Raw genomic sequence first — 72,089 nt, 5'->3', positions numbered from 1 at the left:
CCGCAGAGAAGATTTCACATTTAGAGGGATTTAAATGAAGACCAGAAACTTGGTGAAACTGGTGTAGAACACTCAAGACACCAGCTACAGAGTCCATATTTCCTTTACAGAAAATCAGTAAGTCATCTGCAAATGAGAGATGAGTTAACCCAATTTTCTTGCATTTTGGATGAAAAGCAAAGATTCCTTTGAAAGCAGCAATATTAAGCATTTTTGAAAGCACGTTCATTGCTAGGACAAAAAGATAAGGAGAAAGAGGATCCCCTTGTCTTAAACCTCTTGCCCCTTTGAAATAACCTATTAAGGTACCATTAAAAGCAATAGAGTACCTAGCTTGAGAAATACATATTTCAATCCAAGTAATAAAATTTTGAGGGAGATGGAGGGCTTTAAGGATTGCAAATAAGAAATTCCAATGCAAAGGATCAAAAGCTTTATGAAGATCTATCTTCATTGAGCATCTTGGAGAGATGGATTTCCTACCATAACCTTTTACCATCTCCTGGGCAAGGAGAGCATTATCAATGATATCTCGACCACGAATAAAAGCAGTCTGATTTAAAGAGATGATCCCTGGCAGAATATCAGTCAACCTATTGACAATGATTTTAGAAATAATCTTGTAGATGACTGAACAGCAAGAGATTGGCCTGAAATCTTTAACAGTGCTAGGATTAGGGACTTTGGGGACAAGGGAAATTATAGTGGAATTGAAAGCAGGGTGAATATAGCCATTGCTGAAAAAATAATTGACAGCATTGAGGACGTCTTCACTCACTATTGACCAGCATTTCTTGAAAAAGAAAGAAGAGAAACCATCCGGTCCTGGGGCTTTTTCATTGCCTTGACTGAATAAGGCATTTTTAATTTCTTCAGTAGAGACCTCCTTAACTAGAGAATGAGAAGCTTCAGAGGATAATGAAAAGTTAAGGAGGTCTTGGAGAATGGAAAAATCCATATCCTTGACCAAAGGATCAGCTGTACCAAGTAACTTATAGAAAAAAACAATCACTTCATTAGCCATAGAATCAAAAGTTTCAAGCCTATTACCTCTTTCATCAAGAAGGATTCTTATAGTGTCCCTCTTGTTTTTAAAAGTCACTATAGAATGAAAAAATTTGGAGTTTGTGTCTCCTTCTTTAATCCATTGAACTTTTGCCTTTTGCTTGAGAAACAGAGATTCGGCTTCTTCAAGGGTCTTTAACTGATCTTGAATTTCAAGTTCCTTCGCAATGGAATCCTCTCCCTTTAGAGTGAGAAGTTGCTGATTTTCCAGCTCAATTCTCTTAAGTTTCACACGGTCCGAAAGATTGTTGAAGTTATCTTTGTTGAATTTCTTTAGGCAATCTTTGAGTCTTATAAGTTTAGAGAATAGAATCATCATGGGATTTCCATGAGCATCTTGAGTCCAAGAGTTTCTAACAACATTAAGGAAATGAGGATGAGAAGCCCAAAAATTAAAAAATTTGAAAGGTTTTGGTCTTGTTGCAGGGGATTCTTTTGAAAGCCATATGATGGCCATACTATGGTCAGAAACACCTGGAGCAAGGAATTCCACAAAGGAATGATGAAAGAAAGAATCCCAACTAGGATTAATCATGATTCTGTCAAGTTTCCTGGCAAGAAAAAGGTCTTGTTGCTTGTTGCTCCAAGTGTACTTAGGCCCAAAATAAGGGTGGTCAAGGACATTTACACTATAATTTTTACGGTACAACTACCACTACTATGAGTATTGTATTGAAAATAATATCAGACAAATTACTAAGATTTCTGAGCCGAATGTTATTTATCCGTTAGTTTCCTGAAAATAACTCTTAACACATAACCACTTATACTGGAAAGCTTTCAGGTCCCTGCATCAACATTGTGAAAATTAATTATAAAATAATATACTAAATTATTCGCATACTACCCCATCCTGCAATGGGCATTGGGCGTTGAACTGACCTTGAAGTACCAGGGAAAATGGGGTTTTAACAAGGTACTGTAATATTGGATGTAATACTTCTTCATTAAGATGGTCAACTATCTCATCAGCACAACCGGGTAATATTTAAAATAATGTTACATGTATAAATCAAATAATCTCACTGGTTAAGAATCTTGTCATTATTTCTTGAGGTTTATTTTTTTAGCACTGTGTATGCAAATATATATGTTCGTTATAAATGATTAAAACTCATTATGTCCTATAACAATATTTATAATAAATAAAACTATACATTTCAAATTATTTTGACATCAATATTATTGCGGTAATTTTGACTACATTATCACCTTATAATAATATTAAAAACTAAATATAATAATGATTTTTCGAAATCTTATATTACCCTGATAATGTAAGATTACCTCAACCAAATACATTTACTGTTAAAAAATTTGGGCTAAATAATGGGCTGCTTTCACAAGATTCAAGCAGAATTGGACCAAGTTTCGATACAATAACCTCACTTCTTTTATCACTTATTTTTGTTTACTTTTTTCCTTCTTAAATAGTAATGAATAAATGTAGCAGTCGTTTTTTTTTATTTAATTAAATTTATTTTTATATTTTATTGAAAAAAAAATTTATATTCTTTAAATTTTAATAAATTTATCATCTTAAAATATTATAAGTTTAACTCTTAACGTCTAAATTAGTGATGAAAGTTTAACTTGAAACCAACGGGTTTCGACACGACCCAGTATGATAGGATGAGATATTTTTAAAAACAATCGTGTTCGGGTCAGGTTAGATTGGTTTCTTTAAGGGAGTGAGGTTGGATCGTGTCGGATTCGGGTGAAAGGTGAAAAACTCCAACCCGAGTATAATAATGCAATTTTCTTAAATAAATTTATGGATAATTGCCATAATAACCCCTCTATTTATTATTATTTTAATTAAGTCATTATTTTATACCGGGTCGGATCGGGTCAGAATAGAGTGGAGGATATATATATATATTCGGATCTGGTCGGATAGGGTGGACGATATATAATATTTTGAGTCGGATCAAGTTCAGATGGAGAATAAATATTTTTTATGTTGTATCGAATTGACTAAAAATCCGACTTAACCCGAACCATTGCCATCGCCACGTATAATCATGTAACTGTTTTTACTCTTGAAAATCATTGTATGTTTTGAATCAAACAACAACGTTACTTCTTCTCCAAGGAAAATTGCAATCCTTTGTACTGAACATTTTGGATAACTCTCAGTTTCATTTTCACCATCTGTTAAAATAGCGTTCTGAAATTACTAATTTTTCGTCACTCAAATAAGAAAGATAAAGTACATAGGAAACCATATTAGAGCATTATATGTACCGTTGGATATTGCGATCAAAGTGTCAGACAAAGTTTAACATGCAGTCAATGAGGAGAAAATTAACCAATTTTAAGAACAGAAAACTGACTAGTCGTGATTCCGTTCTGTCTGAGGAAATGAGAAAATCATGATCTTCATGCATTTTTTTATCTGAGCATATTATATACAATCGTAGTTTACTCTTGGTGCACTTTGAATTTCAACGGATGGAATATGAGGAAATGATGGGTTATGTAATCATTTTCTTGTAGTTTCCCTTGTTATAATTCATCACTACATAACTACGTAGTCAAAAACAGTGAAAGGTTTCCCTTATTATGGACAATATCTGCAACAGGGATTCGTCACTTTGACCATCGGTGAAATCATCTGGATACAGCCAAACGCTACCGAGCTGAGTTAATTAACATCAATTAACTGTTAGTAAATACATACTGATAGAGTGGGATCCCAATCATCTGTTGCAAATTCAAAAATCAATAATGGTACCTTACCTTACATTTTGCTTTAGTTAGAGAGGGAAACTTACATGAGAAAAGAGTGGACTGCAAAGAAAGAAACAAAAGAAATCACACAGTACTCCTTTTATTTCACGCCATCTGACTTCCACTGACAAAACAGAAAACCGAGAGAGAGAGAGAGAGAGAGAATTGTTTGACGAATTAGTGTTTGATTAATAGTCCATCATTTTCCTGGGGAAATACCGTTAGTCAACCATGGGTGTTCATGCCTGAATGCATGCATCCCACACTACCATTCACTCTAAGCAACATTCCAGATGGATCTTTGCACCTTTTTTTACTCAGACTTCTTTGTTTCCATCGCTAGCTATCAATTTATTATATACTCCGGCAAGTTAGATGCTCTTATTTTTTTGTTTTTTTTTTTGTATATCAATTTATCATATACCAAACTAATGAAATGGATTTATATAAAGAAGCATTTAAGTAGTAAATAACAGTGAGCAGGATTTTAAATAGTGGTTATTGCGCCCGTAAAATAATGGTAGCGATGCCTTTCAATATATCCGTTATGGCCACAATTACGATAATCACGACATAATTAAAAATATGACCGCGATTTGAATTTCTGACAGTGAGTTAATTAAGTTTGATTAAGATGAGAAAACCAGCAATTTAATTCTCAGGACAAAGAAGCTGACAAGCAAGAAATAAGCTCAGCTCACATTGGCGTCATCCCGTACTCTGCAGGGCAATCCTAGCTAGCTAGTTATTGTTGAAAGAGAAAACTTACACATATTGAAAACCCTACCGTTTTAATTGAAAAAAAAAACTAAAATTGAATAGACTGCAAATCAAGATATCCATATATATAAATATAAACATGACAGTTAATTCATATAATAAATAAGAGTTAGCCAGGCCTAGCTAGACCGGAATATTCCGGTAAACCGTGGTGCAACATGGGAATGCTGAATCGAGAGAATCAGAGCCAAAGTGCACCAGCTTCTTTGAGGAGAGGAACCAGTGTGCCATTGATGTGGCAAGCCATGAGGGTTTCAATGCCACCAAGAAACTTCCCACCAACAAACACGGCAGGGACAGGCTGTCGACCATCGGCCACGAGCTGAAAGAGGATTGCTTGAATGTCAGGACCGGATCCATGGTGGTCGAGCTCGATGATGGTCGGACCAACACCGAGTCCGAAGAGGAGGCGTTTAGCCACGGTGCACATGCAACACCAGCTCATGCTGAACAAAACTACTGCGTTGGTGGAAGCCAGCTGCCTAACCATCTTGTATGGGTGGTCGACCATCATCGTCGTGGGTGGTGCCTCGGTTTCTATCCCTATGTTGCTTGCCATTTGAATCCCAGTTTCGTTCGCCGTCACCTGCATCTTTGGGGTTTGATTATAACAACAAAAGATAATACCGGAACAATAAGAAAAATGTGATGAAGGTTTTAATGAGAAATGAAGCTACAGAGTTCTAAAAAAGGTTGAAGAAACGAAGGGGATGAGAAGTAAATGGCCTTTTGAATGTATATATATATTGATTGTAGCATAGAATAGAGAAAACCAGATGATAGTAGTTTACTCTGATCACTTTTACACTGTATGTGTGTGTCTATATATAATAACTAAAAATGTTTTTTTTTTGGGAAAAAGAATATTTTTTTCTTTTGAACAAAAGATGAAACATTCTGGTGCAAGAAGGTTAGAGATAATTTTTATACACCCGAGAAAGTAAAATACCTAGAGAGAATCAAATATATGAGATGGTAAAACAAGAAGCCTGAAATTGAGTAGGTACGACCGGCAGAACCTGACGGGGGTGGGCTTAAGCACCGCTAACTTTCTTTCCTATCTTCGAAGGTGTGTACGGGCAACTACCCTAGTCATCCAACTCTAGAGGCATGCCTTCTTTGACGTGCAGAGACAGTAACAATATATATAAAGAGAGAGTCATCTTATACTTGAAGTTGGATGTTTTGTTTTTTTTTAAAAAAAATAAAGGGGCAAAAAAGGAGACCCTTCTAAATGTTTTCAAAGCAACACCTTTTTTGTAGTCGAACAGAGGAGAGAATTAGCGTGAATTTGGATGAGGGTTGTGGGGTCAGGGTAGTAGTGGGACCCCTTTTATATAACAATAAGAACAGTACTAAAATATCCAAAACGGAAACAGACTCCTTCACGCCAATTTTTCTTTTTTTGAATAAATTGTCTGTGCAATATAATAGAGCAACAAAACAGCAAATCACCCTAACAAACAAAACCACCCAGCACCCCTTCACAAAATACTCCAATCAGCACAAAGATTTACATTAACTCTATCAATTTTGTCTATACCTTATGTATTCAATTTAATTTTAACCATTTCCTGTATACAATCAACAATAAACATAATCAAATGATTAGTAATTTTAAATAAATGATGATTACGCTCCTCACAAATACAATATAAAAACATATCAAAATTAATTTAAAAATACGACAAAGAAGGAAATCACCTTTCAAGTTATCTATCACCCACAAAAGAAGTGATCCTAACTCAAGGCCGTGCAATGTAACCTGTAGATACTCAAAATGTCCACCCAAACTCGTCTAGAGAATGAGCATTCAACAAATAAATGGCTCCTAGACTCCATTTTAACACCACACAGCACACACAAACAAACCATCTGATACTATCCCAAATCGAGCCAATCTATTTTTGGTGGATAACCTATCCAGTATAACTATCCAAGCAACAATAAAAATCTAATAATTTATACAAAAGCTTGAATAATCTTATGAATTTATATTTTCATGATTTATATAACAATCCCATATCTTTAATAATCTAATAATTTATATTAAAGTAATCTTTTAGATTCATGATCTAATAATTTATATGAAAAAAAAAATTATTCATAAATTTCATGTGCTTTTTTTCTTTCCATACGCGTGTCTTCTTGACCTAGAATGGAGTACGGGATTTTCTTCTTCCGGTTATTAGAATGGCGACGAAAATAGAAAAAAAAAGAAGGTTAAATCTTTATTTATTTATATTTTTTTTCTCGTTTAAATATTACTTGGACGATGAGAAGAAGGGGATTGCTCTAAACTTTATAAAGATGAAAAGGGAAATCGACAGACCGACAAGGATCGACTGAAACGCCGTCGTAGGGATGGTAGTACGTCGGTTTCTTTATTGTGCAGTGGCAGCCGCAGGAGAAGGGTTTGTCCTTTGCTTACAGTGACGCCGTCAGATTATGCCTTGTCTGTTATTTTAACGTCATCATCCCTACGGCTCTGCTTAGTTACCCTAACCCTTGGCCTGGCCTTAGAAACCCATTTTTTAATGGGTAAACTACATAAATAACAACCCAACTATAGACTTGGTTTCGAAATTATCATCATTTCAAATTTATGTTAATATGTCCGCTGAACTATTTAAATGATTTTAATATAACCACTTATTGTTGATATTTACCAGAAGTATTTACGTTGTAGTTAATAAAATTACTATAATTTGGGGGTGAGTTTTTGTAAAATTACGTATTCACTACGTTGGAACCCTGCTTTGTTTTCTTCTATTTTGGTCACTATTTGCATAAGATTTGTTTCCTTGAATTTTCATTTAATGCAATTTGATCCTGATTTTATTTTTAGTTTGTCTTTATCTTTAAAATCTTTTATTCTAGCCATGTATTAAATTTATATATTAAATCCCCCTCAATTTTAGAAATAATCAATTTGATCACCAAGATTAACTTTAATTCTTAGTTTTTAATTAGGTTCTAATTTAAATTTAATTTAATAAATTTATTTCTCCAATCAAATTGTGACACATGCCTTAACCACTAAGCTAATTTTCACGCTTGTTATTGAGATAATACATATGTTATATAACTTGTTCAAGTTTAGGTATAAAAAATTAAAATAACTTAATTGGATTTGAACTCAAAATAAATTAGTAACCACACAAGCCTTAACCAAGTAACCCAAAATAATTTAATATTTTATAATCATAAGAAAAAATATTTAAGATTCAAATTATAAATTTATCTTTTGATTTTAAATTGTAATTGTAACACCCATAGCCTATATACGTCTCATATTACGAGCTAAAGATATCACATCAACTTAAAAGACACTTGTTGAACATAAATGCTTAAAATTTTGTTTCATTTAAAAATAACCCTTTTTACAATTTAAAAAAAGTTGTTTTAACATGCATAGTCATAGTATAATACTTTATCATTCCAAACAAAGTCGATTTTTATGCAGCAATTGGGCAGTTCCGTGTTATTTCGTATTTATACTCAACTGCGTAATATTGCTTGATTTAAAACCATCCATAATGTTTATTCTTTAATACGGTTATAACTAAAATTAACCAAAATTTAAAGCAATCCTAAATTACTATTACAGACCCTTTTTTGAATGAATATGATAAAACAACTCAACAAATATTATGTACATATCACTAATAAGTCAAAGTTAGGATGTCTTATTGATTTGGTCGGTAGGCTTGATTTTTAAAAGATGCTGACAAGCTCCTCACTTCACGTCCTCTACTTTATTCGATTTTACGTATGAAAATTTTTACGCGCTAAGTAAAACTTAGTAAGACAAATAAATAAACAAAGTGAACTATATCGTTAGAATATCATAAATAATTTAAAACATAAAAATAAATGTAAATAAAATCTTTAAAACTTCAAACCAGATTTTCCAAGATGTATTTTCCTCATTAGTGTACCTTCAAGTAACACCATAATATATCATAATCACTTCACCTCATGGTATGCCAATTGTACCTATGACTCAATATAATATATCATGGGCTTTCAGATCATATCACATTCAATTGATTCTCGACATTTCAATATTAGAATCATTTTTAGTTCTTTATTATGAAAACACAAATTTGGGCAATTCATACCCTAAATTATCCATAAAACTTTATTTAAACATTATGGAAATCATCCTTAATAAAATTAAAAATATTATTTAAAATAATGTGAGGTTGACTTATACCAAGTCCTCGAACAGAATAATTAAATAAGTAATTTGCATTCACGTTTATACTTTAGATACAAGTCAACACATAAACCTCACTAAGCCTTAAACTTAAATTCTTTTCTTTCAATTCGCTTCTTCATGAATTGATTACAATTTCATATTTCGATAGTTTGTGCTACCTTCACAGAAATATTATTATGTATTAATATACATATTTAAAAATTATTCCGTTCATATAAGTAAATTTTTCTAGTTCAATTTATACAATTTATAGCGAATTTTCAAAGTTGACTGACATATGTTGTTTTGAACAGAATATGTTGCCATGTTTTCTGGCCTAGCCTTGAATAAAAATTCGTATCTTTTTATATACACCTCAAAATCAGTAGACGTTTGTTTTATAGAAAACTATAATGATTTACAAATCCAACGGTATAAATTTCATCATCTAATCATTTTTGTATAATTTATAGTAATTTCCTAAACTTACTGTTCAGATCTTGAATTCTATTCACTTTTCCTTGATTGGCTTCCTTATCTCATTCCATACTTCTATTACTTATCGAATAAACATATATGCTTGAATCATAATTTACAAAACATTAGGAGTCACTTCTTAACGTAGTCACTACGACACTGGCTCATCGCAAACCAATGTTTGTTCAATAACATAAATACAAATTAAATGCACTCACCTTTGCCTTGCTATCGAATATCCTCCACGATAATCTTCTCGACCCCACAATTTTTTTTCTTTCCTTTCAAGTTATTTGGGTCACTATATTTACCAAGGTATGATGATGTCATATAATAACATAGAATGTTCAAGCTATATGTTAGTATCGAACTTACATAATCTAAGCGTAATTATAAGATTCGATAAAAATAAAATTGATACTTAAATCAATATAAAACTAATCGTATTTCCATCATAATTTCAAACTTCTTGAAATATTTCCTTAAATTCCATAAATATTTATTTCCCATTTTCAACCCTTGAACTTTTTCCAATTACACAATCAAACCACTAATTATGAATTCTTTCTAGAATTCACCTTAACTTTTCTATTAAATTCATAATGATCCTTCACCATTATGATCATTGCATTTTAATTTCTATAATTTCCAGCACCTTCATGAAATTCTCAAATCAATACTTTAACATAAAAAAAATTTGTAATTTCATCCTAAACTTTCTTAGACCTTTCGAATTCAACCACCCAACTTGATAAACTTATAATTCGACCCTAACTCAATATTTAAACTAAAAAATCAGCACATAAATAAAATTTCCAACAATGTACTATTTTACTCAAATGATACTTTCACATTTAAAACTTGAAATCAAGTCCTATAATATTGAGACCTTTCGAATTCTACCCTAAACTTTACCAAACTTGCAATTTGGTTCCAATCAACTTTCTAACTTAAATTTCCAGCATTTCAAATATTAAAAATCAACATTGAACCCTTCCAATATCTCACTCTTACAATAATGTCGAATAATTCTCAAACTTGCAAATTAGCCCTTTTTTCTTATCCAAGCTTCCAAATTGATCTCTAGATTACATAGAACACTTCTAATATCATTTCTAGACCATAGGAAAAATTTTCAATATTTTTCCCTAATTTCCCCTTATGGCAGAATACAACAAGTCTTCTAGGGCTTGATTTTTATTTCATTTCAAGCATGAATTCAATTTCCTTAGATTAAATGCATGTTATTCTAACCATAACAACATCAAATTACATCAAAATCAACCAATTTCATAAAACCCTAAACATGGCCAAGCACTCCACAAAGCTTTACACATGATTTTAAATAACACACATGCCTTAGAATTAATATCCAACATCAAAAACATAAAAATCTTTCATTAATTCTTCAAACTCCATAAACCCTAAATTAACCCTAATCACCAAAACTCAACATCCAAGCATGCTTAACATGAATTACTTATACCAAATGATAGAGAATTTCATGTAGATTAATTCTCTATCTAATAATTTAATCCAAAAACTAATCATGTAGCTTTAAAAATCAAAATGAAATTTCTTACCTTAGAACCATGTAGGTTTCGGCCAAGAGAGAAGAACAAGCTGAAAATGTTAATTCTTGTTCATTATTCTAGCATTTAATAACTTGTACACTTCGCATTTTTATAATATAATTGAATTTAAAATTCAATTAATGAAAATTTACAAAAATACCATTAATGAAACTTGAAAATTACCTAATGCCATTGCATTATCTTCCATTAAAATATTCCTTAGTCAAATATGAATCAAATTGGCTTTGACTTTCTATTTTGTCCATGTAATTTTGAAAAATTACATTTTAGTATCTAAAATTCCTCAGTTTGACACAAATATGAAAAATCATGCTGGTCTGAGCTAAATTTATCTAATATAAGCTAAATTTATCTAATATAAAATATTTAAATAATATTTCAAACCATTTCCTAACATCGTTTAAATTTTCGTGAAATTCCGACTTGATCTGATTATCCAATTCCTATACCGAACTTTATCGCTTTATAACTTTTTCTGCTCATCTTGGATCAAAATATGAATGTCATAAAAACTCCATCTTTAAGAATAAGCTAATCATTTATGAAATAAAAATTATTTTTGTGAAAACTAGCACTTCGGTCCTTGAACGTTTCCAAGTTTATACTTTGGCAATCAAACTTTCAAAATTTATATTTTGGTCACATTTTAAAATTTGGGGTATTAGAGTAATAGTTAGTTTGGATATGTTAAATAAATTTTTAATTTAATTTTTAATTTAATTTTAAATATAATTTCATATATATATAATCATTAATAAATAAATATAGAATAAATATTTTTATTTCTATCATTAATTATAATATATAATATATAAAAATATTTTAATTGATTCCTAAATATTAGATTTAGTGTAACATCCTCAATACCGGGTTAGTGACTAAATTATAAAACTTTATAATTTGGTGATTAAAATAGAATGATTGAATAGTATTGTAATTTGATATAGGGTTAAATTGTAAGGAAGATGGAATTGAAGGATAAAATGGTCATTTGCAAGGGAAAATAATTAAGATTTCTTATATTTATATTAACTACACGTGGAAGAAAAGGAAGCAAAACACAAGGTTTCAGAGTTCTCTTCTTCTCTTCTTTCTCCACACATGAAGAGGGCAAAACAAATGTGAGATTTCTCATAAGCTAATTGTTTGTTGAAATTTAAGTTTGGTTTTGCTCCTTAGATGCTAATTAAGCTTAAGAAAAGCTTAATTTGTTGTAAAACAACAAGATGAAGGGTGTAGGAAGAATTAAAGATTATGATTTCTTAAAGGGAATTTTGAAATAGAGTTCATATTTGAAATCGGAGGTTGAATTTGACTTGTCATCAACTTAATTAAGATATACGAAGTGTTAGAATTAGATTTGGAACATGTTGGAATTTGAGTGAGATTCTTGAATTTCATGTGGAGGAATGGATTTTTAAGTTTAAGTGGTATTGAATGGATATTAATTAGTTTAAATAGGTGTATAAGAGTTAAGAATATAAAAAGATGTGAAATATGAAGTGTTGAGAGGATTTTGAAGGAATTTTCGTGTAAAAATATCATTTCTGGACGGTGTGCATCGATGCACATTCAATGTGTACAGATGCATTCTCAAATAATGAACATCGAATGCCATTAGTGCATCGATGCATATGGAGTGCATCTATGCACCCGCTTAAAATGCAAACATCGAATGGGATTTGTGTACCGATGCACAGGTAGTGCATCGATGCACCCGGTAAGGAATGCATCGATACAGTGTAGAGTGCATCGATGCATAACTTCATTAAAAGATAAAAATAGCTTTCTTTTTAGCCTAAGGAGTGGTAGTTTAGAATATATCAATTAGTATATTGACATGTATCAATGTATTACTATGTAGATATAGAACGTAATCTTGTTCTGGAATAATCGAAGGATTAGAATCAAGTCAACATAAGCAAGACTAAGGTGAGTGCCTACCCTAGATAGAATTGTATTGAGATAAGACTTGTGATAAGTCTATCTCTTATAATTGAATTTATGATTTCATATTCATGCACATGCATACATACATATGTGTATTAATGTTATAGTGACTTCATGTATAATTCATTTATAATTTACCATGATTTTATATGAGTGAATGCTATCATCAGATAATCCTTCCAGGTATGTGAAATAAGAGAAATGATCATGTGAAGTGACTTATGTGTTTACATGGATAGTGATGAAAGAGATATGAAATGAGAAATATATTTATAATTAAGCCCATGTTATGTACTATGAGAGCTGTAGGTATAATTGGCATGCCAAGAGTCGAGGGATAATCAGTGGTCCTTCGAGACATAGTGGTTCTTCGGAACAATCAGTGGTCCTTCGGAACATAGTGGTCCTTTGAGACAAATATTCAGTGCTCATTGAGGGAATTATACGAACTGTGGTGAAAGCATAGTGCACAACCTCTATGTACTCACATACATTTATTCTCAATCATGTACATGGGCAATCCAAAGATAAATTGAAATGAAATTAGCATAAGAATATATATATTTTATATGTGAATGTTACCATCATATATGTTATAGTGAAATAGATGCATACAAATAAAGATGTCATGATCCGATGGTGAGAATGCATGTTCATGAATGCATTGTTATATCTATATGTTTATTTATGCATCACTAAGTCTGTGACTTAGCGTGTAAGTGATTTACACGTAGGTACTAATAATCATGAAGAGCAGAAATAAGGTGGCAAGAACAGCAGTACTGCTAGAAGATCAGATCAGAAGTAACTGATAAAGTATGTATTGTGTCTTGTATAGTGGGTTGGCATGTAAGTAAAGTGTCAGTTATGAATGCTCTGATCGATTTTGGTTGTTTTGGTCCTTTCATGTAAATAAACCACTTTTATGTTAATGAAAGTTTCAAATTTTCCTTGAATTTGGTCAAGAGTCAAAGTTTGAAAAGTCAATGTGACACCTCAGACTCGTATTCGGGTCGGATACGGGTTGGGGGTGTTACATTTAGCCTATTGGTTAAGGCTTTGCTTGGTTACTAACTAATATTGGGTTCAAATGCAATTAAGTTATTTTAGTTCTATTTTTCTGCCTAAACCTGAACAAGTTATATAACATATGCATTATCTTGACAACAAGTAGAATTGGCTAAGCAATCTAGGAGATTTAATCTTTAAAATTAATATATGACTAGAATAAAATATTTTAAAGTTAATTCTCAAATTAATGCATTAGACAAATTAAAAATAGAATCAGGATCAAATTGCATTAAATGAAAATCCAAGGAAACAAATCATATACAAGTAGTGACCAAAATGGAAGAGAACAAAACAGGGTGCCAGCATTACGAATACATAACTTTATAAGGACCCATGACCTAGTTATATCAATTTTGTTAACTACCACATAAACACTTCTATTAAATGTTAACAAGATATGGCTATATTGAAACCATTTAAATAATTCAATGGTCATATTGATGCAAATTTAAAAATAATGGTCATTTCAAAACCAAACTCATAGTTAAGTGGTCATTTATGTAGTTTATCCTTTTTTCAATTTATAACAACATATAATTCGCACTATTAACTTTACCTTAAAAAAACATTGTCATAATAATCACAATTTTATAGTTACTTTTAGAATTATAAATATAAATAACACTAAGTTTAATCTAGAAATATGAAAATAATAAATTTAGTATGAAAAATATTAAATTTAATTTCAAAATATAAAAATAATAAATTTATTTTAATTTTAAATCTTTGAATTAAATTTTTATTTGTTTAACTATGTGTTCTAATATTTAATAATTGATCTATGTTTGAATCCTCATTTGAATGATTTTATTTCTTTATTTTTCTATCATTAACAATATTATAAGCTAAATATAGTTTGTTGTCATACTTAACTAAATAAAGTATTTGACCTACAGGATTATGTGTTTCTCTTTTAACCAAGTGACTTAGGTTCAAACCTCCTCTAAACATGAAACATTTTTTCCTATCTAATCAGTAGATTACATTTGTCACAATTTGATTGGATAAAATATGATTAATTTATTAAATAAAATTAAAATTTGCACCAAATTGATTGAATGTACAAGTATTGAAGATCAAATATGTAATTATATCAATTTTGTTAATTGACACGTAAGCACTTCCGTTAAATGTTAACAGTAGGTGGCTATATTGGAACTAATTAAATATTTAAGTGATCTTATTGACTCGATTTTAAAAATGATGGTCACACTGACACGAACCCCATAGTTTACTAGTCATTCATATAGTTTACCCGAAAAAAAATCATTGCCACAATAATCATAATAATTTTAATTTAATTATTATATGCCATTGTCGGAACCGTCTTTCGGTTGAGCCCGGAATTGGGCTTTGACTTGAAATATTGGGTTAGAGTCGCCACCGATCATTTTAAAACAATATTTAGGTAGATTAAACACCATATTACCTGATCTGCGCTTTACCAGAAGTATGTTGGGTTGGGGAGTCGGTTACGGTCAAGGAAGGATTAGCACCCTTGAACCGCCCTTTTGGTACCAATTAATTTGTCGGTTGTCTTTAATTGTGAAAATTAAAATTTAAAACATTCGAATCGAATTACTTACCTTTGATCGATTGAAATTTCTCTAGAAAAAGGTCGAAAAATGTTAGATAGAAAAACAATAAATAAATGTTAAATCAACAAAACAACAAAGTAATAGAATAATAAAATAATAAATCAAAACAAATAAATAATAATAATAATAAGAGAATAAAAATATATTAAAAAAATAAAATAAAAATGAAATAGAAAAAAATAAAAAAGGTTAAATTTTGAAATAAAAAAATAAAAAAGTTAATTTATATTAGTGACCAAAACATAAATATTGAAACATGCATGCTTAAAATAAAAAAATGAAATTTAATTAAATGACAAATAAATTATTACAAAAGGAGGGTGACTAAAAATGAAATTACCCCATTTATTGCACGAAAACGTGCAGACCCTGGATGCTGGGTCGGGTCGAGTCGCGTGCGCGGGTCGGTTCGATTCGGTTCGGTTCGGCTTAATGTGTTATTATATAACCCAAGCTCAACCCCATTTTCCTTCATTTCTTATATTTCCTCTTCTCACTCTAAAAAAGAGAACAAATTTTGTTCTCTTGCCTCTCTCTAGCATCCGATAGCCGACCACCAGTTGGTAGCTTCTGATTGCTGCTCCGGTCGCCTCCCGTGGCTGCTGAAAAAACCCATCGAGCCTCACAAGGCTCCCCTCATCACCGTTAACCCAAATCCGTCGTCCATATCTCCAAAATCAACCCCAATAAACACATATCTAAAATAAAAACCCTCGATTCCCAACTTTTTTCGATGAAACTCTTCGGCTTCCGGTGACCGGCTCTTCTCGGTTCCAACGTGCACTGATTTTTATTATCTTTGTTGTGTTTGCATGTGGATTTTGGTTGGTTATTTTTTATCTGTGGTTGCTTGGTTTTTCTCTCGATCTTTTGCGTTTGATGCTGATTTTGTGACTTGTTGGTTGATGGTTTAATGTCTTGATGATATCTTTTGTTTGCTGTGGGTTCATGGCTATGTGTTGATGGTTGTGTTTGATCTTTGATGGCCTCGTGGGTTCCCCGTGAGTTCTCGGTTCTCTCCCCTTTTGGCAGTGGCTTGGTGGGGGTATTTATACTTCCCACCGATGGTCATTCCGACGATCATGGTAACACGCTCGTGGTTGGTTGACCGGATATTTCGAGATGGGTCAGTCCCGATCTCCTTGGCCGAAAATCTCGGTGAACGGTGTGACTGACTGTTATTGGTGGCTTGACCATGCGGCACTAATCGTTTGGGTTCCAAAAAACCCTAATCTGCCGTGTAACCCTCATACGTTTAGGCCTAACCGAGTCTGTTGGGTCAGGCTACCCGGTTGGGCCTCGACACTTGAACCCTTTTATTTGGAACTCAACTTTAGACTTGAAACGAGAAAAAAATAAATAATAAATAATAAAAAATAATAAAAATATTTTTTAAAACTATATTTTATATATGATTTTTTTTAAAATGTTTTTCAAAACCATATAATATAATATATTTTCTAAAAAAAATTAAAACTATATATTATATATTTTTTCAAAAATATTTTTAAAACTATATATTTATATAAGTTTTCAAAATTGTTTTTAAAACTATATATTATATAAGTTTTTTAAAAAATGTTTTCAAAAACTATATATTATATAAGTTTTCAAAATGATTTTAAAAACTATATATTATATATATTTTCTAAGATGTTTTAAAAACTATATATTATATAGTTTTCAAAAGTGTTTTAAAAACTATATATTATATACATTTTCAAAATGTTTTTAGAAACTATATATTATATACGTATTTTCAAAAACCGTCTGCAAACTATAATATATATATATATATATGTATGTGTGTGTGTGTGTGTGTGTGTGTGTGTGTGTAAAATAAAATAAAATAAAATAAAGCAATATGGACGAAAATGAGTGTCTACAGCTATACCTTTTTGTCCATTTTCATGGAACGAAAAATAGGACAAAGATAAAAAGACATAAATTTTCGTTGGGTGGAGTTTAAGTATAAGTCCCTGTCGAATTGAGTTGCAGATGGCTCCTCCGTCGCGAAGTCGAGTCCATCTTGAAATGATATGGAATTGAAGCCGTAGTTCGAAATTTTAACCGGAGTGTGGCTTCTCGTCGCCCTGAAATCTTCTTCTCGGTTTAAAGACCTTGGTTTAAAAATTCGACTGGAAAGTAATTCTTTGATTCCACCCTACGGTTGACAACCCTCGAGCTGAATGAAATCGAACTCGAAAGGTCTTCCTTGACAGATAACTTTTCTCGACTTATGTTGTACTGCCGGAAAACGGTTTCTTGTCAATAAGGCACGACTAACCCAAGTATTCTTCTCGACTTGAAAACCTCGACTGCAACCAGGCAGTAGTGTGATTGATGTGTCATCAAGCTTAATGGAATCAACTCGATAATTTTGTTGATAGATAGCCCTTCTTGCCTTGAGCTATGCTGTAAATTTGATTTGCCTCTGAGCTGAGTGTAATCGACCTCGAAGGTCTTGTGTTGGTAGATAACCCTTCTAGCCTTGAGTTAAGCTGCAAATGATGTGCCATTGAGCTGAGCGTAATCGAACTCAAAGGTCTTTGGTTGGCATATAGCCCTTATTGACTTAAGCTATGTTGCAAATGATGTGCCTTGGTGCTAAGCGCAGTCGAAATCAAAGGTCTTTTGTTGGTAGATAACCCTTCTAGCTTTGAGTTAAGCTGCAAATGATGTGCCTTTGAGCTGAGTATAATCGAACTCGAAAATCTTTGGTTGGCAGATAACCCTTCTCGATTTAAGTTATGCTGCAAATGATATGCCTTGGAGCTGAGCGTAGTCGAACACGAAGGTCTTTGTTGATAGATAACCCTTCTAGCCTTGAGTTATGCTGCAAATGATGTGCCCTGGAAGCTGAGCGTAGTCGAACTCAAGGGTCTTTGGTTGGCAGATAACCCTTATCGACTAAAGCTATGTTGCAAATGATGTGCTATTGAGCTGAGCGTAGTCGAACTCAAAGGTCTTTGTTGACATATAACCCTTCTAGCCTTGAGTTATGCAGCAAATGATGTGCCCTCGAAGCTGAGCGTAGTCAAACTCGAGGGTCTTTGGTTGGCAGATAGCCCTTCTAGACTTAAGTTATGCTTCAAATGATGAGCCGTTGAGCTGAGTGTAGTCGAACTCAAAGGTCTTTGTTGACAGATAACCCTTCTAGCCTTGAGTTATACTGTAAATGATGTGCCTTGGAGATGAGAGTAGTAGAACTCGAATATTTTTTTTGAGGGATAACCCTTCTAGCCTTGAGTTATGCTGCAAATGATGTGCCTTGGAGCTGAGCGTAGTTGAACTCGATGGTCTTGTGTTGGCAGATAGCCCTTCTCGACTTAAGCTATGTTGCAAATGATGTGCCTTTGAGCTGAATGTAATCAAACTCGAAGGTCTTTGTTGACATATAACCCTTCTAGCCTTGAGTTATGCTGTAAATAATGCACCTTGGAGCTGAGCGTAATCGAACTCGAAGGTCTTTGGTTGGCAGATAGTCCTTCTCGACTTAAGCTATGCTGCAAATGATGTGTCTTTGAGCTGAGTGTAATCGAACTTGAAGGTCTTTTGTTGGCAGATAACCCTTCTAGCCTTGAGTTGTGCTACAAATGATATACCTTGGAGCTGAGCGTAGTCGAACTCGAAGGTCTTTGGTTTCGAAGGTCTTTGGTTGGCAGATAGCCCTTCTCGACTTAAGCGATGCTGCAAATGATGTGCCCTCGAAGCTGAGTGTAATCGAACTCGAATGTCTTTTATTGGCAGATAACCCTTCTAGCCTTGAGTTATACTGCAAATGATGTGCCTTGAAGCTGAGTGTAATCGAATTCGAAGGTCTTGGCTGGCAGATAACCTTTATCGCCTTGAGTTATACTACTAATAGTTTCTTTAAAAAATAGTTTCCCTTCACGAGTTTAAGCCGGTCATAATTCTTCAGGTGGTTCTTCTGAGCGGGTCTGAACCAAGTGATATGATTTGTGGACGACTCCCCTTCACGGGAAAGCCCACTGATAAATTCTGTAAGCCAGATATCTTCAGTCGTGGAATAGAAATCTGGATTAAAAATGTTAACTGGAAACTTTCTACTCGTTATTGAGTTAAGCTGGTTTCGTTCTGAATTAGCTCTCGAACCCATCTGAAATTGATTTTGAGATATGTCGATCTTTCAATACGTCAAAATTGGTTGAGGTGTAGCTTCTCGCTGCTGAGTCAAGCAACCATCATTGTTCTTTTAAAGTCGCTTTTGAATCGAGTATCTTTCGTCATTAAGTCAAAACTTGACTCTGAAAGCTACAACAAATTATGCATGTGAAAAATGATAAATGTAATGCTCTTAAGTATGTTTAAGATGTATGCAATATGAATTAACCTTGGACGGAGCCTCCTGGTTTGTCTACCGATCTGATCATTGGAATCGATCATGCCCCTTTTTCTTCTCAGGTTGCAGCCTTTCACATTTGATACTGTCATGTTTGAAATTTTTTTCCTTTATCTTATTTAGGAGGGAAAAAAAGGATATGAAAATAGAAGAATTCTGTAAAACATTGCCCCTTAATTCAGGCTCGCAATCAAATCAAATCATAAACATGAGTTCAAAGAATATCAAAAGAATCAATAGCTCTTTCATGCTTTCAGAGTTATAACTCTTTGACAAATGTTCAAATAGATGAGTTGGCTTTAGGTTGGCCTCTTTTCTAAGGTTTCGGTCACCCAAAATGTCATTGCAACATGCTTTTCTTTGGTTTGGCATTTTAGTTGGATACGGACAAAATGACGTAACTAGCATTATCAATTACTAGACCTTTTATTTCGGTTCTCTAAAATCTTCCATTTGTTCAAGTTTTATAAGATCCTCTAACAAAGGTAGTGCAGAAATATCGGTCTAAAAGTGAAATTCTTGAGTGCTCGTATGAATTTGACTATAACAGGTGTTCCTTAACTCCCTTAGTCCATTTTTACCGAAACTCCTTATTTAAAATTCCCATTGTTTGGCTAGCTGAATCCATAAAGCCGGGGCGTTTAACCAATTGCTCTAGAGGGACAACTTAATATAGATATTAAAATCACTTTTATCAGGCTAGCTGCATATTATCCATAAAGCCGGGGCGTTTAACCAATTGCTCTAGAGGGACAATTCAAGCTTTATTGTATATTATAATTACCTTTATCAGGCTTAGCTGAATCTTATCCATAAAGACGGGGCGTTTAACCAATTATTTTAGAGGGACAATTCAAGCTTTATTGTATATATGTAATATTATAATATGGGTATACATATCCAATTTCTTAAGTTTGTCAAGAAGAACCTGTTATAGTCTAGGTGTTTGTTGAAAGTCAAAAATTTCATCTTTAGAATTCAATTTCCAAGCAATTGACCTAGACTATATTCACCTACTCAACTATTCCATCTGTGAAGATCATTATCATCACTGAACGTCTTAAATAAAAAGTATAGTAATGTCATATGCAAAAGATGCCCCATGTTGTCCACACTATGCATATCTAAATACCAAGCCTTATGAAGGGAGAAGGCTATATTGGTCATTTGCAAAATATGGGTACGGTGTTTGAGCGTATCTTCTGGGTAAGGTCAAAGTCCTTTGTTTTATTAGTTTGTCAAGGATCTGTAACTCTGAATCATTTAAAAAACTTTTTAATTCAACTGATATTCAAAGAATTTCAAGTTGTAAATTTGATTCAATTCCCAACGTAAATTCATTGAAATATCATCATAAAAAGAAATATGTCAGAGTTCAAAAGCAGGTTTCAAAAAGAAATATGAGAAAGTTAAAAAAAAAAGTCCAAACAGGATGATGAAAAATGGAATAAAGCCTTATTAGGATGCCCCACTATTTCTAGAATGTCAAGGATTAGGGCCTTCATCTACACTTGCTCCCTATTTTTCAACCGTTTCACTTGACGAGACTCATTTTGATATATTCTCAAATGAACAAATTTCTGGTTTGGGAGTGTCATTGCTTTTATCATAAAATTCCCGCTCTTTTCTATTTGAATGAATGTTATGTAGATGAGGTGTGTCCAACTCTTGTTAGTTAATGTGAATGAAAAAAATGTGAATTATGCAAGAATGCATGATGCATAAAGTTTCGAGGTACTGATCCAAAAATGTGTCTATTATTGTAAATAATCTTTATTGAGGAAAAAAGTGTTACATCTTACGAGACAAAAAATATTTTAAAGGTATAGACCCTGAACAACTTCAGACTGGTTGGTTCATCTTCAGCCTTGTACTTGTCCCAAGATTATCGAACAACTGCATCTCTGGTTTTCACTCTCTACTGAGTCTGACCTCAACGGGAGCGCCTTTGGAAGCCTCAATTGAAGGGAACTATCTGAAGTTTGCTTCTTTAATTCGTCAACAATGAACTCCAATTTCGGCTAACGTCTTGTTGTCTTTGAAGGGACTCTTCAGGCCAATAACGTTTTATCTTGTCTTGCCCTTGCAACCCTTTCTAGCTCAAAAAAGTTGACTTCTGGCGTGTACAGTGTAAACCCGGTCAATCCTGAGTATTCTTTGACCATAGCTGGACTTCTGAGTTTTTCATCTCTTGTATTATAACCCCTTTGTCCATTAATGCAAATTATTTACGTTTAACGAACATATTTTTGGTGGATCAACACCTCGTTTTTTAATGATGCAAATAATGAAAATTAAAATGAAAGAAAAAAAGAAAGAAAAAACTGAAAAGAGTTAGGGAGGTAAATCAAAACAATAATAAAAATAAAAGGTCCTACCCCACATGATATATACCCCACATGCTTAGTATTCCTACCCAGACATGATCTCTATCCCACAAGTTGATTTTGAATAAGTCCTAACCGTATAAATTTCTAGTTCACATACTTTGAACAGGAAATAAAGCATGAAATAATATCAAAGCAGCCTATGGTTTGAAATGAGGTTTTGGGTGGGCTCTAATTCCCTGTCGTCCCTCGGTTTAGGTTCTAAAAAGGTACCCGAGTTCTCCTTGCTGGTGCCCCCTTGGGCTTGCCAGACCCTTAGTCCTAAGCCCATTACAAGCTTATGTGGACTAAGTTAAACTCGAGAGAAAACATTCCCTTATGCCCATACGGAGAATAAATTCACACGAATGCATAAGGTATATGAATCCCGAAGGTTACTTGCTAGACCCATACGTAGAATAAATTCCAACGAAGGCGTCATTTTCACCCCCACTTAAAAGGCTTTGGAGCTCGGGTATAGAGCCTAAGATGAAAATTTTGAAAAATCTGAAATCATTAAAAACGTTAGTACAACTATATATTTGAAAAATAATCAAAGATAAAAAATTGAAATCGAATAAATAAATTAAAATTAAAATTTATTATTTTCGCTTAAAAAAGACAACCAAAAATTAATTTCGGCCTGACTCACTTACCTGTCCCAGCAGAGTCGCCAAGCTGTCGGAACTGTCTTTCGGTTGGGCCCGGAATTGGGCTTCAACTTGAAATATTGGGTTAGAGTCGCCACCGATCATTTTAAAACAATATTTAGGTAGATCGGACACCATCTTACCTGATTTGCGCTTTACTAGAAATATGTCAGGCACGGGAGTCGGTTACGATCAAGGAAGGATTAACACCCTTGAACCGCCCTTTTGGTACCAATTAATTTGTCGGTTGTCTTTAATTGCGAAAATTAAAATTTAAAACATTCGATTCGAATTACTTACCTTTGATCGATTGAAATTTCTCTAGAAAAAGGTAGAAAAATTTTTAGATAGAAAAACAATAAATAAATGTTAAATCAACAAAACAACAAAGTAATAGAATAATAAAATAATAAATCAAAACAAATAAATAATAATAATAATAATAATAAGAGAATAAATATATATTAAAAAAATAAAATAAAAAATGAAATAGAAAAAAATAAAAAAATAAAAAAGGTTAAATTTTGAAATAAAAAAATAAAAAAATAATGTATATTAGTGACCAAAACATAAATATTGAAACATGCATGCTCAAAATAAAACAAAATGAAATTTAATTAAATGACTAAAATAAATTATTACAAAAGGAGAGGGGCTAAAACAAAATTACCCCATTTCTTGCACGAAAATGTACGGACCCTGAATGTTGGGTCAGGTCACGTACGCGGGTCGATTCGACTTAATGGGTAGTATATAACCCAAGCTCAACCTCATTTTCCCTAATTTCTTACATTTCCTTTTCTCACTCTAAAAAGAGAGAACAAATTTTGTTCTCTCGCCTCTCTCTAGCATTCGATGGCTGGCTACCAGCCGGTAGCTTTCGATTGCTGCTCCGGCCGTCGCCCGTGGCTGCCGGAAAAACCCATTGAGCCTCACAAGGCTCCCCTCGTCACCGTTAACCCAAATTCGATGTCCATATCTCCAAAATCAACCCCAATAAACGTAAATCTAAAATAAAAACCCTCAGTTTCCACCTTTTTCGATGAAACTCTTCGACCTCCGTCGACCGGCTCTTTTCGGTCCTAGTGCGCACTGATTTTTATTGTCTTTGTTGTGTTTGCATGTGGGTTTTGGTTGGTTATTTTTGATCTGTGGTTGCTTGGTTTTTCTCTTGATCTTTTGCATTCGATGTTGATTTCGTGACTTGTTGGTTGATGGTTTACTGTCTTGATGATATCTTTTGTTTGTTGTGGGTTTATGGCTATGTGTTGATGGCTGTGTTTTTTCTTTGATGGCCTCGTGGGTTCTCTGTCTCGGTTCTCTCCCCTTTTGGCAGTGGCTTGGTGGGGGTGTTTATACCTCCCACCGGTGGTCATTCCGACGATCATGGTAACACGCTTGTGGTTGGTTGGCCGAGGATTTCGGGATGGGTCAGTCCCAATCTCCTCGGTCGGAAATCTCAGTGACCGGTGTGACTAATTGTTGTTGGTGGCTTGACCATACGACGCTAATCGTTTGGACCCTATTATGTTGTGTAACCCTCATGCATTTGGGCCTAACCGGGTCTGCTGGGTCAGGCTACCAAGTTGGGCCTCAGGACTTGGACCCTTTTATTCAGACCTCAACTTTGGACCTGAAACGAGAAAAATAAAAATAACAAATAACAAAAAAATAAAAAAAATAAAAAATATATTTTTAAAACTATATTTTATATATGTTTTTAAAAAAAATGTTTTCAAAACCATATAATATAATATATTTTCAAGAAATATTTTAAAACTATATATTATATAATTTTTCAAAAAATGTTTTTAAAACTATATATTATATAAGTTTTCAAAAATGTTTTTAAAACTATATATTATATAAGTTTTTTAAAAAATGTTTTTAAAAACTATATATTATATAAGTTTTCAAAATGATTTTAAAAACTATATATTATATAAGTTTTAAAAAATGTTTTCAAAAACTATATATGATATAAGTTTTCAAAAACTATATATTATATATATTTTCTAAAATGTTTTAAAAACTATATATTATATAGTTTTCAAAAGTGTTTTAAAAACTATATATTATATACATTTTCAAAATGTTTTTAGAAACAATATATTATATACGTATTTTCAAAAACCGTTTGCCAACTATATATATATATATATATATATATATATATAAATATATATATGTGTAAAATAAACGTGATATGTTTTACCTTTAGATTTAACAGTGAAAGATCTTGGGACGTAAAACGTGCTCGAGACTCTTAGGAACATCTTTGCTCCATCCATTCTTTCCTTATAAAGAGATTCCTTGTCTAAGCCAATGAACTTGCCCTATCTGTTGCCCAGGGCTTTGAAAAAGTTAACATCCAAGCATTGGATCGGAGTACCTCTCATTGTTATCGACCTTAGCATGAAAGGAATACCATCCTCCAGGACTAGCGGAAGCAATAACTCGAACCAGAACATCATCGTGTCCTTTTTCAACAACCAACAAGAGTCTAAGTCTTCCTTAGAGTAAAATTTAAATATGACAGATTTGTGTTCGTTACCCCATCTGATAATTTTAGCAGGGATATCGTCACTTATAAATGTTTTTTGAACCAAGTCCTGACTACATAGATCTTTGATGATACCTACCAGTCATAGTTGCAACCAAGCGTTCTCGCTTGAAGGGATGAAAATGTCCAACAACGAAGACTCCTCAGAATTATGATAAACCCCATTTTCAAGAAGAAACATTGGTCCTCGGGGTGACCTGATACAATTTCATCGTCTAACAGATTCCCTTTATAGGATCTCCTATTTCTGATCTTGTATTTTATCACCCTAGGAGGGTCCTCCTTATAACCATCGTTAAACTTTTTCACAACTTTCCTTCCTGATGGACCTTTAGGAGGATGATTTACGACAATAGGTGTCTTCGACCCTGGATCTGTAAGCCTAGCTCTAGTCACAGTTGTGAACACCTTTAATACCAGAGAGCATATCCTCCAGCAACTGAAATCTTACAAAAGTAAAAGTGTTTTATTTATAATTCCTTCTCTTGTTCTCTATCGGTATGAAAACCTTAATAACCTTCCCATGATAAATAAATAACTCTCAAACTACTCTTCGATGAACAAGTTTATTGAGGTTGGCAACAAAAACTGTAAAATTTTCAACATAGGACTTTTTTTGGAGTTTCAGTGGGGGAACCGATGGGGTTTCTAAACGAGAGCAATTTTTTAGTTGAATTATGTAGTCTTCTTAAAGTGTTTTTAATATGTTTATATACTGAGGAATGAGTTTGTAGCTGCTTATAATCATTTGGGATGAATTATAGTCATTTAGAAACCTTTTTCTAGACATAAAAATGCGTTCTAAAGCTAAAGTTCTGAAATTTTTAATATGAATTTCGAAACTCCACTTTAAAATATGATCGTTAAAGAAAATTGGACATTGAAACTATTCTAAGAGGTAAAGTTTCAAAATTTTATAAGTTCGAAACTTACTATTTATAAATAGTACTCGTATATGATCAGAATGATGAATAATGTAAAAAAGTGACTAAATAGTAAATTTCATATTTTAAAAGCTTTAAACAGATTTTAAACATTGTAAACCTATTTTAATTAACTCAAAATATTTCATATAAATTAAATAATTTAGAAAATATATTTTAAAATTATTTTAAATTTTAAATTATTTGATTAGGTTCAAAATCAATTTTACAAATATTTATTATATCATATATAAGTTCAACACAAGAATATCCGAGTTTTCAACTTTGTTTAATAATTTTAAAATAAACATTCATATTTATTTTATTATTATTTAAATTTGGGCTTAATTTTTAAACAACTATTTTTTAATTAATATTTTATTTTGTTATTATTAGTTGATCTTTATCTCGTGGAAAACTCCATAAGATCAATAACCTACCATTATATATAAATGCATTATTTTGATACGTTTTCTTTTTCATTTCTTTTAATTTGGCTTCAAGTGAAGTATACAGCATCTCTCTTGTCATTGTCAGATTATTAATATTAGATTGGGACCATTAATTATAGTAAAATGTAACGTCATCTACCTAATAATCTATCATGTCATGTCATACAGAACATTATGCTAAGTGGGTACCACGCTTTGTAAAATTAAGATAATCTTCAAAAGTTGTCACTGACACAGCAAAACCATAGCATACAATCAATACTCTATTAAAATTGCCCCTAATCAATGCAATGGTTAAAGTTTGAGGACTTGAAGTGTGATTTCCAACCTTATTAACTAGTGACTTAATTCATGTTTTTGAGGTTGTTGGGGTCCATCCAAGTATGTTTTGTTAGTGAAGGATAGTTAAATTAATGGTTTCTGGAGATATTTTTTGATTGGCTAACTAAAGGCCCCTTTTGGAAATTCAAGGTCACTTTACATTACAAAAATATGGTTGACCAAATAAACATAATGATGAGTGGTTAAAAGTAGATTAACGAGTTTATTAATGACAATAAAAGTGACTAATCAATTATTATTTATAAAATTTGATGTGGGTGAAAGAATATTTCATATAAAAATTATATTTATTTTGGGAAAAACTATTCTGTAAACGTTATTAAATATGAGTTTGAATTAGAGATATTTATGGATCAGATTAAATTTATGTCTTATATTAACATACTTTATGATTATTCAAGTTCGACAAGAAATATGTACCTCAAATTTTGATAAAATCTGATATATTTATAAATGATTAACATAACTTCTTTTTCGGTCTACTCATATTATTATTATCATTTTAAAATATTTATTTATTCATTTTTAATATAATATTTTATATTTTTATATAATTTATTTCTTAAAATTAATTAATTTTATTCTATTATACTTGAATAACTTATTATTTTTATTATAACATTATATATTATTAATTTAATTTTTATGAGATATAAAATATAACGTAATACAATATATTTTAAACATGATAAATAAGTGAGGTTCAGAATTCTTTTTATTAATCTATGATAAGTACATGACACTATCTATTCATTGATAACTCTCCATCATTTGACATAGAATGCTCACACTTCTAGAACTCATGGTATTTGAATTGGAGACCTCAAAAAATAATAACAATTATTATACCACTAAGATTACTTAATTCGTGTGTAATTCCAACATTGAATGTTGGAATTTCCATGGATTAAATCGATTATGTACGGTACCATTGATAATAAAGTCTCCGAATCCTTACCCCGTCCAATAACATAATTTAATTTCATTTTCTGGACCTCATGTTTTTGTCACAACCCTCTCGAGTTTTGGGCAAACCTTCGGACTTGAGAAGTAGTCCAACCCCACAAATTCACTTCAAAACTTGAAGCAATTATTTTTAGTTATTTTATTTAAATATAATATGAATGTATAAAAAGATGAAAATATCTATATACTAATATTAGTTATATTTAAAGTAAAAATAACTTAATTAAGTTGAAACTTGATTAATTTATAGCCTAAACTTAATCAAAAAAATATTAATAATACTTTTATTCATAAATAAAAACATGAAACGTGACAATGAAATTATTAAAATATTTACCACCACCGTAGCAAACTCGTATGGAATAGTTACGTGCATGCATCATTAACGTTGATAGCAAATATGAAAAGATGTAATTCACAAACTTACGTAAGCAGTAATTATGGGTTATTTAATTCCTACTTTAATAACGTGTAGTTGCAGTTTGAAGATTGAGGAGGCTTGCATCGAAGTAAGAAACAGCCAATACCAAATCTAATTCATTTGTCATGTCTTCCTTTTCCATGCGTTTGGATTAATGAAGTTTTGCATAAACTTTACTTGTTGTTAAGTAAAGCAACATTACACATTGGAGCAAGATAGACATGCACTTCTTTTTTCTAACAGAAATAAACTGAATTAATAGCAAAAAATATAAGGATTACTCTTTTTATTTATTTATGCTGAATGGGTAAATTTGAAAGATGGAGATAGGCACCGAAACCAGAGTTGGTGAATTAATTAACTAATTAAGTATCCTTAATCACTTTAACCCCCTTGCAAGAAAATACACGAGATGTGACTTGACAACAGATTAAATGGGAAGAACATGTGGTTGTTTTTTTTTTTTTTTTTTGCTTATACGTAATAAATTACACCACTAGAATTTAAGTTAACAAATAGCATTTGTTCTTTAAAGAAAATACTACTATCTTTTAAAGTTGGTGTTCAAGTTTCAATATACGTCTATATATCACAAATATATAGATAAACAATTTATTTTAATTAGTATAAAATTAAATGATTTTTTCATAGGCCAAATTGACCCAATATATAAGTGGGTTAAAAAATTTAATACATTAGGTTATCTTTAAAATTATTTTGGGATCTACCATAATTGTTATAGTGCATGAAAAACTTGTCATGTCGGCGTGATAAGTTCTAATAAAATATAATTTTTTTATTAAAATTTATCATTTCAGAATGAAAGGTTTGAATAAAATATTTTTATATTAAAATTTATCACATCGATGTAATAAGTTCCCTATACCGTGACATTTATAGTAGATTTCTAAATAATTTGCTTAATGTTGTAGTGGAGCCTACATTATTGGACTAATTTTACTGTTATTGGACTAATTTTGCCTTTTTCATTTATATTAATTTTTAATAATTTAACCGTAAAATTTCATATTATATTCAGATAGGCCATGCACTTTAATTTTTGAGTAAATTAAAAAAAATAATTATTTTATATAAAAACTCTTTAATTATTAAACATATGTTAATAAAAATATTGCTTTAGATCAATAGAGTATATATATCATATTAATTTAAAAATTTATATAAATAATAAAGAGAATACTTAAACTAAAAATAAGTATCTATATTATGATCCTTTTGCTTTAGGTATTTAAATTATTTTTATTCAAATTAGATACTTAAATTATTATATTTCATTATTTTAACTCTTAATATTTTTAGTTAGAAAAGTATTATTCTGATACATCGTACAAAATTAGGTATTTGTTTTGATAAAAAAATATTTTAACGGCATAAAGTAAAAAAAGGCGTATAGTTTAAGGACTTATTTTAACCAAAAATAGTTAAGATGGTTATATATAATAGTTTAAATACCTAGTTTTACAAAAAAAAAAGTTTAAATAACTAAAAAAATAGCATAATTTAAGTAATTTTTTAGTTTAAGCCTAAAGACAAGTATATTAAAATATTTCACTCTTTGATTGTTCATTTCCTTTAAATTTGTTTCATGTTAGTTTGGTTATGTTTTTTAAGGTTAGAATTTTCTATTAGTCATTGATTATCTAGAAGTTTTGAATTTATTTTGTGTATTTTAATTAATTAATTAATTTTTATTTCTTTATAAATGTAATTTCAAAATTTTAATTACGAATCAACCAATCAAGTGACATCGATGATAAAATAAAATATTATTTTGTTTAGAATTCATGAGCTCAAACAGTTGTTTGCAAGGTGTACGCGCGTTGTCAATAGGTTAAAAATTCTTTGAATTAATATCATCTTGTAATCACCTCATATGATAAAAAAATATTAATCATGAGTCAAATAATAATGAATGTTAAAATTCAATGTTTCTATAGCTGAGGTATTATGAATAAATTGTAGATTTAAGTATTATTATTTGAGTTGATCATTTTAAAAAAATGTAATTTAATTATATTATTTAATTTATGATCAAAATTAAAAAATTAAAAAATATAAAAACTAAAACTGATAATGTTAAAATATACTGATTAAATCTCAAATTACATATGATATAAAGCTTAATAGTGAAATTTATTTATTTTTGTAATACACAATTTGTTGAGAAAGTATTTAAGCAAAAAGTTGGTAGATAGATCTGCAAATCAAATATGTAATTGATTAAACCATTGACAATGTGACATGAAAAACATTTTGAATTGATATACATTAATGTTTAAAACTTTTTAGTATTAATAATGTTTATAACTTTTAAATTGACTGTACTTCTCTTATTTATTTATTTATTTATTTATTTTTCTTTGGTAATCATGTAATGGCCTCGTGAGATTAGCTGGGTTTGCATGGGTTTTTTAACTATGGAATTCAGAATACAAAATCGAAACCTATCCTGTGGATATAGTTAGATTTTGAGTTATAAGTATATATTACAAGTGAGTGCCAAATAGATTATTGATATTCGAGAAATGAATAATATAAAATTCAGATAATCATCTATATGTAAATGCTATTTTATTTTTTTAGATATTAAATATTTATAATATTTAATTTGTACGAATCAAATTATCTAAGGTAATGAATTTTTATTATCAAATTATTAAAAATTTATAGAACATATACTGCCTTATAATTATCTTAAATTAATATAAAAAAGTTAAGGTTCAATTTATATAAAAAGCCAAAATCAGAGGTTAAATTGTAAAAGAAAAAGAGTCGAGGGTTAAATTGCATAGGAAGCCAAAGAGAAGGGACAAAAAGATATTAACCCTAAAATCTATCTGATCCCACAATCCCATTCCAAGCGCTCTTAAATCTCCAAATCCCTCGACCTTTGCCTTCCCTTAAAACCCAGTTCCCCCCTAGTAGATCTAAATATTTTTCTTAAAGAATTCCGTTGGCCAGATACTTAAACGAAAATTAAACAGATGTCTTCGTTTTGTTCAGATCCGATCCATGGAAACCTCCCGGAACCTATCGATCACTTCGACCGTCTCCCCGATTCTCTTCTCCTTCTAGTCTTCAACATGATCGGCGACGTTAAAGCCCTCGGCCGCTGCTGCGTCGTCTCGCGTCGATTCCACGCCCTTGTCCCTCAAGTTGAAAACGTCGTCGTTCGTGTTGATTGCGTCATCTCCGACGACGATTCTTCCCCTTCTTCCTCCGTTAAATCACGTACCTCCGGTCCCTTTACCAACCTATTCCGTCTCGTTTTCGGTGGCATTGTCAAGCCCCTCCAAGCTTTGGGCCAATTCCTCGGCCCCGAACGCCACTCTCTCAACAAAACGCTTACTACCTCTACATCTTCCTCTTTATCTGTCGGTCTCGGTGGTGGCGATGATGGGGAAATGGGCCAAGGTGGGCTTACCCATCATTCTCCGACGCAAGTGCTTCGAAATTTCAACGACCTTCGTTTCCTCCGAATTGAATTACCCGGCGGCGAGTTAGGGATCGGCGACGGAGTTATGCTCAAATGGAGAGCCGAATTCGGATCAACCATTGATAATTGCGTCATCCTCGGAGCTGCTTCCGTTATAAACATTGTGCATTTGTCAGTATCGGAGCATGGGAATGACGGATTCGGCATCGATTATAACATCAACAACGGCGATGATAATAGTAGTACCCCCGAGTCATTTTTTACCAACGGAGGCTTGAAATTAAGGGTTGTTTGGACTATTAGTTCGTTGATCGCAGCATCTGCAAGGCATTATTTGCTGCAATCTATAATTGCGGAGCATAAAACGCTGGATAGCTTGGTTTTAACTGATGCGGATGGACAAGGGGTGCTTTGTATGAACGGTGAGCAGCTTGAGGAGTTAAGAGTGAAGCCATTATTGGCTTCTTCTGCTTCAAAAAGGACGCTGGTGCCAGCATTGAATATGAGACTTTGGTATGCTCCTCATTTGGAATTGCCTGATGAGGTTGTTTTAAAAGGTGCTACTCTGGTTGCTATTAGGCCTAGTGAACAATCTGGACAGAAAAAGGAGATTTCGGATGCTTCTTGGTTATCAACTGCTTTTGAAGAGCCTTATGGGACTGCGGCTAAGATGCTGGTTAAGAGAAGGACTTATTGTTTGGAGATGAACTCGTTCTGATGTCCGCTTCCTGTTCTGTGCAGGTAAAAATTTATATGTTGGATTTACCGGAAGAAGTTGATTAATTTTCTAGAAAACTGTTTGATGTTCGAATTGTTCATGTCCATATGAAAATTGTTTTAATCTGTTAATTGGCGTTCACTTATTCACTGTTAGACCATTTTTAATTTAAAGGTGTTGAAAAAAGAAACTACTCTTGATGTCTTTTGGTGATGGGTATGAATGATTTGGAATTTACCCTTTTTATTGATACTTTTTCCTTTGAGTTGTGAGCAGCCTTGCGTGAAATATGTGAGCAAGGAAACATCACAGAATGCATGTGGTGTCTCAAAATTAGCATGCTCTACGTTGCTCATCCTGTTTTTAGTTTTGGATATGCTTGCATCACCTTTTTATTTATTATCTCTTATGAATTTGAAATCCATTTTGCATATTTCAGGGAAAGTTGCACCAACGGTCTAGGGGATAGAGGTGATAGCATGCTTTTTTGAAAGCTGGTGATAGGACCACAATTTTGTTACATATTGTTGCTTATTCTCGGGGCAGTGTCCTATGAAAGCTGATGATAGTCCCTGCTTATTGATAATGCACTTCAAGCGTTTGAGCTTTTGTGCTTGACTGGTAACCAAAATGCATCTGCTGGTTGTTTTAATTTTCAGGCATATGCTTGTAAGAGTGCGCAGCTGCAACTATATTATTGTTGTAATAGCTTTCAGTTTGTAATCTCTTATTCTTTTATCTGTAATCCCTCTATATGTGAATATTGTAGGTATGAAGATGGCATGCATTATGTTATATACATGTGAATTTTATCAATAAAATGTAGATTGCACCTCGCTTTTAAACCTTCCATAAATAGACTGTAGTCTTTGTCAAAATTTCAGGGATATCTTTATAGGTTTGACTTTGTAACTTCTTTGAAATGTTTGTTGAACCAGATTTTTTATGCATGGTAGCGATCAGAACTCATGGTTAGTTGCTGGGTTTGTTATCACATTAGTTCTACTTCTTACACAAATTCAATGATGTACTTTATTAGAAAAACAGAAGAAAAAGTGTAGAGGACATACCATATGTTTGGCCGATCGATCCGGTTATGCTTTTTGGTAGTTACAATGAAGTTTACCGAAGCCTAGTTTGCTAATTTAACTTATAGCAGCATGATCTATGGTAATATCATCTCTATTACTCTACTTGATTCTATCATTCTATGCCTATAGTTAGAACTTAGAAGCAACAAATGAGCACAGATAAAGTCCTCTGTCTGAATTTTATCTTCTGGATGTGCCTGAATTGGCCAAGTTACCCAGAAAACAAGATGACTTTTCTTTCGAAGCGTGGTCATGTGAGTTTTTTTTTTTTAGTTTTCTCATTATCATTCAGATATTAAGAGTGGGCAATGATTGAGCTTGTGCTACTTTGTTTTTCCATTTTTGGTTTCCAAGCATGATAATGAGATTAGCACTCTCCCACATTTTCCTTGTCATAAACGAGAGAAAGAGACATCGTGAATGAATATATAGTTGTTGGATGGGATAGCTTTTATGTGGCATTTAGCAGTAATGGTTGTGTGGATGTAAAGCTGTATCCAAATTATCAGTTGCCGTTCACAACCTGTTTTTATGATTTTGGTTCTATTTTTTAGACTCGGCAATTAGCTGTTTCTGTTTCCTTCTTCATCACATGAGGGTTTATGTCTATAGCTTGCGATCCACGTGAATGAACTCTGGATTCTTGCAGTCATTTTAATATATAACAGAAGCCTGCCTTAACAGAGTTGATAAAGAAGAGATTATGTTGGGCTTTAATCTATATTCTATTAAGATGGGAAATTAAAACTATGAGGAGCAATGTGACCCACATGCTTGTATTTAATCCGGCAGTAGAGCAGGTATAGCGGTGGAAAATGGATCGCGCACTAAAACGAAAACAATTCATTCACGCGCTCAATATTCTCTCCAATTTTCTTTGATAAGCCAGTACTAATTCTAAACCCATTTTATCTCTAATACAGGCGAACACACCTACACACTACAATATCAACGTTATGACTTGAATCATTAATATTCAAACGTAAACTCTTACCACTAGAGTTAACAATAGATTTTTATTAGTTTTTTCAATTGCAATTCAATCATAATTATAAATAATTTATATTCAAATATATTTTAATTATTCTATCTGATAAAAAAATACTATCAGTGAGAACTTGTGGGAAGTCTCATTCATCACATTTTCATACTTAGGAGCCCACCACTTAATGTGAAGGGATAAAATCCCCTTCTATATGACAAGACAAAATTCTCTCTCCCATCTTCTTTCTCAAATTTTTTTTCTTTGTTGCCTTTATAGTTAACGAGCTCGATACCATCTCCGTCATACATAATTCTCCATCCAAACTAATTGGAGTGAACCAGCGTGAGTCTACTTTCTACTTTGTTCATCAATAATAATCAAAATCAATAGTCACAAAATACAACGAACTACTAAATATATTCAGAAGTATATTCACAAGTAAAAATATTTTGGGTAAAGTACATAAATAGTCCCCTAACTATACGATAATGCTTTATTAAGTCTTCGACTATTAAAAGTTACAAAATGGTCACCTAACTATTCATTGTGATTCAAACTCATCCTTTTCTGTTAAAAATTTGATGACAGCCTGAGCTGTACATTAACCTACTGATTGAGATATCATAAAATCTAAATTCATAATCTCAAAAGATTATCATGTCTCCTTCAAAATGTTAAAGTCCAACTCAGACGACCACTAATTTTTAACGAAAAAGGGCGGGTTTATAACATAATGAATAGTCAAGTGATCATTTTGTAACTTTAATAATCAAGAGACTCAACAAAGCAACTCCCTATAATCGAAAAATCATTTTATAACTTTTAATAGCCGATAAATTCAATAAATAGTATCCGAAAGATCATTTGTGTATTTTACCCTAAAATTTAACAATAATTCATATATGGATTATAAAATAGAAATTAGAGTTAAATACTTAAAAACCCAAAACTCCAACCTCTGAATTATTTTCTTGCATGTCAGAAATACTGAGACATCTAGTCGAACGGATGTCAGTAGGGCTAACATGAAAGTCAATAACTATAATGATGGATAGAAGCTCGAAAAACATAGTGGATCAAGTTATGTGAAAGGTTCTCATAATTTGGAAAAATAATCTACTAACTTGAAATTATTTTCTCTTTCCAAGATTTAACAAAAAAATCTTTTAATTTTTTCCCTTATTATCTCAATAATTCAATTGTTATCAATTTTTCTTAAAAAAAATTATCAAATTTATGGTGTTTGACAAACAATTTTTTTTACGTCCATCCTAGTTTCAATCTTATTAAAATTTGATATTATACAATTTCACTTTATTATAAAATATTTTAGAAGTCTACTTTTAAAAATTAGGACAAGGCTTATATGTCTTTTGGGATGGTCGTGGACACAAGGATTTTTGACTTCATCAAACAGGTATATATATATATATATAAATAAAGAGAGTTTTTCATAGTATTGTAAGATATTAATATGGATGAAGAGAAAAGACTAAAATTGAATGAAATGGTGTTTAGTTATACTTGTTGGAAACACACAAGGCTTTTTGCAGGCATAGATAAATTATATCCCAATACGCCAAAAGCCAGCACAATCACGACTTCAGAATGGATAAACCAGAAATACTAACAATTATCAGAAGCTCAAACAATAAATGTATCCATCATCCAATGCAGGAAAGTAAAGGCATTCGCTCACTGCATCCACCTTCTCTTTTCTACATCCAAAAAAAGATTGCTCCAAAAATTAGCACATACTAATCGGAAACATAGCGGAATAGCATGGTGTTTCTGCACAAGTTTCATCATAAAAAGTTTGGTGCCAACAGCAAGCAATGCTTTTGGATGGCATAATGGAATAATGGTATTTCTTTCAAGCAGCATGTTCCGTTAGCATACATCCCTAATACTAAGTTTGATATAAGTGTTATATTTATTCCTCATGTTTTATTAATAAATTAACTTCACTCGATAATTTTTAGCTACTCATGATTTCAATTGAACAAAGATTTTTTTTAATAAAAAAGGCTTATTTTGAATAGGTATTATATTTTGCTTGAGGTTTTACTCATCTTTCTAATTTCAAATATGTTATGACAAACTATTTTAAGACTCATACAGTAACGCATGCAATAATTAAGTTATTTCCTTATTTACCAAACGTGTCATAAGAATATATATCACCTTATCGTATCAGCTCTGACCAGAATAATTGAGGAACTAATTGCAGCAGCATGGGTTTTGTAAAACAACTCTGTGAAGAAACCACTAACAGATAAGCTAACACTTGGTATAAGCATTACGTTAATGCCCTAACATTTCATTTCACTAATTAACCATTGGAAAAGCTAGCAGGATTGTTTTTCCTTTGGGGATTCCATTTCCTTTAAATCTTTGTTCAGACAATAAAAAATGACTTTGAAAGTAGTGGCGAGAGATGATAATCATAAAGTAGGTTGTAATCTCTTTTTATTTGTAAATTCTTAAAGTAATACCCCTCTTCTTTCCCAAGAATTTTAGCTTTGCATAACTAAATGTAATGCAATACATAGTAGCTTCAGCTATAATATTTCTTTATTTTAGAGATATTAAGCCACTAGAATGTGATACAAGCGGTGTGTGTATTACCTAAAACCTTTAGAAGAAAATCTTGTTCCAAGCTAAAAAACACAACACAAAAATGCCTTGAGACCAAAAGAAAACATCACTTCCTTCCTTTCTCCTAAGAAAAAATAGCCAATCTAAATCTACAATCTTAAGATCTAACCTCAATTTAAAGCATCACTATTTTCCTTATAAGAAAAGACAAGCCCTGCCTAGAACTCTAGGTTGACCTTACAAAGACACCAACATTATTTGAGTTGAATGTGTTCTAAAAAGGAGTTACCTTTCTTTCTTGATCAAGGAAATTCTTGAGTAAAGAGAATAGATGGAGGAAACAACTTAATGAATTCATCAGCATAAATGTTTTAATAAAAAACTTGACTTTTTCAACTTTTTTTTTCTTCTTTCCAAAATCATTTTATCTCATTGTTCACTTGCATAGTTATTTTATGACATCCAATATAAATACGAATGCATTGTATTGTTTTAATGCTACAAACTTATGGGACTAGGGTATGCTGTAGAAATAAACAGTAAATTCTAAACCATCTTAACTTTCATTCCTTCACCTTCATCATTTTTCTTATCCATAAACATGTTACTAGTACAAGTAGCATTTTACATTTGCTTCCTACAATTTACACTTAAGTTATTAGTGATATCATAAAAAAGTTCTACAAATAAATCTATAATAAATAACGTTTTTTGAATTTAAAATAAATATCTCATACGAATATGGTCCAATAAAATTATAATTAATTGTTTTTAACATTTTATATATCTAAAAAGATTAAATCTCATACAAACATGTTATCCAATACAAATATTTGATAAGACTTTGGTGCATTTAGCATAATGTTATATCCAGATTCTTAACTCTCAAAACTTAAATTTCTATGTTAATAATCACCACAACTGAACCATATAACTTTCCAATTTCTTTATCAATTGTGGATGTACAGGGTTCCCTAAGTTCTACTATAAGCCTATTTAATATTATGAAACTTATGATTGTTATGTATTTATAATATTATGAAACTTTGGTAATTAGTTCCTATCAATGATCTTTTTCGTCGCTATTGATTTTGATTTGATGTTAGATCTTAAGAATTTAATTATATCTTGGACTGAATATGTATAAAATGAAGTAAATTATCGTTTTTCATCTTTTTAATCTCATTGCTTTAATTATTTTGGTCCTAGCATTTTTCACTATAGGAACAATGGCAGCTCAATTTCAATAATATATACAAATTTTATTAAAACATGGCTTTATCCTTGCTAATCCTAGAAGAAACACTTACCATGGAAGCAGCCGCATGTATTGAAGTTTGAGAACTCTAGGTCTTATGTATATGGAGATGTCCCCCTTTTTTTATCTTTTATTTTTCAGGTGTAGTTTACCGTTAATTATCTAGAAACTTTAACTAATCAAGAAACTGACACAGTAGCTTGCCATGTGGTGCAGTTAAGGTTTACAAGGTCACACCCTATTTGAAATCTGAACTTTAATTGATCTAACTCAGCCCCCAGCAAGGCTTGGCCACCAAGAAACTAACACCTGGCATTGGTTCATATATGTCAGGGAGAAGGGAGCCAGGAAGAAGAGAACAGACAATGAGACAACCAGCCGATCCTTAGTCACAAAAACCTATGCAGGAATCATGACAAAACACAAATATAAGCTTGCCCCCAATGCCAGATTTCTTTTTAGAAACCAAGGAATTGAGTGGTTCATGGTATTATTCTATGCACAAGCACAACACGTTTATCCAAAAAGGATGGCCCAGAAAAAAAAATAATAAAGAAAAAAAGGTTAAACAGGCACAAAAATATTGAATCTAATTAAGGAAAAGTAAAGCAAGGAAGATAGTTATGGATGCCAAATACTACTAATCGTAAAGAAGTTTGATTAAATGAGAGTGTTGAGGTTACCAGGGAAAAAAACGGGACAAGAGGAAACTTTTCCAGTAAACTGGTTAGTTCTTTCCTTTTCCTTTCTGATCTGGGTTCCTGCTTCCATCCCCGTAGCAGAGCTGCAAGCGGCCTTCTAATCCAGCTGGGAACTGATGGTGGTCAACTGGTGGTGTGCCACTGTAGAAGGGTGGCGATCCTTCTATAGAAGAAAGCCTCTGGAAGTGATGAGGCAAAAAGGAAGGAGAATTGGACTGAAGGGTCCCCCTATTGTAACCAGCAAGGCCGGAAGAGATGGTGAAGTTGAGGTTGTAATCACCCCCTGCCACAGCTTGTGTTGTTGCCACCGGGATCAGATGGTCAGTATTGGGAACAAACGAAAAATGCTGCAACTCTTGATTGTTTTCACCCGACACGGAGAACTGTGGCATAAGTATTTGTTGGTGGGGCAAAGGGTTTCCTAGTTGGATTTGTCCAGGAAAACCTGAAGAATGGTTTCTAGAGGAAGAAGGTCCAAGGAGCCCCGTTGTGAAGTAATCCATCTGAGTGACAGGCCACTGCCTGGGGTTTTGATGAGCTGAAGCTGTAGGATTAGTGTCATTGTTGTTAACACTGCCAATGCCACAGGTGAGTAACTCGGTGAAGGAAGAGTTTTGAGATATGGGGTTCACATTTTGTTGATCTGGAATGCGAGACTCTTGCTCTTGCTCTTTCTCCTTTTCTTTTGCTGCTCTTTCCCTTGCTCGTTCCCGAGCCTTTAGACGGATCTCGGACCTTGAAAGGGATAAACCCGAGTTCTTACTCGTCTCAGACGTGCTACTGCAAGCTGATTTGGACAAAGAAAGGTGCTGCTGACTTTGGTTTTGTTGGTAATTATTTGGTTCATCATTTAACTCGACATCAGCTGAGTCAAAACCTTGTTCAGTTCCCCCACTTGTTCTTTTCTCACCACTTAATTGCATTGAAGAATCAGGGAATGAAGTGTTGAGTGAAGGAAGCTCTGAAATTGCATCAGCAGCTGCTTTAATTAGCCACTCTATGGCTTTACTAGGCTGATCATACCCCAATCGATCTTGTAGATCATAAAACTGTATAGCTGTGGTGACAGATAACCTTACCCTCCTGTCTCTCAATCCTTTTGAAGTCCAAACCTTGCTGTGCCGATCTTTGCCACCCGAGGCTCGAGAAACCCTAATAATCCTCGAGGAATGGTGCCAGCCTCGAAGATCGTTAATATCAGCTACACCATTTGCACTAGCCCTTTTGATGAGCGCTCCATCTTCTTTATCATCAGGGTAGTTGCCCCTGCCTCTCTGATCTATCTTGCTTGACTCATTTCTCCCACCATTACCAACTCTTGACAACTTTGAGGCTTGTGTCTGAATCTCATCCACCTCCATGCCACTTTCATTCCTTTCTCACAAACTCAATACCTCCCCCTGAGAAACTAACCCTTTCTTGCCTTTTTCTTTTAATGGTTGTTTCACATGTAAATAGAGAGAAAATCTGGGACTCGATCCGTAGAAATGTTAGAAAGTGAAACGGGGAAGATGGTGGTTTAAGGGAACAAGAGGTGGAGCTGAGATGCCCTATGTTGATGACGATTATACAGACAGTAGTTTAGTTATATATAGTGATAAAAGCATTCCTTTAGGCTTTGATATATCACGGTCCAAGTCAGGAGACTTGCCTTCCTCCTTCTCGTTTAAGCTTTTTACAGCTTCAGTGCTTTCAAAAGCATAGCCTGAAAAATGGCAGATACAGTCTGCAAGAAAAGAAAAGAAAAGTTAACGATTTAGATAAAAGGTAAAATAATTATCCGATGCTTCAAAAGATGCATTTCACAAACTCATTGGCCATCGCAACACACACACGCTAGCTGAAGTCTTAAAGGGCTGAAACCTTGAGCTGAGAGATGAGAGAGGTATCTGACATTTTGTTGTTTATGTGTACTAAGGAGCTAAAAAAGAGTGATAAAAACAAAACCAAAAGTCTTCTTTTCAAAAACGATAAATCCCTTTAACAAAAGTTGAAATAGAAAGCTCTCCTTGCTGCTATAATATTACCTTGAATCTGAGAAAGAACCCTCTTTTTTTCTGCTTCACAGTTAAGCTAAACGAAAGCAATAATTGCTTGCTGTATGTTAGATGCCGATCTAAAGACAACCCTTTTCCCTCTCCTTCCTCTTCCTTGAGTTATTTAAAAGTTTTTTATTTTTTGCAGCTGACCCTAAAAATGGCAGACACCAGCAGCAGCATCACTATTTATCCTAATAAAAAGACTATTAAATGACAACTTTCCCATTAATAAATTTGCTGTTTCTGAAATTACCAACAAGCTGAGAGCTGTTTCTAACAAAGAAAAAAACTCTCTTTTTCAAAAAGCCAATGAAAAAGAGGGTTTATGTTCACTTCGAAAAACGTTGGTTGGTTGGTGTTAGAGGAGTTGTGTTCTTAGAAAAAACAACACAACAGATGTTTCCCTCTCTTTCTCTCTCTTCTTTTGGTTTCCCTCACTAGTTGAAGTGAAACATATGTTTTATAGAATCCAAACCCACACAACAGATCTGCAAATCTTCCGCAGCTACTTTGAAGAAATTAGCTTCACTTCTAAACAGATCGGTTACCTGCAACAACAACCAAACACCAACAAATTAGAGCTCCTGAGATATTAATATTAGCTTCTCAACAAATATCAACTGTAGTATCAATTCCCATCTCCAATTAAATCCTGGAAAAAAAATAAAGCTTAAACCTTTGTATCTGTATTTTTCAGCGTACTTTAGATCAGCTCTCTTTAATCCCAAAACAAGCTGTTAAATAGATTTCATTTTTATTCCATTGAAAAACAAACTTCACAATTTACAAAACGAAGCTTAATTTTTATTTTCTTATCTTTTTACCTTAAAAAAGCAAGCAACCTAAAGAGGATTTAAACACCCAAAGAAAGAAGATTACTCTTAACAACACATATAAAGCGACAGGAACAGTCAATGAACCTTGTTGCTGATTTTTCTTTGGCTTCCAAAAAATAATTCAACAAAGAAAGAAAGAAGGTTTGCCAGCATATTTTTTCTTGGTCATATCTCCATTTAGCTCCCTAGAAAGTAATGAACCAAAGAAAACAACAAAATTTTCAATTAGTAACCAAAAGCTAATTATAATCAATTCACTTGAATTTTCATACCAAAAGGAAAATATTTATTACATCGAAAAAAACTTGCAGCAAAGCTAGGGTTTGGATGTTTGGTAAGAGAGATTTTAGGACAACAAATGGAACATAAAAAATCCAAGGAAATGGGAAGCGGTGAGGAAAGACGGGAAGAAGATATTTGGAAGCTGATGGTGTTAGCGCTGTGAATCTGAATTATATGAGAGGTTTAAAGTTTAGATATCGGGAAACGACAGATTCCGCGCCGTTTCAAATCCAATCTTTTAATATGTGCTATTCTCCACATCTTGCCCCTTACTATCTCCTACATTTACATCTTGGCCATTATATTAAATTAAATTTTCTATTAAAATGGCACTGATTAAAAAGAAAGTATCATAACCAATAGGGTAGGATCAAGAATTGATTTAAGTAATAAGCATTTTGATATCAGTTAAGAATATCTCAATTTTTAAGTCCTTTTATATGCAAAAATCCTTTTCGAGAGATTTATCCACCAAAATTAAGTGTGTGATATTAATCAGTTCGAATTAATCAAGTCGAAACCTTTAGAATAGAGAGGACAACAAAAAAATATCATTGAAAGTTTGATAATTATTAATACATATTTAAAGGTTGAGTTTGAATAAGATAATTTTAATTTTAGATTTTTTTTTTATCTTAGTTCAGATTTTTTTGTTAAAAAATTAAAGATTAAAAACTCTTTGACTTGTGCTCTATCATCATCTCATGACCAACATTCAACACAAGAGGCGGGGGATTACGGAGGATGATCGGTGTTTTATATGTGGAACCAATAACGAAACTATCCCCATGTGCGGTAATGAGTGTTTTAATTTGCACGCATTTTGTTGATAATTATTCATCGTTGTCTATTTTCTTCTACTGATTTTGGCTATTTTTGATTATTTTTGTGTAAGAGTTTATTCTCCATAAACAATATTAAAAAAGGAACGAGTTCTGCAGTTTTTATTTTTTAAAATCATGGTTCGAATCATGGGCATGACTTAAGATATGACACATTCTATCGACAACCGTTTTAGACTTGAGACCCGTTATTATTATTATTATTATTTTATATTTATATTATTTATATTATTTTATATAGATCCATATACAAACCCAAGTTGGGCCCCAATTACAAAGGGTCATCAGACCCAAACCCAAAGACAATATGACCCATTCGGCCCAGCAGAACTCGGCCCAAAACTCTAGCCCAACAGAAATCTAATTAGGGTTTGTTGAAATCCTAATTACTCGTCGTCGTCGCATTCAACTTACGCCTCTGCCACTATTCTGGCCACCAATTTTCAGCTATTACAACAACCATTTCACCACCCTAGACATCATCACCTCACATAAAAAGTAAAAGAACAACTAAATCAGTTCAAATCCACTGCAAGACCCATTTAAAAATTCAAAAATCCGGAAAAATTTGGATCTTTGAATGCATGTTTAGGGAAATCATTCCCTTGGTCGTAGCCTCATTTTTTCACCAGATCCATCACCAAACCAACACGCAAAGGGACGAAGATTTAAGCAGGGGAAATCAGATTAAAAAAGGGGGAGAGATTCGAACCATTGGAGGAAAGGGGGAAGCATTCGACCAATAAGAAAAACAAAGAGAGAAAAATGATCGAAAAGGAAAAAAAGAGAAGGTAGAGGGATTTTGGAACAACAAAAAGAAAAAAACATTAAAAAAAGACCTACTTTTAGTAGGGTTTGGTCACCGTGGCTTCACCAGAGAGTTGTTACTCCATCATTGAAGGTAAATAGTTTACCTGTGGGAGTTTGGGTTCTTTTTTTTGGTGATGGAGTTTGGGTAATTTGGGTTCAGGATTTGGTTGTGAGGGGTTTAGTTTTAGGGGAAGACCCTTTCATACTCTATGGCCAGCGATTTACAGTGGCCGAAGCTTTTTTTCATTCTCCCTCAGCGGTGGAAGGTAAGAAAGGAAGAGAAGAAGAGGGAATGGTTGAAGGTGGCTAGGTTGAGAATGAGGGGTGAGGGTTTTCTGAAAATTAAAAGGGGTATATAAATCCCCCAAAATGACACCGTTTCCTCTAGCCTTCACCCGTCTTTTTCAACTTTTAGGGGTTAATAGCACCCGAGATCCCTCACTATTGTAATCGTTTTGTTTTGGTCATGAAATAAAAAAAGATTAATGTTGTGTTCGATCCTTTTTACTTTACACATTTATATTTTCGTCATTGTTTATTATCATAGTATTATGGGATATTTATGAGGGAAGGGTCTATGATTTTGTAATATTTGTCTTTGGTTATTATAGGATGTTTTTATTTTCTGTTTGAACTTCTAATTTTATTTGGTTTATACTTTGATCACTTTTATAATTAATATTATTTGTTTTAGTTTATTTGCATGTTTGGTTCTCACTCGAGATTATTATGCTTCTGTTTTGACCTTATTATTTTGTGCGTGTTACAATTTGGTCACCTTGAGTTACTAACTTTTATTTATTTTAAATTATAGCTCGAAATTTTAAATATGTTCATTTAGGTCTTGAATGATTAAAGTTGATGTATTTACGATTGTAGTGTGCTTGGATTGTGAAATATTTTCAATGGTTTCTTTTATTTCTTGTTGGTTGTATATTTTAATCCCAAAAGTCACTATCTTTATTATTTTGATCCATCATTCATTTATTTGTTAATTACTCACTAGTTGTAATATTTTCAAATGTTATTTTACTTGAGGAACTTATAAAAAAGTGCCTTAACTGACAAGGAGTGTGTTTCCAAGAATTGTTCGAGAAAAATAATACATTTTATATTCGAATGAATTTGTTTTTTAATATAATTAATATATGTATTTGGTCAATATTATTTTTTATGGGGAATCCATGGAAATGCCCCTTTAACTGACAAGGAAGTTATTTCGAGAATTGTTCATGCAAAATAACAACCCTTATTTTTTTCTAAAAAGGATAATAATTTAAATGTATATTCGAATTTGCCAATTTCAATATTTAGATGACATATAATTGCTTAGATACTGATTTCGGGCATTGTGGGAGTGCTAATCCTTCCCCACACGTAATAGACTCCCGAACTCTTTTCCAAAACGAATTTCTGGTTAAATGTAGATCATTTTTTTATCTTTTAAAATTATTTTTCTTAAAATTATTTTAAAAGGTATTTTAGGTATTTGACCTATCTAACCCTAAGGTTGATGGTGACTACAAATTTATTTCTTTATACATTTATTTTAAAACCTAACCTTTTCCAAGATTAAGTTGGATCGATCCCCGCCATAGCTCTAAAAGCTTAAGGACCGTTCCGATAGCTTGGCGACTCCGCTGGAGGCATCAGAGAGTCAGGCCGTAATCGATTATACATCATCTTTTTAATCGAAAATGGTAAATTTGAATGATATTTAAATTTTGGATCCTTATGTTTTTGTTGCATCGCATTGTACATCTTTTATTTATTAGTTGTACTAATATGTTATTTCCAGTGTTTTAGATTTCTGACATTTTTTTAAGTTTGTTTGTTTTTGGATCGAGGAAAAAGGTTTGTGAGTTCCTACTAAATGTTAGAGTATTTAGAGACTTCTAATTGTGCTCTGTCCCGTTAGGTAGTGAATGCTACGCTTACATGGGAAAAAGTATTTTTCTCCGCATGGGCTTTAGCAAGTATCCTCTGGGGTGCATATGCCTCGTGTTTACGAATAAAACATGGAGTTTCCTCGCATGGACATGGGGGAATACATCCTCTCGAATTGAACTCAATCTGTTTAAGCCTATAATGGGTGAGGATCGAGGGTCTGACACGCCTAATGGGAAACCAGCAAAGGACAATTCGAGGACCCTTTTAGTAGCACTGAAACTCTGCCTATTTTGTACCAAAATTTTGTCTGTGGTTCTTCAAAAGTCACAAAGGGGAACTCATTCTAACCTTTCCTTGAACTTATTTATTTATTTATTTTGTAAAAAGCATGAGAACTAGAAGAGTATGTAGTTAAGTTTTATATTTCCATACAAAGCCTGTAAACTAGATGACATGAGGTTCGAACTTATATGTCGAACAAAGCATGGGGTTAGAAAACATGTCTGGGCAGAACTGTTATAAACGCATGTCAGGGTAGACACCATGTTGGGTATGATCTTTTCTTTTCGTAAATATTTTTCTGTTTTTTTTTATTAAATGGCACTAACAATTTATTTTCTCTTATCTTTCTTTGTCTTTTGTTTGTATTTGCATTTTCACATCATAACCGAACAAGGTGTTAATTCAGAAGTGATTTACCGAATTAGAAGGTTTTCATATCGACATAAGAGTTCCATAACTAGGTAGTCAAATCCATAAGGGAGACGACTTACAAACAAAGTTGATCGACGAAAGAAGAATGAGAATTTCCTTCACGAGATATCAATGCCACTTTTCTCGTAGAGAATCCCATGGAAATGAAGGGCTAGAGAAACAATCGTAGTCAATGAATTAAAATGAAACTCGTATGTCTAGTGTAAATGAAGAAAATGAAGCTCGTCTGTCTAATGTAAGGAGAACTTATGGTCTGATTGAGATTATTTTATGGTGGTCGCTTTTGGATTAACATCTTGTGCATTTGTATTTAAATTGCATTCTTGTTTTACATTAGCTCATTAATCTATGTATTTTGTTATTATTTCTTTTATAATAATTCTTGTCACTTTGTTATTTTATTTGTACTAACTTATATTTTGTGTTGCATTTCTTTTTGCTTGCATCACTTGATCATGACATTTTTCATAGGTGTTGAATTGTGAGTGGTCATTGGAGTAAAAGGTTTTCATGATGGATAAAGGGTTTCATGATCAAGTAGATTATAATACAGCTAGGGAGTGACATCTTGAGGAAGCTCTGAGAATACTGAAGAGCTATATACCCAAAGATCGTATGTCCGATGAAGAGCAAAAGGAGATAAGAGACATGAGAGAACAAATGTCCAAGATGATGGATAAAATAGTTCCTTTGGCCAAAGGAAAAGAGACTTCTGCAAGAGGGAAGAAAGATCTCAATGAAAATAATCATGCGGTGTCAAATACACAAGGGATTAATTTATAACAAGCTGATTCTAGCCGATCTGAAAAATCACATACAATCATCATTCGTATCAATAGGTTGTCTGGAGACAGCAAATAAATGGTGACAATGGTAGAAGTTTAGAAAGATGAGAAGAAGCCATGCAATCAGAACTCGTTGTTGCCTAAAAGTCTACTTCCAACGTTAGAGAGAATAAACCTAGAGACTCCAGTTCAAACCAAGCTGAGAGGTGAATCTCATTTGAATTCTATCTCTATACTATAAAAGGACTTGTATGATAAGGTTTTGGAAGCCCAAGATGTTACCCCACATTATGTAAAACCTTGGCAATCTCCATATCCAAATTGGTATGACATCAATTCTCGTTGTGAATATCATGTCAGAGCCCAAGGACATTCCATTGAGAATTGCACTGCCTTTAAGCATCGAGTCCATCACCTTTTGAATCATAGAATATTGGAGTTCGAGATGAATGATCTACATAGTTTGGTAACTGATTGTCCTATTGAGATGGAGCCAAAAGTGTTCAAAGGTAAGGGTATCACTGGGGACATCCAGGAGGAAGAATGTTTGCTAAAGTACGAAGATCAAGTTCGTTATTTGAGAAGTGAAAATGATAAACTAAATAGAGATATTGAGGCATTGCGTGATGGTTTTCAAAGGATCAGTTAAGCCTTTAAAAATACTAGTATAGGAAATGCCCCGGAGGAGTGGGCAAAAGAGGTCATTAAACTGAAAAATGATGTTGAACAATGGAGAAATAATTGCAAGGCGCATGAAGGCCGAGCCAAGAAATTCTCTTATGATTTATAGATGGCAGAAAAAAGGCACAATACAACCGTTAATGGTTTGGGAAGATGTCAAGCCAGAAATCAGATGTTGAATATGTCTATAGCCAATGTGGAAGCCTCATATCAGCGCCACAAGAGTGAGAATGATGCTGAGCTAGAAGTCTCTAGAGCCAAGAACAAGATTTTGATGAAGATTGTAGATGATTATGAAGATCTTGTACGGGGACTTCTAGACCACAAAAGCTTTCTTACAATGGAGAATGGACAATATTGTCAACAAATTTGAGATCTGACACGTAAGATGAAGGAAAAAGATGATGTCATGAAAGAAATTGTCACCCAAGCAAGCAATATGGCTCACAAATTAGTTGATTTAGCTAGCTTTGCAAGAGAATTGAAGCAGATGGATACCTCAACACTCGAGCATGAGTAGAAGTTAATTTATCTTTTGAGAGAGATAGAGAAGCTAGGAGTTAAAGCTATCTCTTATATATAAAGTTTATTTAATGTACCGAAACCTTTGTGTTCAATGAAAGTTGTTTTAAGATTGTCACTTTGGAATGAAACCTCTTGCATACATGGCACATTCTGTATTCCCATTTTTGTATTTTCGTAGGGGCATTTTTGAATCTTTACATTCATATCTATACATCATACATTGCATAATATATATTACATCTTAACATACATTAATCACGAATCCTGGTGGTAACTGATGGAGAATCTTGTGATAGAAATACTGAAGATAAATTGAAGCCACCCTGTTTATACCTAAAGAAGATATGAAATCCATGGATATGAAGCTTGGGACTTGCCATTAAGAACTGTGGGATACCAAAGAGCAAGTTACAGGATCTGATCGATTCAAATACATGGTTTTTTGAGCAAATGGGGCATTAGATTGTAACAACCTTGAAGATCCAGCCAATCACCCATATTTCTGATGAGTAATGGGGCATCCTAATTAGGAAAAAGTTATTACATCCATCGTGGAGCTTTACTCCATTTGCAACATCTTGTTTGAATTTGTTTTTTGTCATTTCTCAGTTTTTTTGTAAGGATATTTAAATAAATTTGTGCTACTTTAAAGATGGTGAGCATTGAATCAAATTTGCAATATTGCAGTTCTTCAAATATCAAATGAATTAAAAACTCTTTAAATGATTAGAGTTATAAAACTTTGACAAAGTGAAACGATTGAAAACTGATAAAACAAGGACCCTGAACCTTACCCCAGAAGATATATTCGAACACCATACCATTCTCTTGCAGGGACCAATATAACATTCTCCTCTCATAAGGAAATGAACAAGAGGCTTCGTATTCATGTATGCATAGGAGCAGACAACATCTGGGCATCTTTTGTGTCTGACATTGCAAAACTGACTATACTACACTTCTGTTGAAGACGTTCAATGATGATCCTAATCTTCACAAATGAAATGGTGGAGTGGTTGAATTTAGTCTATGCCAGTTGTTTAGGAACTGAACTCTAAATATGAGATTGTCTGACCATCAAAGACACATAGACTATAACAAGTTATTCTCGACGAGCTTAAGAAGTTCTAAATCTAAATACTCAAAAGGTTAATAATTTATTAGTATAGATTATACAATGAAGCTGAGCTATTCCACTAAAACAATTGGTTATAAAGGAAACTCAAAAGCTCCGACTTTATGAATAGATTACATTTAAACCATGACATTGCTCGGGTACTCGACAATTCAGTGTTTACTCCACTGCGATTGTCAAATCAAAGACTTTGTGATGAGATGAACCCTTCAGATAGCCCAATGAAGGCGATTATAATATATACAATAAAGCTGAATTCAGCTAGCCAAACAATGGAAAATTAAATCAAATTTATCAAATAACGAGTTTCAGTAAATTGAACTAAGGGAGTTGAGGAACACCTGTTATAGTCAACCTCAAACAAGCACTCAGGATTTTTTTATTTAGATTGATGTCTCTGTACTAACTCTGCTAAGGAAGTTTGCAAAGCTTGAACAAATGGAATATTTCAGAGAACTAAAATAGAAGTGTTCTAGAAAGTCTAGTAATTGAATATGCTAGTTGCTTTATTTTGTCTGTATCCAGTTAAAATACCAAGCCAAGAAAGAGGAGCATGCTGTAATGTTCACAAGGACCAAGGAAAAAAAGACATCTTTGATGACTAAAACCTTAGAAAATAGGAAAGCCAACCTGAAGCCAACCTATCAATTTTGACACTTGTCAAAGAGTTATAACTTTGAAAATATTAAAAGAGCTGTTGATTCTTTTGATATTCTATGAACTCATGTTAATGATCTGCTTCAATTGTGAAACCTAGAAAAGGGCAATATTTTAAATTTTTGAATGTTTTCAATTTTTTTTTTCAAATTTTGAAAATAAAATGAAGAAGAAAAACATTTTCGAACAAGATAATCTCTTTGGAGTAGATCTTGGTAGTTGACACATATCTATCAGACACAAAGCTCATGCTTAGAATTAGTGCTGGAGCAAGAAATGATGAATGTTAGGGTATTTTTGAAGGCCCATATCATCCAAAAATAATAAATATTGGGACATTTTGAAGACCCAAATCAGTAAGAAATAATAAATGTTAGGACATTTTTTGAAGGCCCATATCATCCGGGAATACAAGATCATTGATTTGAGAATATATTTATTAAGACATAAGGGTGTGAAGAATGAAAATGGTGAAATAGGGATAATAGAGCTTATCATATATGATTGTTTTGTTCAACATACGTTTGTATTATTCTGGTGATTTCACATGCATTAATATTGGCGAGCCGAAGCGTCCCACTTATATTCCCACTGAGCTTTGGTGTCCTTGTAATGCTATACAAAATCTCTGAACACCATGCAAAGAGCTTCTCTGGTTGAAAAATCTAGGCAGAGGCCACAAGAAAGGATGAATAAGTTGTCAAATATTTTACGAACTAGTAACTATGGCGCTGAACCAATATTGCAGTCATATGGTGTTTCCATTTTTTACCCAAGATGAAGGTTGTCTTCTAGAACTCCCAAGGTTAAAAGTAAGGAATAGTGAAGATTTCTTTACATGGAATAGGCAATGGAATTTTGATAGCAAAAAACTAGTGGAGCCAAATAAGATTGAAAGATAGGCTATTGTTAAATCTCTCAACACGATGTGATACAAATAGCCTTGTTCGAGATCCAATTAGATGTGGAGACATGAAAAGAATTAGGATAGACCCTTCATTTGATGTGTTTCAAGAGTCAAATTAGAATAGACGATGTCCCCCCATTGATATTTGCCGAGTTTGGCATAGTCACATACACAACCTCCAAAGATGGTAGATCATCTTTTCAAAGATGAAAGCTTTATTGGATTTCTATACAAGTTCAGGCGAAGAAAGCCAATCTTATAAGGGGGAAAATTTTTCTAGGGGCAAAAAAAGAAGTTGACACAACTCAAGACTTGCAAGAGTGCACAATGGTGCAAATAAAATGTTAAGACAACTTAATTAGGAAGAGAATAAAGATCACACTTGTAGCCATCCCCACCGCGGATCAAGAAAACATGCATTTGTACATAATACATAAATTTGTGTCATTGCACCATACAACATTTCGTACATACATGATAAATTTTGATCTCCCTCATAAGGAAGTCTGTAAAATCTGTTTTGAGAAATTTTTTTATCTCTCATAAAATGGTTTCCCTAGAAACGTCAATCGTGGCCTTCTTAGAACATGTCTCATAGAAAACTCAATCTTATCGTACTAAAAGTCATTTTCCTGTGAAGCTTCAACGTGACTCTTTTGTTAAGAGGAGTCAATCTTTCAATGTCATTCTTGACTTATTCGTGAAGAGAAGTCAATCTTTCAGTATTGTCTTTCTTAACTTCCTCGTGAAGAGAAGTTAATCTCCCAATGCTATTTTTGACTTCCTCATGAAAAGAAGTCAATCTTTATTATTCTTGACTCCCTCACAAAGAAGAGTCAATCTTTCAATTTCATTATTGACTTCCTCGTGAAAAGAAGTCAATATTTTAGTATTGTCTTTCTTGACTTCCCCGTGAAGAGAAGTCAATCTCCCAATGTTATTTTTGATTTCCTCGTGAAGAGAAGTCAATCTTTGTTAGTTTGACTCCCTCACGAAGAAGAGTCAATCTTTCAATGTCATTATTGACTTCCTCGTGAAGAGAAGTCAATCTTTCAGTATTATCTTTCTTTACTTCCTCGTGAAGAGAAATCAATCTTTCAATATTGTCTTTCTTGACTTCCTCGTGAAGAGAAGTCAATCTCCCAATGTTATTTTTTACTTTTTCGTGAAGAAAAGTCAATCTTTGTTATTCTTGACTCCCTCGCGAAGAGGAGTCAATCTTTCAATATCATTCTTGACTTTCTCATGAATAGAAGTCAATCTTTGTTATTCTTGACTCCCTCGTGAAGAGGAGTCAATCTTTTAATGTCAATCTTGACTTACTTGTGAAGAGAAGTTAATCTTTGTTATTCTTGACTCCCTCGTGAAGAGGAGTTAATCTTTCAATGTTATTATTGACTTTTTCGTGAAGATAAGTCAATCTTTGTTATTCTTGACTCCCTCGTGAAGAGGGGTCAATCTTTCAACATTATTCTTGACTTTCTTGTGAAGAGAGGTCAATCTTTATTATTCTTGGCTTCCTCATGAAGAGCAATAAATCTTTGTTATTCTTGACTTCCTCGTGAAGAGAAGTCAATCTTTGTTATTCTTGACTCCCTCGTGAAGAGGAGTCAATCTTTCAGTGTTATTCTTGACTTTCTTGTGAATAGAAGTCAATTTTTTAGTGTTATTTTTGACTTTCTCGTGAAGAGAAGTCAATCTCTCAGTATTGGGATTCTTAACTTTCTTGTGAATAGAAGTCAATCTCTCAGAATTGTCATTCTTGACTTTATCGCGAGGATGAGTCAATCTTTTACTGTTGTCCTTCTTGACTTTCTCGCGAAGAGGAGTCAATCTTTCGATGTTATCTTCTTTAACTTTCTTGTGAAGAGGAGTCAATATTTTAGTGTTGTCCTTCTTGACTTTCTCGCGAAGAGGAGTCAATCTTTTAGTGTTATCCTTCTTGACTTTCCCTCGAAGAGAAGTTAATTTTTCGGTGTTGTCTTACTTGATTTTTTCGTGAAGAGGAGTAAATATTTTAGTGTTGTCCTTTTTTACTTCCTCACGAAGAAGAGTCAACCTTTCAGTAGTATCTTTCCTCAATTTGGCTTTATCTTACAGAGGAGTCAGTCTTTCTATAATGTTGTCTTCAATCCTGACTCTCTTAGAACTTGTGTCCTAGAAAGTTCAATTTAGTCTTTCTAAGGATAGTTTCCCTAGAAACCTCAACTTTGTCTTCCATAAGACTTTTGAAATTAACTTTATCTATTGTGGCTCGTTGCGGTGAAAGTTCTAATTTTGTTTTTCTAAAGACATTCTCACTTTCTCAGAAGATTAATAATAAACGAATTGTATCACTGCATTCATTATTGAGATACGTTGCACTTTCAAGATAAATATTTTATAGGGTTTTTAAGAAAACTACATATTTATGACAAGTAGAAGTCATCAACCAATTCAATGTCCCAAGAATGGAGAAGTTCAAATGGCATTCGAGTCAATCCAGATTCCAGTATCTGGTGGTTGCGAGACAAATTTCTGCAGGAGAAATTAATTTTCAAAGATTCTCCCAAATTCTAAACTTTTAGGTGTGCTGGTTTCAAATTCTCAAACAATACGCTAATGATTAGCAATGTTTAATTTTCAGATTCAGTCTTCCTAAAATGCAGCGAAGAAAATCGATTCTGAGTCAATCTTCCCTGAAGAATAGTGAAGTGGATCAAAGTTTTCTAGAGTCTGATCTCCCTTAAAGAGTAGTGGAGCAGATTCTTCTTTTTTCAGATTTGGTCTTCCTGAAGAGCAGTGAAGCAAATCGATTCCGATTCAATCTTCCCTGAAGAACAATGGAATGAATCAACGTTTCTCGATCTGATCTACCCTGTCGAAACAGTGGAGCAGATCCCTTATCAAATTTTAAAGCACAGAGATGGAACCGGACAAAAACGCGTTGTCTTTTTATCTTTGCCCTATTCTTGTTAACACAAGAATGGGGAAAAATGGGCAATTGTCGACACCTGTTTTACTCCAGAGACCCGTTATTATTATTATTATATTTATATTATTTATATTATTTTATGTTGGTCCAAATACAAACCCAAGTTGGGCCCCAATTACAAAGGGTCATCAGACCCAAACCCGAAACCTAAGTGACCTATTCGGCCTAACAGAAATTGGCCTAAAACTCTAGCCTAATAGAAATCTAATTAGGGCTTATTAAAACCCTAATTACTCGCCACCTCCATAGTTAGCTCACGCCTCATGCCGCCGCCACTATTCTGGCCACCGATTTTCAGCGATTACAATAACCATTTCACCACCCAGACATTATCACCTCGCATCAATAGTAAAAGAACAACTAAATCAGTTTAAATCTACTATAGGACCCATAAAAATCTTGAAAAAATCGGATATTTGAAAGCATGTTTTGGGAAATCATTCCCTTAGCCGTAGCCTCACTGTTTCACCAGATCCATCACCAAACCAACACGCAAAGGGAGAAAGATTTAACCAGGGGAAATCAGATTAAAAAGGGGGAGATATTTAAAGCATTGGAGGAAAGAGGGAAGCATTCGACAAAAAAAGAAAAAAAAAGAAAAAAAAGAAAAAAAAAGAGAAAAAATATCAAAAAGGAAAAAAAATAAAGGGTAGAGGAATTTTGGAACAACAAAAAGAAAAAAAAATTCAAAAAAGACCTATATTTTAGTAGGGTTCGGCCATCATGGCTTCACCGGAGAGATGTTACTCCATCATTGAAGGTAAATAGTTTACCTGTGGGAGTTTGGGTTCATTTTTTTGGTTATGGGGTTTGGGTAATTTAGCTTCAAATTTGGTTATGAGGGGTTTAGTTTTATGGGAAGGCCTTTTCATACCATGTGGCCATCGATTTATGGTGGTCGGAGCTTTGTTTCATTCTCCCTTAGTAGCGGAAGGTAAGAAAGGAATAGAAGAAGAGGGAATGGTTGAAGGAGGCTAGGTTGAGAATAAGGGGTGAGGGTTTTCTAAAAATTAAAAGGGGTATATAAATCCCCCAAAACGACACCATTTCCTATAGTATTCACCTGTCTTTTTCAACTTTTAGGGGCTAATAGCACCCGAGATCCCTCACTATTGTAATATTTTGTTTTGGTCATGAAATGAAAACGAATTAATGTTTTGTTCGATCATTTTTACTTTACACATGTTATATTTTAGTCATTATCTATTATCATAGTATTATGGGATATTTTAAGGGAAGGGTCTTTGATTTTGTAATATTTGTCTCTGGTCATTATAGGATGTTTTTATTTTCTGTTTTGAACTTCAAATTTTATTTGGTTTATACTTTGATCAGTTTTATAATTAATATTATTTGTTTTGGTTTATTTTCATGTTTTGTCCTCACTCGAGATTATTATGCTTCTGATTTGACCTTATTATTTTTGTGTGTATTGCAATTTGGTCACCTTAAGTTACTGACTTTTATTTATTGTAATTTATAGCTCACAATTTTAAATATATTATGTAGCACCCATCTCCCGTATACCTTCCGTACATGAGATATAGATGTCACATCAGTATTATTACTGTTCCTCATTTGAAAACCCGTAAAAATTTTGTTTCGTTTTATAAAACATTTAATTCATTTAAAACAAAACATACATTAACTTAAATAAAATAAAAAAAAGAGATGTTTTAACACCCTCACCATTTTACAACAGTTTAATCCAATACTATTCAGAGCGTTTTACTAACTAAATTACATGCCAACTAAAATAGATCTAAAGTAGACATGTATGTCATACGGTTACCGATAAGGTGACTCTGGCGTGATAATTATGACGCTTGTTAAATTAGAGCCATTGCTGGGGACTTCGACAAAGTTACTGATATATTTTGTTTTGATTTATGACCAAGAAGAATCCATCAAACTAGTAGATATTGAACCTGGGTTCAAAGCACTAACTCGTAGAATACATGAACAAACACTTTGAAAAATAAGACAACAATGAAAACAACGAGAAGAATAATGCCAACAACAACCATATTCGAAATATGACGTAACCTCCAATGCCAAAACACACTTTACGCCTGAAGAACCAATTCAGATGACTGATCAAACAATCCATGAACTAGTTGTGGCACCTACCGTATAACAAACATTATGCATCATATTTATGCATGGAAAAACACCATTCGAACTTAAGACGAGTCTAATCTATCTTTTATCGACCTTCCACGGGTTACCAGGTGAAAAACCGCATAAACATCTCACAGAATTTCACATGGTTTGTTCAAACCATAGAGAGTATTTGAGGATCAGATTAAACTTCACGTTTTCTTTTTTTCTTAGCCGATTTGGCTATTTTATTTACCGTATAATTATGTTAATTATATAGACTGATATGACACGATTGTTTCTTGACAGGTTTTTTTCTGTGGTAAAAACAGATGAATTAAGGAGAAATATCTTAGGTGTCCGAAAAAACAATGAGTCATTATATGACTATTGGGAATGATTCAATAAACTTTATGTTAGTTACCCACAACACGGTTTAACCAAACTGACTCTTCTCTAATACTTCTATGAAGGCTTGTTTCCTATAGAGTTGAAAATGATTAAAGCAGAAAGTGGATGAGCTCTTGTCAACATGACTTCTGTTGCGACTATAAATCTGATTTCAACAATGGCCGCAAATTCTTATTAATTTTGACCATCTAGTGAATCCACTCAACGGGTTCACAAGATAAGTACTCCCTCTTTATAAGACAAAACTGATAAATTAAGTAATGTAGTTCAATCTCTTATTGTTGGGAAAATATGATCAACTAGATTATGTGAAATTTGAACAATGTTATATTATCCCACAGACTATTGTTTGATGCTTCAAAGTAATACTAGAGCCCACATGGATGTTGTAGGAAAATTTCAAGACTTCCCCAAAGACCATACAATCCTCACGTCAATACCTATAATTCAGGGTAGAGAGATCATCTGAATTTCAACTATGGATGAAATCTAAGACCAAATCAAGATATCAATGGAGGCCACCTCTACCTCAATAGTATCAACTGCAAAAAATTGCCATTTGAGTCGATTGTTGAATGTTTGGCGATATCCCAAAATAAATTTAAAGTTAGGTTTGAAGCTCATTTTCAAGAGCTCAACAAGCAAATGAGTCAACTAGCTCATGTTGAGAGTAGATTAGAATCCCAAGGAAAATTACCTTCTCAAATTGAGCCGAATTTGAGGCAAAACTTCAGCACTATTACCCTTAGAAATGACACTATCATCGAAACTGATATCCCAAAGAAGGTGGACATAAAATCTAAGAAGAAAAAGAAAGAGTCAAAACTACTTACAAAATCGTCCACTCCATCACCCTATATAGTTCCACCTCATTTCTCATCAAGGTTAGTTAAGCATGACAAGCAAGCTAAAAAATGAGATACTTGGCGATTTTAGGATGTGTTCGTGTTTTTTGAGTACGAAATATGTGCAAGTATACATAATCGAACAAGTAACATAATGATGAGTGAGTTCGTATCTATATGGATTAGAGGAAATTTATAAGTTTAATCACAATAAAGAACTACTTTATCTAAGTATAGTCAGTGATGATATGTACTAATGAGAATGTTAAGGCAATAGGAAATGTATGTTGGTGGAGATGAAATGATAGTGTGATGTGGCAACAAATGGACATGTCGTGGCAAAATAAATTGTGTTTAGTGATATTAAATGAAAATGTAAAGACAAAACAAAATGTAAACACTGGACTTGAATAAAATGACTTGACAATCCTCATATAATAAACTACTATGAGAATGAATAATAAGAGTCACTTAGGAAACTTAAGTCTATGCTATCTCTAGACAAGGGACTTATCAGGATGAGAATGCCATGGAAATACCTCTCGACGTTAGCAGGCGCATGGATCCTATTGGTTCAGATCAATATAATATGTCACGGCAATACCACTTGGCATCAGCACTAGCATCTAGCCTCTCGACCGAGAACTATCCTTTTAGTCGATTGAAATCCTAGCCTTATGTCTAAAGATGGATTAGGTCTAGTTACTACCTAAAATCCATTGCTTATGTTAGTCCTCCTTAGTTTCTCTCGAACACTAAAGATGAGATACTTAGTTTCTCTAGAACACTAAGTATTTTCCTAAGGAATGGCTACTCTCATAGCTCATACAACCTTAAGACATTTAGCACCATAAGTACAATAAATAAAAACATAAAGAAAAAAAACCCATCCATTAAAGAAAAACTTAAGCATCCATAATGAACTCCCACCAAATAAAGCTAGTTCATGGTAGGGTTCGAATATTCAATGAAACAAAACATGAAATTCATCCGTTCCATACAACCCAAATATGATAAGAGATAAAAAATAGAAAAGTGATGGAGGAAAAGCCTTCGACGCAAGCTGCTAGAGCTGCCCTCAACCACCACAAAATGACATAGCTTGCTAGCTCCTCTCGGAAGCCTCGCCACTCCCTCGAGCTTTCTAATGGAGGAATGCCATAACAAAAGTGGAGGAATGGAAAAAGGTGGAAACTTTTTTTCCAGCCGCCTCTCCACTCTCATTTCTCCAAATCCAGTCTCTATATTTTGTGGCCTCATTTCTTATTTATAGTGGAGAATAAACCTAAGGGTTTGTGTTAAAATTCCCATGATACCCCAAGTTTGTTGCCTTCACGTGAGCGATGGTACAAAGGTGGCAGTGGTCTCTTCCTGGGTAGTTGGTAGTGGTCCCCTATTGGGAGGTTGTAGCTGGGCGTACATGCAAACAAGGTCGGCCAACAGAGGTGGTAGTTGTCTCATCCTAGGTGTATGGCAGTTGAGAACACGTGAAGACAATGACAACTGGTTCTTTATAAAAATATATTCTTTTGTCTTTTCCGCTTCAGAAATGTCATTCGAGTTGTCATTTGCATTCTGCTCAGCATTCCCAATATGTCATGGCAAATCTCTATGCTCATTCTTGCTCCTAAATCCTTCACATCATCAAACAAAGAACCTTTCACACAACACAACACCGTTTTCAAAATAAAATGCCACGACAAAATATATCCATCACATGCAATTGTATGCTCCTAAATGCATCTATATGATCCTATATGAGCTCTTAGACAGTCAATAACTTAAGTGAAAAGACCATAAATGTAGCTTTTTATGGAGTTATCACACCCTTAACTTAAGCTATTATTTTTCCTCAAGTAATGGATAGTAGTAAGCAAAATAAAAAATACCATGTCAAGTTCAGGTTCAAGATAGTCTTATGGGATAGTATTTTAGCCCTTAGAACAGTTGACTTCAACATGCTAGACTAATTTGAGAAATCAAGTACTGTCTCAGAGGGCAAGATCCTTTGTGTATGTGTGTGCGTGATTGTATCAAGTTCATGCTTAACTAATTTAAAAAATTTCTAAGCAAGTTCTCTTATTTTTCCACGACATTTACGAGTTTACTCCCACATTGTTTTCTTTTCGTTCTTTAACAATGCTATGAGGGGATTCAGCTCATCACACATACTGTTCTAGATTTTACAATGAGATGGAGCAAACACTCCATTCCCTAGCCTATTGGGAAGAGTCATCCCGTGACTACTTTTGTCCGCTCTTTGTGAGTACTAAATATGGGTGCGGATATGTGTGCAAGTATACACAATCAAACAATTAATAAAGTGATAAGTAGAGTATCGTCTCCACAGGGAATTGGGGGAAATCAAATAGGTTTGTCAAGGCACTTTACTTTGTCACCTAAGTAAAGTTAGTGATGGTATATACAATTGAGAATGTCGTGGCAATATGGAATGACTGAAGTGGAAATGGAATGATGGCGGGGTGTTAACAATGGATTATGTTGTGGCAAATTAAAATGTGATGCATGCAAACAAATGGAAATGTCAAGGCAAAACTAAAAATGCAAATACTAGATTTAATATATAGGACTTTAGCTTTCTCACACGACAAACAGCTATGGGAATGAGCGATGGGAGTCACTAGAAAACCTAAGTCTATTTCTCTGAATGGTATTTCCTTTATGCTTACCCTGCCCGACAGAGTCTACTAAGGTGCCCTATGCTATCTCTAGTAAGGGGCTCGACAGATTAAAGATGCCCTGGCAAGTCCGATTGGCGTAAACCCCTGCAGTGATCCTATTGGTCCAGATAATAGGATATGTCTCGACAATACCTTTTTGCGGCAATATTAACATCTAACCTATCGGTTATGCTCTACTCCTTTTAGTTGAATGAAATCCTATCCTTATATCTAAGGTGGATTAGGCCTAGATACTACCTAGAACCCGTTTTTTATATAGTTCCTCCCTAGCTTCTCTTGAAGACTAAAGATATTTTCCAAGGTATTCTCTCGAACCCAATGAACCTCCTATGGAAATGCTACTCTCGTAGATCCTACAATCTTAAGGCTTTACGTCTCATAATCAAAATAGAATAACACATAGCAAAGTAACCATTAATTGAAATAAAAACTTAAACATTCAACTGAACTCCCACCAAATAGGATTAGTTCAAGGTGGGGTTCGAAATAAACAAGTTTAAGACAAGTTCCATTCGTTCCTTACAACCCAATAACAAAATATGAAAGCAAATAACTAAGGAGAGGAGAGAAAGCCTTCGACGTGCACTGCCCAATGCTCTTCTCGGCCACCAAGAACTGCTCCCAGTGGACTGGCTCATCTCGGACGCTCAGAACGCCACTCCCTTCTGCTAGTCAAGGAGAAATACCACGGCAAGACAGATTGACTGAGAGAGTTGAGACCTTCTCACTCTAATTTTTTAAGCTCAAATCAGTGTGGAACTAAAAAATCTTTAACATTGTGGCTTTATCCTCTATTTATAGGGGAGAAAAACCTTAGGAATTGGTGTAGAAATTCCTAGGATACCCCCAACTTTGCTTGATTCTCGTGAGGATTGGGTAGTGGTCTAGCATGGGCATCTGGAAATGGCCCATACTGGGTGGTTGGCTGAGCACCTGACATCTGCAGCATGGGTAACATGGGCGGCATGGTGCAGCATGGAATTTTCAGTGCTAATCCATGTGGATTTCTCGTTCTTGGTGAAAATGGGAGATAGCTGGCTTCAAAGATATCTTCTCGCACTTTGCTCGCTTTCGAAATGCCACTCCAACTCGACATTTTTATTCTGCTCAGCGGCCTCCTAATGTCATGGCATTTCATTTTCTCTTTTTCTTGCTCTGAATTTCTGCACATCATTAGACAAACACCTTCCCCATAAAGCAACACTGATGACAAAATAAAATGCTGCGGTAAAAGGAATTCCACCACATGCAACTATATATTCCTAAATGCATCTACATGATCCTAAATGAGATCTTAGACATTCAATAACTTAAGTGAAAAGGTCCCAAAATACGACCTTTTTACGGAGTTATCACACCCCCAAACTTAAGCTATTGCTTGTCCTCAAGCAATGGATATTATTAAGAAAAATACAAAATACCATGGTAAGTTCAAAAGCAGAATAGTTATATGGGATAAAATTTCATCCCTCAACATCTGGCTTCAACATGCTAGACTAGTTCGAGAAATCAAGTACTGTCCTCTAGGGAAAGATCATTTTTGTGGGTGCGTGCGTGTTTGTATCCAGTCCATGCTTAACAAACCTAAAAATTTTCTAAGCAAGCTTTCTTAATTTGCCATGACATTAACAAATTTTTACTCCATATTGTTATCTTTTCTTTTATTAACTCTGCTACGAGAGGAGTCAGCCCATCACTCCTACCATCCCACACTCTAACTGAAAGGGAGCATACCTTCCACCCCGAGCTAGTCAGGTAGAGTTATCCCGTGACTACTTTCATTCACTCATATGCTATAGCTGCCATATATTTATATGCATTTTCCAGGTAATGCCATGGCATAGCGGAGTGTCCCTCTACAGATATGCCGAAGCATTTATTCACAACTTCATTCATTTTTTTGTGGGGTTTTCATCATCCAAATTTTTATGCCACGACATTTAAGAATTCTCTTATAAAAAATTTCTAAGTTTCTCAAGCATGGAAAACATACAATCGTGTATTCGAAGGTTTCAAATAAGCAAGTCCTAGAGTTGATTCTATCATCCTCAACCAGTCATGTACAATCTATCCTAGCCATCAAGAATTCTTCATCATCGTGCATCCTTAATTAATTCCAACAAACTATTCAGACACTTACTAATGTCATGGCAAATTTATTTTACTAACACTATCATACAATGATTGGAGAACCCTACTTCCCCCAAACTTGAGAGAAGCATTGTCCTCAATACTTACTAAAAACTAAGGTAAAACTAGACTACATGATATGAAATGCAATGCAAGGTACCTTGACTTCATGCTTGTGGTGGCGCAACGATTGTGCGACGGGTGCGCTTCCAAAATTATGTGGGGCTGGAGTGTTCAGAATATGATGTTGGTACAGTGGAAAGTTGTATGTACCCTAACCTTACAAAGAAAAATAAAATAGTCAATTAAAAAGAAGCAAAATAAACATTTATTTATGCATATGAGTAATTTTAAAATGTCATGGCATCCTTAAGATGTTGGGCCAGTATCAACTTCATGCAAGAGAAGTGCAGTCTTGTAACGCAATGGTGGGACTCCTTGGTATGCCTTCAGGCACTGGCCATTGACTTTAAAGACGGACCCATCGTCCATGTTCCTGATATCCACAGCGCCATACGGGTAAACATGGTGGACTTCGAATGGTCCCGACCATCGTGACTTCAGTTTTCCAGGGAAGAGTTTGAGCCTAGAAGTAAACAACAACAATTTCTGGCCAACATGAAAATGACGTGGCAAAAGCATTTTGTCATGCCACTTCTTCGTTTTTTCCTTGTAGAGCTTGGCATTTTCATATGCTTGTGCTCGAAACTCTTCCATCTCATTCAGATCGAACAACCATTTCTCGCCAGCTAGTTGTGCGTCGAAGTTTAGCTTCTTGATTGCCCAATATGCCTTATGTTCTAGCTCGACTGGAAGGTGACAGGCTTTTTCGTATACCATTTTGAAGGGCGACATTCCCAAAGGTGTTTTGAATGCCGTTCTATAGGCCCATAATGCTTCATCGAGCTTGGGGGACCAATCTTTCCTTCGAGGGTTCACCACCTTCTCAAGGATTTTTCTCAAGGATTTGTTTGACTTCTCGATTGGACACTTCAGCTTGCCCATTCGTCTGAGGGTGATATGCCGTGGTAATCTTATGTCTCACTCCATATTTCTACAATGCCTTGGCAATTAATCTATTATCGAAGTGGGTTCCCTCATCACTGATGATGGCTCTCGGTACTCCAAATCACGTGAATATGTTCTTGTAAAGGAACTTGAGCACCGTCTTCGAGTCATTCCTTGGTGTAGCACTTGCTTCAACCCACTTCGAGATGTAATCCACCGTAAGTAAAATGTATAAATCCCCAAAAGAATATAGGAATGGTCCCATAAAATCAATGCCCCAAGCATCAAAAAGTTCTATCTCCAGAATATTTTGCAACGGCATTTCGTGTCGTCTGGAAATGTTTCCAGTGCGCTGGCATCTATCGTACGCTTTACAAAATGCATGGCGATGGCCAATAAAAGCCTGATTGGAGGACCTTGGCAGTAGTCCTCGCACCTCCAAAATGCCCTCCACAAGGTGCTATGTGGCAATGGTTTAAAATATCGCGTTGCTCCTCTTCGGGGACACACCGTCGAATCATTTGATCAACACATTGCTTGAACAAGTTTGGATCGTCCCAAAAATAGAACTTGGCATCATGCAAAAACCTCTTTTTACCCTGGCTATTCCATTCATATGGAAAAACACCACTAACAAGAAAATTAACGAGGTCAGCATACCACGGAATTGCCGTGGCATATAAAATTTTCTCGTCAAGGAATTCTTCTTTAATATAAAAAATGTCATGGCATTCAGAAATGTTTTCTAGCCTAGATAAATGGTCTGCAACCTGGTTCTCTGTACCCTTCCTATCAACTACCTCTAAGTCAAACTCTTGTAATAGTAATATCCACCTAATTAGTTTAGGCTTGGCATATTTCTTGTTCACTAATTATTTTATAGCTGAGTGATCGGTGTGAACTATGACTTTGGTGCCTATCAAGTATGGCCTAAACTTGTCAAATGCAAATACCATGACAAGTAATTCTTTCTCAGTGGTAGTATAGTTCATTTGTGCCTCATTCAAGGTACGACTAGCATAATAAATAACATGAAAGATTTTACCTCTACGTTGCCCAAGCACAGCCCTCACGGCAAAATCAATTACATCACACATTAACTCGAACGGTGTCGTCCAATCTGGGGGAACCACGATCAGTGCAGAGATAAGTCGTTGCTTTAGCTCTTTGAATGCGCTATGGAAATTTTGATCGAACACGAATGGTTGGTTCTGTTGTAGCAGGGTGTACAAGGGCTTGGATATCGTGGAGAAGTCCTTGATGAATCGTCTATAAAATCCAACATGTCCAAGGAAACTCCGAATGCCCTTGATAGAAGTTGGTCGGGAAGCTTCTCGATCACCTCAATCTTGGCTTTGTCTACCTCAATCCCCCTTGCAGAGATTTTATAGCCTAAAACAATGCATTCGGTTACCATGAAGTGGCATTTTTCCCAGTTCAGTACGAGATCGGCATCCTCGCATCACTTCAGTACCTTTTTCAAATTGCCGAGGCATTTTTTAAAGTCATCTCCACAAACAGAAAAATCATCCATAAAAATTTCCAGAGAATCCTCAACCATGTCAGAAAATATGGCTTGCATGCAGCGCTAAAAAGTTATCGGGGCATTACAGAGTCCAAAAGGCATTCTTCGAAAAGCATATGTGTCATATGGACACGTGAATGTGGTCTTTTCTTGGTCCTCCGGTGCGATGGTAATTTGGTTATACCCCGAGTATCCGTCCAAGAAATAATAAAATGCCTTGCCAGCAAGTTGATCCAACATTTGATCGATGAACAACAAAGGGAAATGATACTTCTTGGTGGCCTTGTTGAGCTTGCGGTAGTCAGTGCAGATTCGCCACCCAATGACTATGCTTGTAGGTAACAACTCGTTATCTTCACTTATCACCACGGTCGTGCCTCCCTTCTTCGGCACACATTGGATGAGGCTTACCCAAGAACTATCAGAAATGGGGTAAATCACTCCAGCATCAAGCCATTTGAGAATCGTTTTCATCACAACTTGCTTCATGATTGGGTTCAATCTTCGCTGTGGCTCTATGGATTTGCCGTGGCATTCTTCCAGCAGGATCTTGTGCATGCAGATAGTTGGACTTATTCCCTTCAGATCTGCCATCGTCCATCCCAACGCTTTCTTATGTTGTGATAAAACACTTAACAAACTAGATTCTTGGTTAGGAGTAAGGGCAGAGGAAATAATCACAGGCAAAGTTTCATTACTACCCAGATAAGCATATTTAAGATGCTGTGGCAAATTATTAAGTTCTAGGTTAGGTGCACGCTGTAATGAGGGTTTGGGAGGAACAAAATTGTTGAAATTCAAAGGTTCACCATGCGTACATGGGCTAGCTTTGAGGAAGCTAGCCTGCTGTTCCTCAGATGAGAAATCATTAGGCTCTCCAGCCTTTAAGTCTTCAAATAGCCCCTCATCAGATCTAGCTGAATGAAATTATCCTGGCAAAATTGATCTGCTTCTTGTGTGATTACTGTATCCACTTCAAAAATGCTCTGGAATTCTTCAAAATCATCCATGTATTTGAGAGATCGGAAGACATTCACTGTGACATGCTGATCGACCACTCTCATGGTCAGCTCGCCCCTCTCGCAGTCGATGAGAATACGACCGGTAGCTAGGAAGGGTCTCCCCAAGATTATGGGTGCTGTGACATCAACCTCACAGTCTAGAATTAGAAAATTGACTGGAAAAACGAACTTGTCAACCCGCACGATGACATCTTTGATTCGCCCTTTTGGGACGAACATGCGAACGATCGGTTAATTGCAAGATGACAGACGCGGGTCTCGCATTTTCTATCCCAAGCTTCACGAAAATTGACATAGGCATCAAGTTTACACTTGAGCCAAGGTCAAATAGTGCCTTCCCAACAAATTTGTCTCCTATCGAACATGGGATGATGAAACTGCCTGGATCATGTCTCTTTGGTGGCAGCTTGCTTAAAGAAGAGGAAAATTCTTTTGACGTGGCAATTATCTCGTACTGCTCTACTTTTCTCTTCTTAGTAACAATTTCCTTACGGAATTTAGCATACGTAGGCATTTGTTCCATATCCTCCAGAAAAGGAACATTGATTTGCAGTTGACTCAGAATGTCAACGAATTTTTTGAATTGAATATCCTCGTTATTCTTCTTCAGTCTTTGCGGAAAATGAGGCGGGGGTCTGGCTTCTTGTACTGATGGGGTGCGAACAGAAGTTGCATTGGCATTTTTATTTTCCCCCTCATTTTCTTTACTTGATGAACCTTCACCATTATCCTATTCTATTGGTGCTTCTTCCATCACTTCTCGATCAGCTTGCACAGTTATAGGGGGTGAATCATCCTTCGGTCTTCCCCTAAACTTGTCTTCAACATTAATTTGTGTACCACTTCGGAGGGTTAACACACTGAAACTTTCCTTGCCATGAGGTTTGGTGACTTCAGTGTCACTCGGTAAATGTCCTGGTCTGCGTTCTTGTAATACCGCGGCAATTTGACCAACCTGACTCTCCAGCGCCCTCAGCGACGAACTATGGCTCTGAAGCAGGGCCCCTTGATTTTTGATGGAGTTCACATGATATTGTAGTATTGTCTTCGTTGTTGCAATAAACTCTTGCATTGTGGCTTCCGAAGAACTAGTGTTTGATGAAGATGGCCCTCCTTTGTTAGAATTATGCCATGTCATGTTCGATTGATAATTCTGGGAGTCATTGTAATTCTGCTACCGAGCTGGTTGATGAGCATTGTTGTTTCCTTGATTTCCCCATGAAAAGTTTGGATGTTGACACCATCCAGGATTATATGTATTGGAATAAGGGTTGTTGTTGCCTCGATTGAAGTTGCCTACAAAGTTGATGGATTCTTGATTGGTTGGGCAGTCACTCTCATTGTGATTGTCGTGACATAATAAACATGCTGAATGAGCTACCTTGACTTCTCTCACCTCACTTGGCCTTTGCAAATTTTTCAACATGTTGGTGATAGCAGCAAGTTGGGCGGATACATTATCTTTAGAATCTAGCTCGAAAGCTCTGCGTGACTTGCGCCCAGCTCCAAGCCTTGTGGATGGAAACTGATAACCATTAGTGGTAATCTTATCCAGAATGTCAAATGCCTCTGCTGGTGATTTGTCAAGCAGCGTCCCATTTGCCGAGGCATCTAGCATCATCCTCGTGGGTGCGTTTACTCCATTGTAGAACATCACCACTTGTGTCCAATCTTGAAAACCATGATTTGAGCACTTGCAAAGCAATACCTTGTATCGATCCCAGCACTCATACATCGACTTGTCATCAGCTTGACGAAAGGAATCAATGTCGTTCCTTAGTTAGGTGTTCATGTTCGGAGGATTATACCATAGTAAAAATATTTTGCACAGATCAGTCCATGACTCCATTAAACCCGCTGGAACGCCACTCAACCACGCCCTTGCTAGGTCACGTAGGGAATAAGGAAACAACTTTAATTTCAGAACATCTTCATGCACCCCTTGTTGGCGGAAAGAATCGCACACCTCCAAGAATTTGCAAATATGTTGCTTGGCATCTTCATTTGGCATGCCCCCAAACTATACCTATAGAGTTCAACATATTGAACATGATGGGTTTAAACTCGAAATGGGTAGCCTGAACATCTGGAGCCATAATTCTAGGATTTAAATCTTCTAAGATCGGGTTTAAGTGATTACAAATGACACGAGGTCTGGCTGCATTCCCAACATTTAAATTTTCCCCGGCATTCTAATCCTCCTCATGGCCAATGCCTTGATTTCCGATTTGGTACATGTTTACAAGTTGAGCGCGTCTTTTGTGTTTAAAAAGCCTTTCGATTTCAGGATCAATAGGTTCTAATGGCTCTTCAAGATTACTTCGGGTCATGTACCTAGAAAAATAAATGAAGGAAAATTAAGTAAAGTAAAAAAAATATAAAGTTAACTAAAAAGAAAATATGAACAAGTAAAATAAAAATGCTATGACAAATCAATTTAACTTCCAGTTGCCAAGTTCCCCGGGAACGGCGCCAAAAACTTGTCCGCTCTTTGTGAGTACTAAATATGGGTGCGGATATATGTGCAAGTATACACAATCGAATAAGTAATAAAGTGATAAGTAGAGTATCGTCTCCACAGGGAATTGGGGAAATCAAATAGGTTTGTCAAGGCACTTTACTTTGTCACCTAAGTAAAGTTAGTGATGGTATATATAATTGAGAATGTCGTGGCAATATAGAATGACTGAAGTGGAAATGGAATGATGGCGAGGTGGTAACAATTGATTATATTATGGCAAATTAAAATGTGATGCATGCAAACAAATGGAAATGTCAAGGAAAAAATAAAAATGTAAATACTAGATTTAATATATAGGAATTTAGCTTTCTCTCACGACAAACAGCTATGGGAATGAGCGATGGGAGTCGTTAAAAAACCTAAGTCTATTTCTTCGAATGGTATTTCCTCTATGCTTACCCTTCCCGACAGAGTCTACTAAGGTGCCCTATGCTATCTCTAATAAGGGACTCGACAGATTAAAGATGCCCTGGCAAGTCCGATTGGCGTAAACCCCTGAGTGATCCTATTGGTCCAAATAACAGGATATGTCTCGGCAATACCTTTTTGCGGCAGCATTAACATCTAACCTATCGGTTATGCTCTACTCCTTTTAGTCGAATGAAATCCTATCCTTATCGCTAAGGTGGATTAGGCCTAGTTACTACCTAGAACCCGTTGTTTATGTAGTTCCTCCCTAGCTTCTCTCGAAGACTAAAGATATTTTTCCAAGGTATTCTCTCGAACCCAATGAACCTCCTAAGGAAAGGCTACTATTGTAGCTCCTACAACCTTAAGGCTTTACGTCTCATAAACAAAATAGAATAACGCATAGCAAATCAACCATTCATTAAAATAAAAACTTAAACATTCAAGTGAACTCCCACCAAATAGGATTAGTTCATGGTGGGGTTCGAAATAAACAAGCTCAAGACAAGTTTCATTCGTTCCTTACAACCCAATAACAAAATATGAAAGCAAATAACTAAGGAGAAGAGAGAAAGCCTTCGACGTGCACTGCCCAATGCTCCTCTCGGCCACCAAGAACTACTCCCAGCAGACTGGCTCATCTCGGACGCTCAGAATGCCACTCCCTTCTACTAGTCAAGGAGAAATGCCACGGCAAGACGGATTGACTGAGAGAGTTGAGACCTTCTTACTCTAACTTTTTAAGCTCAAATCAGTGTGGAACTAAAAAATCTTTAGCATTGTGGCTTCATCCTCTATTTATAGGGGAGAAAAACCTTAGGAATTAGTGTTGAAATTCCTAGGATACCCCCAACTTTGCTTGATTCTCGTGAGGATTGGGCAGTGGTCCAACATGGGCATCTGGAAATGGCCCATACTGGGTGGTTGGCTGAGCACCTGACATCTACAACATTGGCGACATGGTGCAGCATGGCATTTGCAGTGCTAATCCATGTGGATTTCTCGTTCTTGATGAAAATGGGAGACAGCTGGCTTCAAAGATATCTTCTCGCACTTTGCTCGGTTTCGAAATGCCACTCTAACTCGGCATTTTCATTCTTCTCAATGGTCTCCTAATGTCATGGCATTTCCTTTTCTCTTTTCCTTGCTCTCTATTTCTGCACATCATTAGACAAACACCTTCCCCATAAAATAGCACTGATGACAAAATAAAATACCGCGGCAAAACGAATTCCATCACATGCAACTGTATGTTCCTAAATGCATCTACATGGTCCTAAATGAGATCTTAGACATTCAATAACTTAAGTGAAAAAGTCCCAAAATACGACCTTTTTACGGAGTTATCAACTTTCATTCACTCATATGCTGTAGCTGCCATTTATTTAAATGCAGTATCCAGGCAATGCCATGGCATAGCGGAGTGTCCCTCTATAGTTATGCCGAAACATTTATTTGTAATTTCAATTTTTAATCATTTTTCATTTCAATTTTTTCAATTTTTTCAATTTTTTCATTTTCAAGAGAATGTGGAGTTTTCATCATTTAAGGACATTGTCAAAATTTTATGCCAAGACATGCAGGAGTTCTCTTATAAAAATTTTCTAAGTTCCTTAAGCATATAAAACATATAATCATGTGTCAGAAAGTTACAAAGAAACAAGTCCTAGAGTTGGTTCCATCATTCTCAACAGTCATGTACATTTAATTTTAGCCATAAAGAGTTTGTCATCATCGAACATCATTAATTTATTCCAGAAAACTAATTCAAAGACTTACTAAATTCATGGCATATTCATTCTACTAATACTATCATGCAATGATTTAATAGGAACCCTACCTCCCCCAAACTTGAGAGAAGCATTGTCCTCAATGCTAAATAGAAACTAAGTTAAAACTAGACTACATGTTATGCAATGCAATACAATGCAAGGTACATTGACTAATTATGGTAGTGGTGGTGTTGTGGCGGCTGTATGACGTAAGCACTTGCGTAATGGTGTGAGGCTAGAGTATTCAGAGTCTGTTGGTGGTGCAGTAGGGGGTCCTAAGGCCTTCAGGGATTGAGGTGAATTGAGGCTCCTCATGTGAAATGCCTTCTTCAAACGGCGTTGACTCCTGTGCAAAGGGAATTACTGTGACATTTCTGATTGTGCTGCATCATGTGGCTTCGTGGGTTGCAGTGGTACTGTCAGGGTTAGTAGTTAGGGCTCAGTCTCTTTTTCCTCGGTTATGGGCACTGTTTGGATGGGGTTAACATCTTCTGGATCATCCTTATTAACTGGTTGTTGAGCATCCGATGATGCCGTGGCATTCACATATGTTTGTAAAAGTGCATCAGAAAAGACTGAAAGATCAAGAGCTACATGCAGAAGGAACTACATGAAGGCTGTTGCCATATCCTCATCTCGGCGTTTGATATAGGAAAAGAAAGTCATAAGGTTTCTGGTCAGATTTTCCACTTGATACTGGGTTCGCTTGGCCAGAAGCGTTGCAATTTACAGTGACATTTATACAGATGGGTGGACATCATCACCAACGTCATCATTTGTGCCAACACTAATTTAGTCTTCTTTTTAAGTGGGTGTAGCTACTGTATGAGCTTTACTCTTGTCCACATGTTTGGGAGTTTGTTCTTTCCAAAACATCTTGAATTGTTATGGTAGTTTTTTCGAGTTCGATCGAAGAATCAATATAGACCAAAATGTCCCACACATATAATAGGTCCACCTTCCAAATATTTTGCCCTGACATTTCGTGTCTTTCACATATGAATTGTATAACCTTTGCAGTAGTCCTCTCTTCTTCAAAGTGCTCTCTATATAAAGCTGAATGGTAATGGAATGAGATCTCTTTCCACTCCTCTTTGTTGTGCAAATTATATTCATTTGGGAAACAAATTCTTTGAATAAGTCGGGATCATCCCTATGACAGTAGCCACCACCGTGTATGGCCTTGTTCTTTCACTGACTATTCACGTAAAGAAGCAAAACACAACTAACTAGAAAATTGA

The 72,089-nt window shown here is 34.4% G+C and overlaps 3 protein-coding genes across 9 annotated transcripts; 1 reads left to right on the top strand and 2 right to left on the bottom strand.

Annotated features, from left to right (window-relative positions):
* Window positions 1–4,759: 4,759 nt before the first annotated feature.
* LOC120216969 (glutaredoxin-C9-like) lies at window positions 4,760–5,137 on the bottom strand. Its single transcript, XM_039214229.1, has one exon. It carries the CDS (start codon window positions 5,135–5,137, stop codon window positions 4,760–4,762), a length of 378 nt encoding a protein of 125 aa, XP_039070160.1.
* Window positions 5,138–31,457: 26,320 nt separating this feature from the next.
* On the top strand, window positions 31,458–63,535 carry LOC120216870 (F-box protein At5g46170-like). Of its 3 annotated transcripts, XR_005525099.1 has the most exons (4): window positions 31,458–32,706; window positions 39,305–39,449; window positions 48,608–48,612; window positions 63,525–63,535. XR_005525099.1 is itself a non-coding variant. In XM_039214156.1 (3 exons), exon 1 carries the CDS (start codon window positions 31,525–31,527, stop codon window positions 32,692–32,694), a length of 1,170 nt encoding a protein of 389 aa, XP_039070087.1. In that variant the 5' UTR covers window positions 31,458–31,524; the 3' UTR covers window position 32,695; window positions 41,009–41,013; window positions 42,879–42,890. The 3 variants fall into 3 exon arrangements, 2 of the variants coding, with proteins under 2 accessions (XP_039070087.1, XP_039070086.1); XM_039214156.1 differs by lacking the exons at window positions 39,305–39,449; window positions 48,608–48,612; window positions 63,525–63,535 and adding exons at window positions 41,009–41,013; window positions 42,879–42,890 and having other exon boundaries at window positions 31,458–32,695; XM_039214155.1 differs by lacking the exons at window positions 39,305–39,449; window positions 48,608–48,612; window positions 63,525–63,535 and adding an exon at window positions 33,134–33,527 and having other exon boundaries at window positions 31,458–32,717.
* LOC120216869 (transcription factor TCP2-like) lies at window positions 39,310–42,677 on the bottom strand. Of its 5 annotated transcripts, XM_039214153.1 has the most exons (5): window positions 42,496–42,669; window positions 42,287–42,387; window positions 41,700–41,914; window positions 41,355–41,557; window positions 39,310–41,053 (listed from the first exon to the last, which is right to left on the bottom strand). In XM_039214153.1, the coding sequence occupies exon 5, from the start codon at window positions 40,686–40,688 to the stop codon at window positions 39,354–39,356; it is 1,335 nt and encodes a 444-aa protein (XP_039070084.1). In that variant the 5' UTR covers window positions 40,689–41,053; window positions 41,355–41,557; window positions 41,700–41,914; window positions 42,287–42,387; window positions 42,496–42,669; the 3' UTR covers window positions 39,310–39,353. The 5 variants fall into 5 exon arrangements, 4 of the variants coding, with proteins under 4 accessions (XP_039070084.1, XP_039070085.1, XP_039070083.1 ...); XM_039214154.1 differs by lacking the exon at window positions 41,355–41,557 and having other exon boundaries at window positions 41,846–41,914; XR_005525097.1 differs by lacking the exons at window positions 39,310–41,053; window positions 42,287–42,387 and adding an exon at window positions 41,077–41,216 and having other exon boundaries at window positions 42,475–42,677.
* Window positions 63,536–72,089: the final 8,554 nt, after the last annotated feature.

This window comes from Hibiscus syriacus, unplaced genomic scaffold, assembly GCF_006381635.1.
Source record: "Hibiscus syriacus cultivar Baekdansim isolate YM2019G1 unplaced genomic scaffold, ASM638163v2 tig00110174_pilon, whole genome shotgun sequence".
NCBI lineage: Eukaryota > Viridiplantae > Streptophyta > Magnoliopsida > Malvales > Malvaceae > Hibiscus > Hibiscus syriacus.
The sequence above is the reverse complement of the archived record's forward strand: the minus strand, read 5'-3'. Positions and strand labels throughout refer to the sequence as shown.

Coding starts and splice junctions, on each gene's coding strand:
- LOC120216969 (XM_039214229.1), bottom strand. CDS start 5,137: ATGGCAAGCAACATAGGGATAGAAACCGAGGCACCACCCACGACGATG.
- LOC120216870 (XM_039214156.1), top strand. CDS start 31,525: ATGTCTTCGTTTTGTTCAGATCCGATCCATGGAAACCTCCCGGAACCT.
- LOC120216869 (XM_039214152.1), bottom strand. CDS start 40,688: ATGGAGGTGGATGAGATTCAGACACAAGCCTCAAAGTTGTCAAGAGTT.